This window comes from Cherax quadricarinatus, chromosome 64 (assembly GCF_038502225.1).
Source record: "Cherax quadricarinatus isolate ZL_2023a chromosome 64, ASM3850222v1, whole genome shotgun sequence".
NCBI lineage: Eukaryota > Metazoa > Arthropoda > Malacostraca > Decapoda > Parastacidae > Cherax > Cherax quadricarinatus.
In genome coordinates this window covers 6,369,955-6,442,034 of record NC_091355.1, presented here as the reverse complement: position 1 = coordinate 6,442,034, position 72,080 = coordinate 6,369,955, and the positions used below count along the sequence as shown (strand labels likewise).

Below are 72,080 nucleotides of genomic sequence, written 5' to 3'. Positions count from 1 at the left end.
GGTGTCGGGCCCCCTTATCTGCAAAGGGCACCCCCAAGAATTTATATTTTTTTAAAACTCAAACCCTTTGGGTCAGGCGCCTCAGAATAATAGGCCCGAGGGTTATAATCATGGGGGCTTTAAAAAACACAAAAGGGACTATGGGAAAGAGGGGGGTTTAAAATTTTTAAAAATGACTTTAAACCCTTTTAAAAGGGTTATACGGGGCAAATCAATTCCCCTTGAATAATTTCTTATACCCTGGGAAAGGCTTCTGCGCCCGGGAAAGGGGAAAAAGGACTGTTTTTTTCTTTTGGGGAAAAACCTTTTTATTTTTATTTAAACCCATCAGTTTTTCAGAAAAAAAAAAGACCCTTAATTCATTTTTTATTTAGTTTTTGGTTAAATGACCCTTTTGGGATAAGTTGGGTTTTGGGGAACAAAAAAAAGCTTTTAAAAAAGATGGCCCTGCTTTTGGGAAATGCACTAAATGGTTGTTTATTTTTTAAGATTTTAAACCATATTAAACAGGCTATTTGTGAACTTTTCCCAACCCAAATTTTTTTCTCAAAAGAATGAAAAAATGTATGAAAAGGGGAAAATAGTCCCCCCGCCGGAAGTGAACGACCGTGTTTTTAGACGGGTGATTTTCCACCCTAAAACTGGGACGTTTCCCCATCTTTGCATATATTTAACATTCTTTACATTATGCCCCTTGTATTGTACTGAAAAACCCCTTTTGGCTGGGAAATCTAAAAAAAAGTTCCCCGGATGTTGTCGTCTAATTCCCCAAATTTTAAAAAGGGGTTCGTTTTCCCCGGCCCCGGGATGGGGTCGCGATCTTCGGGTTTGGCCCGGGTTCCCTCAAAAAAGGTTTTCTTAAAAGACGTGTTTGGGAAACCCAAAACCCATGCCCCAAATTTTCCTTTGGCGATAACAAGTACAAACTAGGTTTGCAAAGTCCTCCCCCTTTTGCCAGGACAGGGCTGAAAGGTGAAAACCCGGCCCAACCCCGTAAAAACGGCGCGGGATTGGGGGGGAGGATGGGTTGGAACCCACCCAAACCCCCCAAACACGCCCCTAACAATTTGCGTCAACTAAATGGGACATTACCAATTGTATTTTTGGCCCGCGTCGAAAACCCTTAAAACAAAAATGGGGGGGTTGGGTTATGGAACCGGCCGAAACATTCTTTTTCGGTAATTTTTAGCCCATTTCCCATAAAAACTGATCTAGGAAATATTCTGGACGAAGTCAGTAAAATAACCCCCTTAAAAAATACATCCCAACACCAATGAAAATTCCCGGGGCGGGCCCGTCAACGGGGAAAGTCCCGCAAAAAATAAAAAACCAAGGACACGGCAATATTCTGAAAGTTCAGTAAAAATATAAAGCCCCATATATAATTATGGACAAATCCATTTTTTTAAATCTCTAAACGGGATGATGATGGTTTCACTCTTTAAAAAAGGAGCTAAAGGTTTTCCTTTTAAAAAACTAAAGGGGGGCTGGGTGTTCACTCAAAAAACCCAGAGGGCTGAGCAGTCCCTTACGGGAAAAACTCGGGGGAAAGGGGGTGTTCCTAAAAAAACTAAACAGGAAGGGTGCCTCATAAAAAACTCAACACTGTTCTGAAACCCCCAACCCGTGGACTAAAGATTTGGGTTTCGGGGCCTTTTCCGGGGTTAAATGCAACAAACGGGGCCCATGGTTCCTGTTATGTTCCTAAGACCAGTGGACTAAAATCCCCTAAAAACCCCCATTTCAGGATCCCCCCCTTTTAAAGTGGGCGGGGGTCACCCCCCCAACACCGGGGGAGGGTTCATCCTCAACCCCCGTGAACGGGGTTTCACCCTTTAACCCCGATGGACTGGAATCCCCCCCAAATCCAGGGGCTGGGTTTATCCCCCAACGTGGGCTGGGTTCCTCAAAAAAGGCTTCGGACTAGGACCCACCCCCCAAAAGGGGGGAAGGTGCCCCCCTAAAACTTTTGGGGGGCCCACCCTCGCCCCAGTGGAATGGCGCCCACACTTTAACGCCAGTCCCTAAGGTCCATCCAAAAAAAACCAGTGGGCGGGACCCACCCTTCCCAGTGGACTAGGATTCCCCCCCCAACCCCAGGGGGGCCCAACATACCCTCCCCAAGTGGAAAAAGAAAATAATCAAACACCAGTGGCCCAAAGTTTACCCTAAAACCAAATGGCACGATCCATACCACCAGTGGTTGGGGATCTGCCCCCCCTTTTTGGGGGACAAAAGCAAATCCCTCAAACCCCCGGGGCCCGGGGTCCCCCCTCCCCCCGTGGTTGGACCCACCCCCCAAACCACGGGGTTGGCCCCCCCCCAACACCGGGGGGGGTTAAACCCTTTCCCCCAGTGGACTGGGTTTACTTCCCCCCGTGGACGGGGTCACCCCCCAACACCAGTGGACTGGTCCACCCTTGCCCAGTGGATGGGTCCATCCTCCAACACTGGTACTAGCTTCCCCCCCAACCCCCGTGGGGGGAAAATCCTTCCTCCAAAACCAGTGGATGGATCCCCCAAAAAGCACCAGTGGACTAGGCCCACCCTCCCCCAGTGGACAAAGGTCCATCCCCCCAAAAAACCAAATGGAGGGGGGATCCCCCCCCAAAAAAACCCGTGGCCCGGGGTCCCCCCCAACACCGAAAAAAAGGGTTTCCTCCAAGCACCCAAGGGGAAATGGGTCCATCCTTTAATTTTGGTGGATGGGTCCATTTTCCCAAAACTGATGGACTGGATCACCCTCCAGACCTAGGATACCCCCAGCCCCAATGGAAAAGACCCACCATAAACACCATTTTGGCTGGAAAATCCTCAAACATTGGGGTTCGATTCCCCCGAAAACAAATGGATAGGGATCACCCCTCAACGCAAGGGGATTGGATCACCCTCCCCCCGGTGGATTGGAAACCCCACCCACCGTGTTAAAGGTTCCCTCCCAAAAAATGGGAATCCCCCCTGTGGGGTTTAGGATCCACACCCCCAAAACCTGTGGACTGGGGCCCATCCTCCAAGGCGGCCCTAAAACCTTTTTTCCATCGACGGACTATGGTCACCTTTCAACATCAGTGGACTGGGGGTCCCCCACCGAATCTGTGAACAAGGCCCCATCCCCCAAACACCAGTGGACTGGGACCCAATCCCCAACATCAGTGGCCCGGGCCCCCTTCCCAGAGGACTTTTCCACCCCCCAAAACCCGGTGGACTTTTCCGGTCCCCGGTGGACTGGGGTCCCCCCTAAACCCCAGTAATTTGGAAATTTTGAAACACAGGGGAATGGGTCCCCCCCTTAAACCCCGGGGGGACTAAGTTACCCTAAAAGGGTAAACGGGAAACCCCCCTCCAACATCAGTGGACTGGGGTTTTACCTTTCAACAATGGACTAAACTCCATCCCCCCAACCCCCGGGGGAAATGGCCCCCCCCAACCCCCAGTGGAATACGGTAAATAAAATAGTGGACGGGGAACCCCCAACCCCCAGTGGACTGGGTTTCCCCCCAAAACCCTGGCCCCATTTGCCTAAAACCCGGGGGACAAAGGTCCATCCCCCCAACACCCCGGGGGGCTGGGTCCCCTTTTTTTACCAGTGGACGGGGTTCCCCCCTCCCAGTGGACTGGGATCCCCCCTCCAACAACATGGACTGGACCCACCCCCCGGCAATAATCATAGGACCCACTCCCCAAACCCCCAGTGGTTTGGGGTAAATCCTCAAAAATGGACTGGCCACTCTGAGGGGTTGGGAAATTGGTCCCCCCAACCCAGGGACTGGTCCATCCTCCAATACCAGGCCCAGGATCCCTCCAGCACCACTGACTAGGACCCACTCCCCAGCACCCGTGGACAAGGTCCCCCTCAACCCCAATTGGGCTGGGTCCCCCCCCAAAACCCGAAGATTTGGGACCCACCCTCCGCACCAGTGGAATGGGGTACATCAACAAGTGGATGGATCCCCTTCATCTTTGGTAGGTTCCCCTTGGCACCACCCCGGTTCAAAATCTTCCAAAAACCATGGACTGGTTTACCCCCCACCCAAACGGACTGGGTTTCCATCCCCCCAAAACCAGTGGACAAAACCCCCACCCCCCCAAACCCGGTGGATCAGGGTCCACCCCCCCAGCACCGTGGGAAGCCCAAATCCTCAAACACTGTGGACGGGGGTCCCCTCCAGCCCCCAGGGGACTATTTTTTCCCCTAAAAACCAGTGGACTAGGGTCCTCCCCAAACCGTGGCTGGGTAAAATCCCCCAAACCCTTTGGACAGGGTTCCCCCTCCAACAAGTGGCCCTAAAATCCCCCCTAAAACCAGTGGAAAGGACCCTTTTCCCCCAAACACCAGTGGACGGTAAAATCCTCCAAAACCGGTGGACTGGATCCACCCTCCAAACCCCTTGTCCCAGGGCCCACTCCCCAACACCAGGGGAGGGGTTTCCCATGGGCCCCCAAGTAAACTGGGTCCCCCCAACACCAGTGGACAGGATAAAATTTTCCAAATGAAAAAAATTTTAAAGGGCCCAAACCCCCGGTGGACTGGTGTCCACCACCCCAACACCTTTCCCTGGATCCCCCCTGCAACGGTGGACAAAAGGGTGTCATTTTTAAAACCGGTGGAAGGAGCCTCCGGCACCAGTGGTTAAAGGGGATACCCCCCAAACACCAGTGGTTGGATCCCCCCCTTTTTGTCACTGGGTCCCCTCCCCCCCCAAAATTTTTGGACTCTTCATCAACCCGTGGCCCGGGGCCCACCACCCCAACCGGTACGGGATCCCCCTTTTTCATGTACTGGCCCCACCCCCCCAACCCCGTGGTTAAGGTAAATCCTAAAACCAGTGGACTGGGTCACCCCCCAACACCAGGGGGAAACCCCCACCCCTAAAAAACCTGGGGGGGTCCATCCCCCAAAAAAAGGGAGGGGTTAAACCCCAAAACTTTTGGTAAACTAGGGCCCACCCTTTTTTAAACGGGGGACTAGGTCCACCCTAACACCAGTGGACAAAGGACCCACCCTCCAGCACCAGGGGTTTGGATCACCCCCCCCTTTTTTGGACTGGACCCACCCTCCACCAGTGGTTGGGACCCACCCTCCAACCGTGGATTGGACCCCCTTAACAAAAGTCGCCCTGGGATCCCCCTCCAGCACAAGTGGACAAAGGCATATCTTCAACCCAGGGGGCTGGGGTCCCCCTCCCCGTGCACTGGAAAAACCCCCCAAACACGGGGACGGGGCCCCACCCCCCAAACATCAGTGAACTAGGGTCCCCTTCAGCACCAGTGGACTGGGTCCCCCCAAACACCAGTGGACTGGATCCCCCCCTTCAACCCCCGGTGGACAAAGGTCCATCCCCCAATCAATGGTTTGGGGATCCCCCCTTGAATCAATGGCCCCGGTTCCCTTCAACCCAGTGGACTGGTCCTTTCCTCCAACACCAGTGGACGGGGTTTTAACCTTTCCCAGTGGACTAAGGTCCTCCCCCAACCCCGTGGACTACGATCTTCCTCAACATCGTGGGGGTTCCCCCTTAAACCCCAAGTGGCCCCAACTAAACCCTTTAACCCAGTGGACTAACGGATCCCCCCAACCCCGGGGGAAAACAGGGTCCCGGTTTTTTTAAACCTGCCCCCTCCAACACCTGGGTTAAATCCAAAAACCAGTGGACTGGGACCCACCCCCCCAGCACCTTTTGGACTGGGTCCATCTTCCAAAAACCAGTGGACTGGCATCCCCCTCCAAAACCTGTGGCCCGGGTCACCCTCCAACACCTTGGACTGGGACCCCACTCCCCAACAATGGCCGGGGTAAACCCTAAACCCCGGGGGATTGGGGTTCCCCCAAACACCAGTGGACTGGATCCCCCCTTTTGGCACCAGGGGCCCTTTGGGGACCCAATTTTCCCCAACATCATTGGACGGGGGTCCCCCTCCCCCCAGTGGACGGGGGTAAATTTCCCCAATTTTTATTGGACCAGGGTCCACCCCCCAAATTCCCAGTGGACTGGATAACCCCCAAACCCCCGGGGTGGACAAGGGTAAATCCTGGGTTTTTGGGGCTAGTGCCCACCCTTTGGGCCTGGTTAATTCCACCCCCCAACCCAGTGGATAGGGCCCACCCTCCAACACCGGTGGACTAGGATCACCCTCCACCGGGTGGACTGGATCCACTCCCCAAACACCAGTGGAAAAAAATTTTTTCCCTCTCCAACTCCCTTCTTTCCCTCCACCCCAATGGACAAAGCCCTCCTAAAAAAGTCGAGGACTGGGGATCCCCCCTAAAACCTTACGACCAGGGCCCACCCCCCCAAGCACCAGGGATGGATCCCCCTCCCCAACGGACGGGGGTTTCCACTTTTTCCGGGTTGGCCCTTAGATTTAAACCAAATGGAAAAGGGCCCACCCACCTTTCCAGTGGACTGGGGTAAATCCTAAAAACCCCAGTGGACTGGACCCACCCTCCAAGATCAGTATACAAAGGTCCACCCTTTCACGGTGGACTAAGGTCATCCCCCAAACACCAGGGGCACTGGGATCCACCCTCCCCCTCCCAGTGGACTAGGTCAATCTTAAACATCATAAGGGGGCCCTTTTTCCCCCCAACCCGGACCAGGGTCACCCTCCAGCCCCGGGCCCCCGGGGTTTCTCCTCACCCACCAGTGGACTGGGTCCACCCCTCCCCCAACCCCAGTCTACTGGTTTCCCCCCCACCAACCCCGCGGTTGGGATCCACTCCCCAAACCTTTTTGGAAAAAATAAATCCTAAAACCCCGCGGACTGGGATCCCCCAAAGAAGGGGACTGGTAAATCCCCAAACACCAGTGGAGGGGGGCCACCCCCCAACACCAGTGGACTAAAATCCTTCCCCCCAAAAACCAATGGACTGGGATCCACCCCCCAAAAACCTTGGACCAGGGTCCCCCCCAACCCGGGGGCCCCGGGTTCATCCTGCCCATGGACTAGGTCCCTCCCAACCCCGGGACTAGGATCCCCCCCCAAACACCGGTGGACTGGATCCCTCCCCACCAGTGGACTAAGATCCCCCCTAAACCCCTTTTGGTAAAAAAATTTGGGAACCCCCACCCCCGGTGAACTGGGAAAACCCCTAAACCCCGGGACGGGTTTTCACCCCCAACCCAGTAACTAGGATCCCCCCTAATTTTGGGTTGGATCCCCCTCCAGCACCAGTGGACTGGGATCCATCCCCACCCCCAAGTGGACTGGGCAAATCACCCAAAAACACCAGTGGACTGGGGTCCACCCCCCAACACCAGTGGACTGGGATCCCCTAAAAAATATGGACTGGTGCCCCCAAACCCCAACGGACTGGCCCCGTCCCCCAACATATGGATTTGGTCCCCCCCTTGCCCCCAGGGGGAAAAAGGTCCATCCCCCAAACCCCGGTGGACTGGGATCCCCCCTTCAACACCGGTGGACTGGTTTCCCCCCTCCCATAATGGCCCCGGATCCCTTCCCCCAAAGTGGATTCGGGCCCACCCCTTTCCACACCAGTGGACGGGGACCCACCCTCCAGTATCAGTGGGGGGCCCCACCTTCAAACAGTGGTTTGGGAAATTTTAAAAAACCCCAAAGTTTTAAACCCCCCCTCCGGTGGACCGACCCCTTCCCCCCAAAAAGTGGACTGGGTCCCCCCCCAAACCCCAAAAGGGACTGGTTCATCCTCCAGCCCCAGTGGACTGGGTTCACCCCCCAGCACCAGGGACAAAGGTCCTCCCCAAACCAGTGGTTCATCCCACCCCCAAACCTTTTGTGGACCCGGGGCCCCCTCCATTTGGGGACTGGGGTTCATCCTCAATACCAGTGGACTGGGATCCCCCCCCCTTTGGGATTAGGTCCTTTTTCCAATGGGCCCTAAGGAAATTTTTAAACATCAGGGGAACTGGGGTCCCCCCCAGTGTCCCTGGTAATCCCCCAAACCCCGGTGGCCCTGGATTATTCTCCGCCCCAGTGGTTGGGGTCCTCCCCCAGCACCAGTGGACTAGGATCCCCCTTTCCCAAACACCGGGGGACGGGATCCATTCCCCAACCCCAATAAAACAAGGCCCTCCCCCCAGGGTGGACTGGTCCACCACCCCAAACACCAGTGGTAGGGTCACCCTTCCCCCAGTGGACTGGGGTCCATCCCCCAAAACCCAGTGGACAAAAGGTTTCCCCCGCACCGTGGAAAAACCCTCCCCCAAAACCCAATTGTATTGGACCCAAAAAAAACCAAAACCTGTGGACGGGGGTCCATCCCCCAACCCCCGGGGACTAGAGTTCATCCTAAACACCAGCGGCCTTTGCCCTCCGGGAGGCTTTGGACTTGCGCCCCTCGCTAGGAAAACCCGTGGTTGACCCCTCGTGGTTTGGTTTGGGGAATTTTTGGGTTTAACCCCCGGACGGCCGTGGTTGGGCCCCACGCTAGGACCCCGGACTTGGGCCCCCTGATCAGACAGCCGTGGACTTGGGCCCGGGACCGGAAAACGGACTTCGCCCCCCTTTGGGATATCTTTGGACTTGGGCCCAAAGGGAAAACGGACTTGCCCTCGCTGGGAATTGTGGACTTGGGACCCCCTCTGGGAACAGCGGATTTGGGCCCACGCTCGGACATTGGGGGTTTTTGGGCCACGCCCCGGACGGTTTGTGGTTTTTGGGTCCACGCTCGGACAGCTGGACGGGCCCCGGGCCGGACCCCTTGGACTTCCGCCCTCGGGATGGCTGTGGACGCGCCCCGCTGGGGTTTTAGTTTGGCGCCCCCCCTGGGATAGCTTTGGACTTGCCCCCTCGTTTAAAATGGCGGACTTGCGCCCCCCCGCTAGGATTTGGACTTCCGCCCCCCTTTAAATTGGCTGAGAACTTTGGTCCACGCTCGGACACCCCCGTGGTTTGGGTCCCGCCCGGCCCCTTTGGATTGGGCCCCTCTTAAAACCGTGGACTTGGGCCCCCTCTCGGAAAACCGTGGACGGGTCCCTCCCCGGAAAACCGTGGATTTGGGGGCCCCACTCGGAACCGTGGACTTGGGGTCCCTCCCCGGGAACCGTGGATTTGGGGTCCCCCCGGAACCGTGGACGGGGTTTTTTCTCGGGGGGCTGGCCCGGCCCACTCTCGGCCAATGGTTGGGTTTCCTCTCAGCCCCTTGGACTTGAACGACCGGACGATGGCCCTGCCCCCTCGCTTGATGGCTGTGGACGCCCCTCGCGGGGTTGGCTTGGCCCCGGGCCTCCTGGGGGTTTTGGACCGCCCCCTTAAACCCAAGGCCAAAACGGGGGCCCCTCGCGGTCTCTGTGTTTGGCCCACGCCCCGGACAGCTGTGGACTTGGGCCCCAGGGCCGAAAAATTTGGACTTCCCCCTTGCTGGATGGCTTGGCCCTGCCCCCCCTGGGATATTTTGGGAAACCGCCCCCCCTTTAAAATTGTTTGAGAAAACCCCCCCCTTTAGTATTTTGGGGATTTGGGAACTCTGGACAGGGGCCCGGACCTCTGGACAGGGATTTGGGCCCTCTCGGACCCTGTTGTTTGGGGTCCTTTTGGGCTAACGGGACTTGGGCACCTTTTTGGATTTGGGGTCCCTCTCAGTTTTTTAAACTTGGGCCTTAAAAGTTTTCCCGATCCCAGGGAACGGTCCTCTCAGACACCTGTGGACTTGGGTATCTGGACACCTGTGGCGGGCCACTCCCCGGACCCTCCGGTTTGGGATCCTCTCGGACCCCGGGATTTGGGCCCACTCTCGACACCGGGAACGATTCTCAAAACCCCCTGTGGATTTGGGTCCCTCTCGGCCCCGGGGGTTTGGGTCCCCAACTTGGTTTTTTTGAACCAAAGGTCCCTCCATTTTTCCTGGGGGGGGTTCCCTCTCGGACACCTGTGGATTTGGGGTTTTTCTCAGACCTTTCGGGAACTTGGTCACCCCGGGGCATGGATTTGGGGTTCCACTCTGGACATTTTTTAAATTCCCTCTCAGACCCGGGGAACGGCCCCTCTCAAAACCCTGGATTTGGGGCCCCTCTCGGACACCGGGGAACTTGACCCCTTTCTCATTTTCCAGTCCCTCTCAGTTTCCGGGGCCCAGTCCCTCGGGGGCCCCGGGAAATTTAAAATTCCCTCTCAGACCCTGTGAACTTAATTTCCCTCTCGATTTCAGGCCCAGGTCCCCTCTCGGGCCCCGGGAAATTTGGGGCCCCTTTCTGAACCCCCTGGGGAATTTGGGGTCCCTCCCCCAGCCCTTTGGGCCAGGCCCCACTCCCCGGACCCCCTGTGGACTTGCCCCACTCTCAGACCCCTTTGGATTTGGGTCCCTCTCAGACCCTGTGGACGGAGTCCCCCTCGGAGCCTTTTTTTCACTCTCAGACCCTGGACTTGGTCCTCTCGGGATTCCCTGGGACGGGGGCCCCCTCCCCGGGCACCTGTGGACTTGGGCCCACTCTCGGCCCTGTGGCCCGGGTCCTCTCAGCCCCCTGTGGATTTGGGGTCCCCCCAAAGACCTTGGATTTGGGGTCCCTCTCGGACCCCTGGGGAACGGGGCCCACCCCTCGGACCCCCTGGAATTTGGGGCCCACTCTCGGACACCGGGGACTTGGCCCCACTCTCGGACCCCCCAACTTGGGTCCTCTCGGACACCTGTGGACACCCCTCTGGACCCTGGATTTTGGGTCCCTCCCCAGACACCTGGGGAATTTTTGGCCCACTCTAAAAACCCTGGACGGGCCCCTCTCAGACCCCCTGTGGACTTGGGTCCACTCCCCGGGAATTTTTTAAATTACTCTGGCCCCTGGTTGGTTACTCAAAACCCCTGGGACTTGGGCCCCACTCTAGACCCCTGGATTTGGGGTTCCCTCCCCGGCCCTTTGGGTTTGGGGTTCCCTCTCGGACCCCTTGGACTTGGGGCCCACGCCCCGGACAACCGTGAAGGGGTTCTCGTACAGCCGTGGACTTGGGTTTCACTTTCTAAATGGATTTGGGGCCCACTCTCGGAATGGCCCCGGGTCCACGCTCGGAAAACCTGGGACGGGTCCACGGGGAAAAGTTTTATGGTTCCCCCTCCCCTTTCCCCTGGAAAGCTGCGGCCTTGCGCCCTCCCGGATGGGCTTTGGCCCACCCTCGTTTGGAATGGCGTGGACTTGCCCTCCCCTTTGGAAAAACTTTGGACTTGAAAACCCCCCTTTGGGAGGCCTGGACTTCCGTTTTGGGGAAATGGCTGTGGACTGGTCCGTTCGGACACCCGGGATTTGGATTCCTCTCAGAACCTGTGGACTTGGGTCCCGGGGCCCAAACCTGTGGACTTGGGCCCACTCTCGGACACCTGTGGAACTTTGGTCCGTCGGAAACCTTGGACTTGGTCCCTCCGGCCGTGGACTTGGCCCCCTCTCGGACCCTTGGATTTTGGGTCCACCTCAGAAAATTGCGGATTTGGGGCCCACGGGAACCTTATTCCGCCCCCCTTTAGGATAGCTTTAGATTTGCCCCCTCGCTAGGATAGCCATGGACGGGACCCCCTGGGGTGGCTGTGGAACTTTGGTCACGCTGGAAAGGAGGACTGGATCCCTCCGCCCCAGTGCACAAATCCCCCCCAGCACCAGTGGACAAAGGTCTCCCTCCAAAACCAGTGGTTGCATCCCCCCTCCCCAAAGGGAATTGGGAAAAATTCAAACCCCCAGGGGCCCCGGGGTTCCCCCTTTAAATCTTTAAACCAGATCCCTGGTTAAGTGGTTTGGATCCCCCCCTCAACACCAGTCGGCCGGGAATCCTAAACACTTTGGACGGGGTTCCCCCCCTTTAATACCGGGGTGGCCCCCTCCCCCAACCCCAAATTGCCTGGATTTCCCCCCCAACACCACTGGATAGGATCGTTAAAAATAAAGGACTAGGGTGCATTTTAACCCGGGCATGGGACTGGGTCCATCCCCCAAACCAAATGGAGGGGGTTACCCCCCTTCCAGTGGTTGCATACCCTCGCCCCAAAAGTGGAATAGTTAATCCCCAAGGGGGCGGATCCCCCCACCCCAATACCAGGGGTCCAGCCCATCCCCCAAAACCCAAAGTGGACTAGCATCCCCTCAAAAACCTTAAAAGGGGGTCCCCCCTTCCAACCAAGTGGTTGGTGAATCCCCCAAGGCACTGGGGGTTTTTTGGGGTCCCCCCTCAACCCCTTTTGGCTGGATCCACCCTCCAGCATCAGGGGAGGGGGTTCCACCCCCCAAACATCAGTGGACTAAAATTTTCCCCCTTAAACCAATGGACTGGTTACCCTAATCCCAGTACTGGGTCCCCCCCCAACCCCCGGTGTACTGGGTCCAATCCCCAACATCGTGGACCGGGGTCCACCCCCCCTTTTTGGGGCTGGGCCCCCTTAGCCCAGTGGACAAAGGTCCACCCTAACACCAGTCTACTAGGACCCACCCCCCAAACATCAGTGGCCCTGGATCCCCCCCAACACCAGTGGACTCGATCCCGCCCTTTTGTGGACGGGATCCCCTCCAAAACCAGTGGGCTGGGAAAACCCCTCAAACACCCGTGGACGGGGGTTTCCCTTTCCCCCACCGATGGAAAAGATCTCCAAAACCCTTTGGGTTTGGATCCCCCCTCCAACCCCAGGGGACTGGGTTCATCCCCCGCCCAGGTCACCCCTCCCCGGGCTTTGGAATGGACTAAGACCCACCCCCCGGCATCATTGCAAGGTAAAACCCTCGAACCCCCAGGGGAACTGGGTCCACCCCCAAACCCAGTGGACTGGGTCCCCCAACACCGGGACCTGGCCCTTTTGGCAACAGTGGCCCTGGAACAATAAAAAAAACCAGTGGACTAAGTCCACCTAAAACACCAGTGGACGGGGACCCCTTTTCCCCCAACCCCGGGTGTTTGGCCCACCTCCCCCCTTGGACTGGGTTCCTCCTCCCAACCCCAAACGGAAAAGGCCCAAATCACCCCAACTCAGGGTAGGTCCATCCCCCCAACACCAGTGGACTGGGATCCACCCTAAAACATCTTGGAAAGGCCCAGTAAAAAGGCCCATCCCCCCAAAGGTGGACGGGGGTCCCCTCCAAAAAGTGGTTTAATTCCCCCCCTTCAACCAGTGGACTGGTGGACTAGGATCCACCCTCCATTATCAGTGGACGAGGATCCACCCTCCAACACCAGGGGACTAGGGTTCATCCTCAACACCAGTGGAAAAGGATCCACCCTCCAACACCAGTGGAGTAAGATCCACCCTCCAACACCAGTGGACTAGGACCCACCCTCCAGAATAAGTGGACCAGGGTCCACCCTTCAACACCAGTGGACTAAGGTCCATCCTCCAAAACCAGTGGACTAGCATCCACCCTCCAAAACCTGTGGACCAGGGTCCACCCTCCAACACCAGGGGAGTAGGGTTCATCCTCAACACCAGTGGACTAGGGTCCACCCTTTAACACCAGCGGACTAGGATCCACTCTCCAACACCAGTTGACTAAGGTAAATCCTCAAACACCATTGGACTAAGGTCCATCCTCCAAAACCAGTGGACTAGCATCCACCCTCCAAAACCTGTGGACCAGGGTCCACCCTCCAACACCAGGGGAGTAGGGTTCATCCTCAACACCAGTGGACTAGGGTCCACCCTTTAACACCAGTGGACTAGGATCCAATTTCCAACATCAGTGGACTAGGATTCACCCTCCAAAACCTGTGGACCAGGGTCCACCCTCCAACACAAGGGGACTGGAGTTCATCCTTAACACCACTTAACTAGAGTCCACCCTTTAACACCAGTGGACTAGGATCCACCCTCCAACACCAGTGGACAAAGGTAAATCCTCAAGCACCAGTGGACTAGGGTCCACCAACCAACACCAGTGGACTACGGTAAATCCTCCAACACCAGTGGACTAGGATCCACCCTCCAACACCAGTGGACTAGGATCCAATCTCCAACATCAGTGGACTAGGGTCCACCCTTCAACACCAGTGGACTAAGGTCCATCCTCCAACAACAGTGGACTAGGGTCCACCCTCCAACACCAGTGAACTAGGATCCACCCTCCAACACCAGTGGACTAGGATCCACCCTCCAACACCAGTGGACTAGAGGGTATCCTCCAACACCAGTGGACTAAGGTCCACCCTCCAACACCAGTGAACTATGATCCACCCTCCAACACCAGTGGACTAGGATCCACCCTTAAACATCAGTGGACTAGGGTCTACCCTTCAACACCAGTGGACTAAGGTCCATCCTCCAACACCAGTGGACTAGAGGGTATCCTCCAACACCAGTGGACTAAGGTCCACCCTCCAAAACCAGTGGACTAGGATCCACCCTCCAACACCAGTGGACTAGGATCCACTCTCCAAAACCAGTGGACTAAGGTAAATCCTCAAACACAAGTGGACTAGGGTACACCCTCCATCACCAGTGGACTAGGATCCAATCTCCAACATCAGTGGATTAGGGTCCACCCTTCAACAGCAGTGGACTAAGGTCCATCCTCCAACACCAGTGGACTAGGATCCACCCTCCAACACCAGTGAACTAGGATCCAATCTCCAACATCAGTGGACTAGGGTCCACCCTTCAACACCAGTGGACTAAGGTCCATCCTCCAACACCAGAGCACTAGCTTCCACCTCCATCAGTGGACTAGGGTCCACCCTTCAACACCTGTGGACTTAGGTCCATCCTCCAAAACCAGTGGACTAGGATCCACCCTCCAAAACCTGTGGACCAGGGTCCACCCTCCAACACCAGGGGACTAGGGTTCATCCTCAACACCAGTGGACTAAGGTCCACCCTTTAACACCAGTGGACTAAGGTCCATCCTCCAACACCAGTGGACTAGGATCCACCCTCCAACACCAGTGGACTAGGATCCACCCTCCAACCCCAGTGGACTAGGATCCACCCTCCATCACCAGTGGACTAGGATCCACCCTACAACACCAGTGAACTAAGATCCACCCTCCAATACCAGTGGACTAAGATCCACCCTCCAACACCAGTGGACTAGGATCCGCCCTCCAAAACTTGTAGAGTAGGGTCCATCCTCCAACACCAGCGGACTAGGATCCATCCTCCTACATCAGTGGACTAGGATCCACCCTTCAACACCAGTGGACTAAGGTCCATCCGCCAACACCAGTGGACTAAGCTCCACCGTCCAAAACCAGTGGACTAGCGTCCGTCCTCCAACACCTGTGGACCAGGGTCTATCCTCCAACACCTGTTGACTAGGGTTCATCTTCCAAGACCAGTCGACTAAGGTGCATCCTCCAACACCAGTGGACTAGGACAGCTATAGACTTGCGCCCTTGCTAGGATAGCTGTGGACTTGCGCCCTCGCTAGGATAGCTTTGGACTTGAGCCCTCGCTAGGATAGGTTTGGACTTGCGCCCTCGCTAGGATAGCCGTGGACTTGGGACCTCGCTAGGGTAGCTGTGGAACTTTGGTCCACGCTCGGACAGCCGTGGATTTGGGTCCACGCTCGGACAACCATGGACTTGGGTCAACTCTCGGACAGCCGTGGACTTGGGTCAACTCTCGGACAGCTGTGGACTTGGGTCCACGCTCGGACAGCTGTGGACTTGGGTCCACGACCGGACAGCTATGGACTTGGGTCCACGACCGGACAGCTATGGACTTGCACCCTCGTTAGGATAGCTGTGGACTTCCACCCTTGCTAGGATATCTTTGAACTTGCGCCCTTGCTAGGATAGTTTTGGACTTGCACCCTCGCTAGGATAGCTGTGGACTTCCACCCTTGCTAGGATATCTTTGAACTTGCGCCCTCGCTAGGATAGCTGTGGACTTGGGACCTCGCTAGGATAGCTGTGGACTTGGGACCACTCTGGGACAGCCCTGGATTTGGGTCCATGCTCGGACAGTTGTGGATTTGGGTCTACGCCCAGACAGCTGTGGATTTGGGTCCATGCTCGGACAGCTGTGGACTTGGGTCCACGCTCGGACAGCTGTTGACTTGGGTCCACTCTCGGACAGCTATGGATTTGGGTCCACTCTCGGACAGCCGTGGACTTGGGTCCACGCTCGGACAGCTGCGGACTTGGGTCCACGCTCGGACAGCTGTGGACTTGGGTCCACTCTCGGACAGCTGTGGATTTGGATCCACGACCGGACAGCTATGGACTTGCACCCTCGTTAGGATAGCTGTGGACTTGCACCCTCGCTAGGATAGCTTTGGACTGGGGTCCACGCTATGACAGCCGTGGATTTAGGTCCACGCTCGGACAGCTGTGTACTTGGGTCCACGCTCCAACAACTGTGGACTTGGGTCCACGACCGGACAGCCATGGACTTCCGCCTTCGCTAGGATATTATAATAAAAAAGAAGTGCTAAACCACAAGGGCTATACAGCGCTGCAGGGCAGGAAGGAAGCGAGGGTATCAGGTGGCAAAAGGGAGATGGGTGAGTAATAGGTTACGGAGTACAGCAGGGCAGTGGATGGTGAAAGGGTAGAGGGCAGCAAGAGATTGAGGTAGAAAGGGCTGAGGGGAGTGCAAAAGGTATCATCAGAGTTTGTGGAGTAAATCAGTAGTTGTCAAGAAGTCAATGAGAGAGTCAGGATTAAAGGAAGGTCCATCAGCAAGAAGGGAAAGTAAAGAGAGAGCAGTAGAGCAGAGATGACAGAAGTAAATTCTGCATGCTCGTTGATAGAGAGGGCAGTCTAACAGAATGTGGCTAATCGATATTGGAACTTGACACTGCTCACAGAGAGGAACAGGGTGCCTTTCTATGAGATACCCATGAGTAAGACGAGTGTGGCCAATGCGAAGGCGGGAGCGAGTAGTCTCCTAACCTCGGCACTGATGACAAGAAGATGGCCAGTAACATATGCTCGGTTTAATAGAATGAAGTTTGTTACCGAGCAGAGTTGACCAACGTTGTTGCCAACGGGTGTGAAGGTGGGTAGCTATTACAGCAAAATAGTCCGGAAATGGAACACCTCTATATGAAATTGGTAGGTCATGTACTGCTGCCCGCGCAGCAGTGTCTTCCTGTTCATTGCGCTGTACGTCAACATGACCAGGGACCCAACAAAAAACAATATCTTTATGTTTGGTAGAGATACAGTGTAGCCAAAGTTGGATACGGAGAACTAGAGGGCGAGGTGTATCAAATTTCCATATAGCCTGGAGAGCATTAAGGGAGTCTGAGACAACCACAAATGATGACACAGGCATAGATGCGATATGAATAAGAGCTGCAAGAATGGCATACGATTCAGCAGTAAAAATGCTAGCCAAAGATAGATGCCCTCGCACGACGCTGTCCGGAAATACTGCTGCGAATCCGACGCCGTCAGAAGACTGAGCCATCTGTGTACACTGCGATGGCATGAGAATGAAAGTGGAAGTGGTCAAGAAAAAGAGAGCGGGAAGCCACCATAGGTAGTTGGCCTTTCAAGCAAGGGAGTGAGAAAGAACAGACCCGAACAGCTGGAACTTCCCAGGGGGGGTAGGGAAAAGTGAGATGCTACATGAACATATAAAGGTGGTAACTGAAGGGAAGACAAGAGCGAATGTAGGCGAAGAGAGAAGGGATGGAGCAAACAGGGGCGGCGAACAAATAAAGAATGTCTACTAATATCGGTGACCATTCTATAAATGGAAGGATTGCGGAGATTGTGAGAGTGAACATAGCGAAGGCAATGGGCATCATGGCGATCAGACAAGGATGGAACATTCACTTCTGCATAGAGATTCTCAACAGGGAAAGAGCAAAAAGCACCAAGGCATAAACGTAATCCTTGGTGATGGGTGGGGTTAAGGCTAGAGAGACTATCAGGAGAGGCCGCTGAATAGATCTGGTCACCATAATCGAGTTTTGATAAAATGAGAGCTGAATGTAGGCGAAGGACAGTTCGACGATCAGCTCCCCATGAAAGATGAGCAAGGGTTTTAAGAAGGTTCAGCCGGCTGTGACAAGTTGCCTTCAGAGAGGAAATGTGAGGTTTCCAGGATAACCTACGGTCAAAGAGAAGACCTAGAAACCTGACTATCACGTTCAAGGATACGGGAGCCATAGAGGTACAAAGGATGATCAGATATGACAGAGCGTCTAGTGAAAGTAATTTGGTGAGTTTTGGTACTGGAAAATTTAAACCCATGCGTGGTGGCCCAATTGGAAACACTGTCAACTAGCTGTGGACTTGCGCCCTCGCTAGGATAGCTTTGGACTTGCGCCCTCCCTAGGATAGCTTTGGACTTGCGCCCTCCCTAGGATAACTGTGGAACTTGGGTCCACACTCGGACAGCCGTGGATTTGGGACCACGCTCGGACAGCTGTGGACTTGGGTCCATCCTCCAACACCAGTGGACTAGGGTCCATCCTTCAACACCAATAGACTAGGGTCCATCCTCCAACACCAGTGGACTAGGGTCCATCCTTCAACACCAGTGGACTAGGGTCCATCCTCCAACATCAGTGGACTAGAGTCCATCCTAAAACACCAGTGGACTAGGGTCCATCAACACCAGTGGACTAGGGTCCATCCTCCAACACCAGTGGACTAGGGTCCATCCTTCAACACCAGTGGACTAGGGTCCATCCTCCAACATCAGTGGACTAGAGTCCATCCTAAAACACCAGTGGACTAGGGTCCATCCTCCAACACCAGTGGACTAGGGTCCATCCAACACCAGTGGACTAGGGTCCATCCTCCAACACCAGTGGACTAGGGGCTATCCTCCCACACCACTAGACTAGCATTCACTGTCATACACCAGTGGACTAGGGTCCATCCTCCTACTCCAGTGGACTAGGGTCCATCCTCCTACACCACTAGACTAACATTCACCCTCATACACCAGTGGACTAGGGTCCATCCTCCAACACCAGTGGACTAGGGTCCATCCTCCAACACCAGTGGACTAGGGTCCATCCTCCAACACCAGTGGACTAGGGTCCATCCTCCTACACCAGTGGACTAGGGTCCATCCTCCAACACCAGCGGACTAGGATCCATCCTAAAACACCAGTAGACTAGGGTCCACCCTTCAACACCAGTGGACTAAGGCCAATCCTCCAACACCAGTGGACTAGGATCCATCCTCCAACACCAGTGGACTAGGGTCCATCCTCCAACACCAGTGGACTAGGGTCCATCCTCCAACACCAGTGGACTAGGGTCCATCCTCCAACACCAGTGGTCTAGGGTACATCTTCCAACACCAGTAGACTAGGGCCTATCCTCCAACAAGTGGACTAGGATCCATCCTCCAACACCAGTGGACTAGGGTCCATCCTCCTACACCAGTGGACTAGGGTCCATCCTCCAACACCAGTGGACTAGGGTCCATCCTCCAACACCAGTGGACTAGGGTCCATCCTCCAACACCAGTGGACTAGGGTCCATCCTCCAACACCAGTGGACTAGGGTCCATCCTCCAACACCAGTGGACTAGGGTCCATCCTCCAACACCAGTGGACTAGGGTCCATCCTACAACACCAGTGGACTCGTGTCCATCCTCCAACACCAGTGGACAGTGGACTAGAGTCCATCCTAAAACACCAGTGGACTAGGGTCGATCCTCAAACACCAGTCGACTAGAGTCATCCTACACCAGTGGACTAGGGTCCATCCTCCCACACCAGTGGACTAGGGTCCATCCTAGGGTCCATCCTCCAACACCAGTGGACTAGGGTCTATCCTCCCACACCACTAGACTAGCATTCACTGTCATACACCAGTGGACTAGGGTCCATCCTCCAACACCAGTGGACTGATGTCCATCCTCCAACACCAGTGGACCAGGGTCCATTCTCCTCCACTAGACTAACATTTACCCTCATACACCAGTGGACTAGGGTACATCCTCCAACACCAGTGGACTAGGGTCCATCCTCCAACACCAGTGGACTAGAGTCCATCCTAAAACACCAGTGAACTAGGGTTCATCCAACACCAGTGGACTAGGGTCCATCCTCCAACACCAGTGGACTAGGGTCCATCCTCCAACATTAGACTAGCATTCCCTGTCATACACCAGTGGACTAGGGTCCATCCTCCAACACCAGTGGACTAGGGTCCATCCTCCAACACCAGTGGACTAGGGTCCATCCTCCAACACCAGTGGACTAGGGTCCATCCTCCTACACCAGTGGACTAGGGTCCATCCTCCTACACCACTAGACTAACATTCACCCTCATACACCAGTGGACTAGGGTCCATCCTCCAACACCAGTGGACTAAGGTCCATCCTCCAACACCAGTGGACCATGGTCCATTCTCCTCCACTAGACTAACATATAACCTCATACACCAGTGGACTAGGGTACATCCTCCAACACCAGTTGACTAGGGTCCATCCTCCACCACTAGACTAACAATCACTCATACACCAGCAGACTAGGGTCCATCCTCCTATGCCATTAGACTAACATTCACTCTCATACACCTGTTGACTAGGGTCCATCCTCCAACACCATTCCTAATTTCATAACATTCGTGGTACATTCCTAGTTTCCTAACATTCTAGGTATAATCCTAGTTTCATGACATACTAGGTACATTCTGTTTACAACTTACTTGGTACATGCCTAGCTTTATAATATACATACAATCCTAGTTTCATAACATTCTAGCTACATTTCTAGTTTTGTAACATACTAGGTACATTCCTATTAGCTTGGCAATTAAGACAAGGTTCACTACTAGTTTCATAATAGACTCGATTCACTTAGTTACAAAACTAGCAGACTAGGTTCACTCCTAGTTTTACTAATAGACTAGGTTCACTCCTAGTTTTACTAATAGACTAGGTTCACTCCTAGTTTTACTACTAATAGACTAGGTTCACTCCTAGTTTTACTACTAATAGACTAGGTTCACTCCTAGTTTTACAATAGACTAGGTTCACTCCTAGGTTTAAAATAGACTAGGTTCACTCCTAGGTTTAAAATAGACTAGGTTCACTCCTAGGTTTAAAATAGACTAGGTTCACTCCTAGGTTTAAAATAGACTAGGTTCACTCCTAGGTTTAAAATAGACTAGGTTCACTCCTAGGTTTAAAATAGACTAGGTTCACTCCTAGGTTTAAAATAGACTAGGTTCACTCCTAGGTTTACAATAGACTAAGTTCACTCCTAGGTTTACAATAGACTAAGTTCACTCCTAGGTTTAAAATAGACTAGGTTCACTCCTAGGTTTAAAATAGACTAGGTTCACTCCTAGGTTTACAATAGACTAGGTTCACTCCTAGGTTTAAAATAGACTAGGTTCACTCCTAGGTTTAAAATAGACTAGGTTCACTCCTAGGTTTACAATAGACTAGGTTCACTCCTAGGTTTACAATAGACTAGGTTCACTCCTAGGTTTAAAATAGACTAGGTTCACTCCTAGGTTTAAAATAGACTAGGTTCACTCCTAGGTTTAAAATAGACTAGGTTCCCAATAGACTAGGTTCACTCCTAGGTTTACAATAACTAGGTTCACTCCTAGGTTTACAATAGACTAGGTTCACTCCTAGGTTTACAATAGACTAGGTTCACTCCTAGGTTTACAATAGACTATGGTCATTCCTGGTTTGAAAACTTTAGACTAGGTTTATTACTAGTTACAAAAGAAGCAAATTAAGTTTCTTTGATCACAGATCAATCAGTATTCTTGGCAACATATTAAAAAAAATAAAATTTCTACCACGATTAAAACAAATGTTATCATTGCAAGTTAAAATAATTAACATTTTATATTATGAAAGTCAAAAAGCTCTCCTGAAAATTCCCTAAGGTCTTTTCAGGCAGCCCAGTATTTGTAACAACCATGATGTGGATTATAATTTTGGTTTCACAACTTACAAAGTGCATTCAATGATTTCACAATAATTCTTTTATAAATGACAAACTGGTGTGCCTTTGGCTTTACACATTAAACTGCATTCCTGGCTTTATATTAAACTGCATTCCTAGCTTTACATTAAACTGCATTCCTAGCTTTACATTAAACTGCATTCCTGACTTCACATTATACTGCATTCCTGACTTCACATTATACTGCATTCCTGGCTTTTCTGCAAGTAACCTTGTACAAAACACTACAAAATATTTTTGTATTCCACACAATTTTGCACTGCAGCTTAGCAATTGCAAAAGTTGAATAAGCCTGTTGAAGGTTCCAGCCCATAAAACTGAACTCCATGAAAAATATATCTGAAGAGTTTGATGTACGTCTTTATACAATTAGGTAACTCTTCCGCCTCATGATAGACAAGAGTATCGAGCCTTCACCACTTCCCACATTTAATATTGTAAACACAAACTGATACAATAATTTAGGAATTACCATTTAAGTTACAAGATGTACGAATTTCGAACAGGAAGTAGGCTAAACTTACTAAAGATAAGAGATCAGCGAGTCAACTGCTCCATCATTGTATAAAAAAAATACCTAGTTTTGGTAGCCTCATGCACCATGTACATTGAAAATACTTCTAAAATTCTGTATTTGCATTTAAAAAACTTACCTGGAGTTACCTCTGTCAAGATGTCGTTGAAATGTGTGGACACAAGTTACCTGTCAAGTTGATTACCCGAGACAAACATCTGTATAAAACAATCTTTAAGTAAAAAAAAAAAAAAAAAAGTTTAATTTACAAGTAGACACAATATATCTGTAATAAAATCCATATGAAACAGAGTATTAATTTCAATAATTTCATTCACTGAATATGTAAAAAAAAAGTGATTGTTGTATCGAAGTGTTACAGACTGTTGGTGATTGTGGTAGTGGTGATTACTGTAGTGTTGACTGGTGGTTTTTAAGTGCCAGGTTAATTACAGAGCAATGTAAATTTTTGAAAAAGAATATACAATGGCAAACATTAAACTGCATTAATACACCAATGTAAATCAATTAAAAAAATTTAAAAGCACATATAAAACATTAGGTAAACATAAGGTAATTAACATTAGATGATATAAAACATTAGGTAAGAAACATTAGAAGATATTAAACATTAGAAAATATAAAACATTAGAAAATATATAACAGGATATAAAACATGAGAAAATATATAAAACATTAGGATATAAACATAAGACATAAAACATTAGAAGCTATAAAACAAAATATAAAACAGGTATAAAACATTTTAAGATAATACAAAAAATGTTATAAATATGAAACATTAGGAAATATAAATATAAAACAAAATATAAATGTAAAACATTATAAATACATTTAAATACAAAACATTAGAAAATATATGAAACATTAGAAAATATAAACATCAGAATGCATAAAACACTGGGTATAAAACATTAGAAATGAAGCATTAAAATATAAAACAGAAGGTATAAAGGAAACATTAGAAGGTATAAAACATTAGAAGGTATAAAACATTAGATGGAATAAAACATTAGATGGAATAAAACATTAGAATATATAAAACACTAGGCAGTATAAAACAGTTTAAAACAATATGGTTGGCAGTTTAAATAAATGCAAGAGGCAGTTTCATATATTAAGCAGGACAGTACTACCTAGGGTGACAGTAGCCTCAGGCTGATAGTGCCCCAGTGCTACCCAGGTTGATAGTGCCCAAGTGCTACCCAGGCTGATAGTGCCCAAGTGCTACCAGGTTGATAGTGCCCCAGTGCTACCAGGTTGATAGTGCCCCAGTGCTACCCAGGCTGATAGCCCAAATGCTACCCAGGCTGATAACAACCCAAGCACTACCCAGACTGATAGTAGCCCCAGGTATAAACAGCCCAGGTGAGAGCAGCACCCAGGTGTGAGCAGCACCTAGGGATGAACATCACCTAGGTGTGAGCAGCACACAGGTATAAACAACCCAGGTTTAAATAACCCAGGTATAAACAACCCAGGTATGAGCAGCACCCAGGTGTAGCACCAGGTATGTGCAGCATCCATGTATAAACAGCCCATGTATGAGCAGCACCCAGGTGTAGCATCCTGGTATGAGCAGCACCCAGGTATGAGCAACACTCACACCTCTTATTAAACAAACACGTTCCCAAAATATAAATCTTATAAATACCAGTTTAATATAAAATAAATATAACAGAAGGTAAAGTACATAGCAAGGAATACATGAAGAAATATTAACTTACTTCATGTTAGTTGTCCTGGTTTAACTAACTACTTGCCCAATATAAGTGTTATGAGGTTACTGGTGAAATTATCCAAGGGTTGAGAAGTTCAAATATCTTGCTGGTGTTGAGAAGTTCAAATATCGTGCTGGGACTGAGAAGTTCAAACATCTTGCTGGGGGTTAAGTTCAAACATCTTGCTGGGGGTTGTGAAGTTCAAACATCTTGCTGGGGTTGTGAAGTTCAAACATCTTGCTGGGGTTGTGAAGTTCAAACATCTTGCTGGGGGTTGTGAAGTTCAAACATCTTGCTGGGGGTTGTGAAGTTCAAACATCTTGCTGGGGTTGTGAAGTTCAAACATCTTGCTGGGGGTTGTGAAGTTCAAACATCTTGCTGGGGGTTGTGAAGTTCAAACATCTTGCTGGGGTTGTGAAGTTCAGATTTCTGGAATGACAAAATGCCCATTTCACTTGACTGTAATATGAAGCCTACCAAAAGGTAAATATTGGAAATGCGTAAGTAGCACAGATTGTCAATGACACCAATGAGTATCACATGTAAATGCTAAACCCATGAGGCTCACACAGCACCTGGGGAATGAGAGGTAATCTGGTTTGAGCTAAGGGCAGTTAACTATAATTCTCTGGATCAAGAGCCTCACACTAGAGAATTATTATAATGGGGGAGAGCTAAACCCATAAGATTATACAGCACATGTGGGGGGGGGGGGCATGGACGGTAGTCAGTCAATTCAGGGAACTGGAGCACAGATCCAATTCCCTAGATCAAGAGCCCCATACCAGCATCAAGGGGTGACACTTGAGAAGGTGAGATGTTCCACCACAAACTAACATGGTCAATAGTCCATCAATATTCCTAACACCTTCACCATCATGACTTAATTCACCATCACTACTATGGAGTGAATGATGATTAAAGTATTTCTTCTTTTCTGGGTCACTACCTCAGTGAGAAACGGCTGATGTGTTAAAAAAAAAAAGGGGGGGAATTTTAAATATAAAATACTGTATGAATTTTGAGGAACGAGCAGCATATTTTTTAATGGATTTTTAATAGCCTAATTAAAACCAAATAAGGAAAAAAAAAGTTGCTTCAGTCAATATATTTTGGATTTTAAAATGCACTGTGGAAATACGCTAATTACTCTAGTTACTTTTTCAAATTTAAAGTCTATCTACTACATGAGGGTTTAATTAAGTTTGCATGTAACCTGTTGACTGTCAAGAATACTTGACAACCATCATGGAGATTGAAATTCAACATTTATACATCTTTCTTCTTTCTTTCAACACGCCGGCTGTATCCCACTGAGGCGGGGTGGCCCAAAAGGAAAAACGAAAGTTTCTCCTTTTACATTTAGTAATATATACAGGAGAAGGGGTTACTAGCCCCTTGCTCATGGCATTTTAGTCGCCTTTTACAACACGCATGGCTTACGGAGGAAGAATTCTGTTCCACTTCCCCATGGAGGAAAGAGGAGAAACAAGAATAAGAACTAGTAAGAAAATAGAAGAAAACCCAGAGGGGTGTGTGTGTATATATATGCTTGTACATGTATGTGTAGTGTGACCTAAGTGTAAGTAGAAGTAGCAAGATTTGAATTTAGCAAGTTTACAATTAATTTAATAAACAATGAAATACTACCTTTTTATATAACATTAGGTTCAGAATGATTTTTGCGAAATTACCTGAATATACAAATTTTTTAGCTTGCCTTATTCATTAGCAAGAAGAGCAAAGTCGCTTATTTAAGCCAAAATCACAAGTTTTACCTATTCGGCACGACATACTTATACACACACATACGTATCTCCACGGGGAAGTGTGTAAGCTGTGCGTGTCTTAAGAGGAGAGTAAAATGCCGGGAGCAAGGGGTTAGTAACCCCTTCTTTTAAATTTAGTAATGTATACAGGGAACTTTCGTTTTTCTTTTTGGGGCACCACCCCGCCTTGGTGGGATACGACTGATTTGTTGAAAGAATACACACGCACACCGGCCGTCTCCCACCGAGGCAAGATGACCCGAAAAAGAAACACTTTCACCGTCATTCACAGTATCACCGTCTTCACAGAGGTGCACAGCTAAGACAGTTCAGATGTCACTCCAAACAGCAAATATCCCAAACCTCTTAAATTGTAGGCATTGTACTTCCACCTCCAGGACTCAAGTCCAGCTAACCTTTTTCCCTGAATACCTTCACAAAATATTACCCCGCAACTCAGTGTACACACGAAATATAGCATCTGTTTCCACTACACTATAAGGCAGATGACAAATTTTGTACGACATGAATATATAACAAGGTAGTCTGAGCTGTCTGACCCTTGTAGGTTTAGCGCTTCTTTTTTATTATAACTGATTATAATAAGCAGGTATTAAACCTCAGCAAACACTTCATAAACAAGTACCATATCTGGACCACACTTTATATTTGAGATACAGTGGACCCCCGGATTACATCATCATCGGATTACGTAAAATTTGGATTAAGTAAAGTTTTTGCATCAAAATATTGGCTTGGTTAATGACAAAACTTGGTTAAAGTCATTTGTCCCGAATGCATCCACGTGGATTGAGCAGCCCTGCCACTCCATGTACAGCCAGTGTGCCAGTGTTTACAAGCCAGTGAGGACTGTTCCACGTGTACAAGCGATACATTTTGTATTATTCCATTTTTTTAGTGCTGGTAACTGCTAAATAAGCTACCAAGGGCCCAAAGAAAGCTTCTAGTGCCAGCCCTGTGGTAAAGAGGGTGAGAAATACTCTTGAATTCAAGAAAGAGATTGCAAAATGTGAAAGTGGAGTGCATGTCACTGAGCTGGCCAGGTTGTATAACAAACCCCATATAACCATCGCTACTATCTTGGCCAAGAATAAGGCAATCAAAGAAGCTGTTGTTGCGAAAGGTGCAGATATGTTTACAAAACAGAGATGGCAAATACTTGAAGTTGTGGAGAGATTGTTGTTGGTGTGGATCAATGAGAAACAATTATCAGGAGATAATGTTTCACAGTCAATTATATGTGAAAAGGCAAGGCAGTTTCATAATCTCATAAAGAAAATGCCTGAAACTAGTGCTGATATTGATGAATTTAAGGCTAGCAAAGGCTGGTTTGAGAGATTTAAGAATTGTTGTGGCACAGTGTGATGAGGCATGATAAGGCTGCCAGCTCTGACAAAAAAAGCGGCTGAAAAATATGTGCAAGAATTTAAGGGGTACATAGAGGCTAAACAATTAAAAGCCCAACAAGTGTTCAGTTGTGACAAAAGAGGCCTGTTTTTGGAAGAAAATGCCAAACAGGACCTACATTACACAGGAGGAAAAGGCACTCCCAGGACACAAGCCTTTGAAAGACGGGCTAACTCTCATGTTTTGTAGTAATGCAAGTGGGGTTTGCAAAGAGAAGCCTCTACTCGTGTATCACTCTGAAACTCTCAGTGTGTTCAAGAAAAACAGTGTCATCAAGACTAAACTGTGTGATGTGGAGAGCAAACAGTAAGGCATGGGTCACTAGGGACATATTCTATGATTGGTTCCATGACGTGTTTGGCCCCACTGTGAAAAATACCTCCTGGAAAATAAATTGGAACTCAAGTGCCTCCTGGTATTAGACAATGCTCCTGCTCATCCTCCAGACTTGGAAGAGCGAATGGTGCCAGAGTTTAGTTTCATCAAAGTCAAGTTTTTGCCTCTGAACATCACTCCTCTCCTCCAGCCCATGGACCAGCAGGTCATTTCAAATTTAAAAAAACTGTACTCCAAAGCAGTGTTTCAAAAGGGCTTTGAAGTGACCTCAGACACTGAATTTTACCTTAAGAGAGTTCTGGAAAGATCACTTCAATATCCTCAGATGCATAAACCATATAGATAAGGCTTTGGAGGGAGTGACTTGCAGGACTTCGAACTCTGCTTGGAGAAAATTGTGGCCACATTGTGTACAAGAGAGGGATTTTGAAGGGTTTGGGGCTAACCCCTGAGGAGCCTATGCCAGTTGTGGAATCTATTGTGGTATTGGGGAAGTCCATGGGGTTGGAGGTTAGTGGCAAGGATGTGGAAGAGTTGGAGGAGGACAACGACAAAGAGCTAAGCACTACAGAGCTGCAAGAGCTTGAGGTGCAACCACAACAGACCACATTTCAGAAATTTCCTTCAGAGGAGAAGGAGGAGGAGGAGGAAGAAGAGAGATGGAGGAAGTTGCCTTCTTCAAAGATTAAGGACATTTGTGCAAAGTGGATTGAAGTGCAAACCTTTATGGATGAACATCACCCTGAAACAGCTGTTGCAGGCCGTGCTGGCAACATCTACAATGAGTGTGTTGTGTCCCATTTTAGGGAAATCTTAGAGATGCCAGAAACATAGCTCTCAGGACAGGTTTTTGGTGCGACAGTGACTCTCAAGTTGGTCCTAGTGCCATTAAAAAACAAAGAAGGGAATTAACCCCTGAAAAGGACTTTCTACCTGAAGTTTTTATGGAAGAGGATTCCCCTTCCAAACAATGATACACCTCCATCCTCTCCCCTCCTCCCGGCTTATCACTCGTCAATAAGTCTTCAATAAAGGTAAGTGTCATTTTAGTATTGTTTATTCTGCATGTCTCATTGCTTCCTATGTAGGAAAATGTATATTTCATGTGAAAAAATTTTGTTTAATACTTTTGGGTGTCTGGACCTGATTAATTGGATTTCCATTATTTCTTATGGGGAAAATTAATTCGGATTATGACAGATTCGGTTAAAGACACGCTCTCTGGAACAAATTAATGTCATAATCCAGGGGTCCACTGTAAATTTAAATTTAGTAACAAAAAAAATTTGTAAATCAAATCTGATTTACTCCTTTTAAAGGGAGAGTTCCTTAATGCTAGTGAAGGGCTCTTGATTCAAGGAACTGAATCAAGAGCCTATTGCAATAGATCTCATTACTTCCCATTGTATGCCACCTACTGGTTTACTATGAAAAACAAAAATAGTAACCCCATGGCCTGGCTGGCAAAGCTCTTGCTTCACACACGGAGGGCCCAGGTTCGATTCCCGGCAGGGCAGAAATATTTTGACGCATTTCCTTACACCTGTTGCCCTGTTCACATAGCAGCAAGTAGGTACCTGGGTGTTAGTAAACTGGTGTGGGTCACATCCTGGGGGGGGGGGGGACAAGATTGAGGACCACAATGGAAATAAGACAGTCCTCAGTGACACACTGCCTTTCTTGGGTTATCCTGGGTGGATAACCATCTAGGGTTAAAAATCGGAACGAAATCTTATCTTAACAATAGTAAATGTCCTCATGAGGCAGTAACTGGTAGGCTTAATAGTGGACCCTCGATAATCGTAAGGATCGAAAGTCGCAATTTTCGGAAATCGTAACGTTTTTTCATCAAAACTGACTCGCAAATCGTCGTTTGACTCGCAAATAGTCGTTTGTCCCGGACGCGTACTCATGGCCCCAAGCCGCCTCGCATTCGGAGGTAATCGTTATGCGGGGGTCCACTGTAGTCGTTTGTCTCCCTTCCCAGCCAGTGTGGCATTGTTTACCAGTGAGTGACGGTCCCCTCACTTGTTCATACGAAATATTTCATAATATTCCATTCATTTTAGTGCTTGCAACTGCTAAATAAGCTACCATGGCTCCAAAGAAAGCTCCTAGTGCCAGGCCTTTGGTAAAGAAGGTGAGAAATACGACTGAATTCAAGAAAAACATCACTGAACAATATGAAAGTGGCGTACGTGTAGCCAAACTGGCCAGGATGTATAACAAACCCCATACAACCATAGCTTCCATCGTGGCCAAGAAAATGGAAATCAAGGAAGCTGTTGTTGCAAAGGGGGTAAATATGCTGACAAAAATGAGATCACCAGTACTCGAAGATGTTGAGAAGTTATTATTGGTGTGGATCAACGAGAAGCAATTATCAGGAGATAGTCTTATGCAGTCGCTTATTTGTGAAAAGGCCAGGCAGTTGCATGATGATCTTGTAAAGAAATTGCTTGCAACGAGTACTGATATTTGTGAATTTTAGGCTAGCAAAGGCTGGTTTGAGAGATTTAAGAACTATAGTGGCATACACAGTGTGATAAGGCATGGCGAGGCTGCCAGTTCGGGCAAAATTGTAGCTACAAAATTTATAAATGAATTCAAGGAGTACATACAGACTGAACAATTAAAACCCCAACAAGTGTTCAATTGTGATGAAACAGGCCTCTTTTGAAAGAAAATGCCAAAGAGGACCTACATTACTCAGGAGGAAAAGGCACTGCCAGGACACAAGCCTATGAAAGACAAGCTGATGCTCATGTTTTGTAGTAATGCTAGTGGGGATTTCAAAGTGAAGCTGTTACTAGTGTACCATTCTGAAAATCCTACAGTGTTCAAGAAAAACAATGTTATGAAGCATAAATTGTGTGTATTTTGGAAAGCTAATAATAAGGCATGGGTCATGAGGAAAATTTTCCTTGAGTGGTTCAGTGAAGTGTTTGTCCCAAATGTGAAGAATTACCTCCTGGAAAAGAAATTGAATCTCAAGTGTCTCCTGCTAATGGACAATGCACCTGCTCAACCTCCAAACTTGGATGACCTGATTCTGGAGGAGTATGGGTTCATCACAGTAAAGTTATTGCCCCCTAATAACACTCCTCTCCTCCAGCCCATGGACCAGCAGATCATTTCAAACTTTAAAAAACTACACCAAAGCAGTGTTTCAGTGGTGCTTTAGTGTGACCTCAGACTCACTTGACCCTAAGAGAGTTTTGGAAAGATCACTTCAATATCCTCCATTGCATAAGCCTTATAGGTAAGGCTTGGGAGGGAGTGACTACCATGACTTTGAACTCTGCTTGGAGAAATTTGTGGCCAGATTATGTCCAGAAGAGGGATTTTGAAGGGTTTGGGGCTGACCATGAAGGCCCTTTGCCAGTTGTGGAATCTATTGTGGCATTGGGGAGTTCCATGGGGTTGGATGTGAGTTTGGAGGATGTGGAAGAGTTGGTGGAGGACCACAATGAAGAGCTAACCACTGAGGAGCTGCAAGATTTTCAGCTGGAACAGCAACAGACTGCAGCTCAGAATATTGCTGCAGAGGAGGAGGAAGAGAGATGGAAGAAGTTGCCTTCTTCAGAAATTAAGGAGATTTTTGAAATGTGGGGTAGGATGGAAAGATTTATGGAGAAACATCACCTTGACAAGGCTGTTGCAAGCCATATCGGCAACTTGTACAGCGACAAAATCTTGTCCCATTTTAGGGAAGTTTTAAAGAGACACCAGAAACTGCTCTCTGGACACTTTTTGCAAGACAGGACTCCAGTGACTCAAGCTGGTCCTAGTGGCATTAAGAAACAGAAGTAACCCCAGAAAAGCACTTAGTACCCGAGGTGTTGATGGAAGGGGATTCCCCTTCCAAACAGTAACTAATCTAATCTCTCCTCCTCCAGTCTTCCATACACTAAGAAGAATCGCCAATAAAGGTAAGTGTTATGCTGTTAATTTAAGACCAATAAAGGTAACTGTCATGTCCCTTTGTATTGTTTATGTACTACATCTATATTTCATGTAAAAAAAAATTTGTTTTAATTCTTCTGGGCATCTGGAACGTATTAATTGTATTTAAATTATTTAACATGGGGAAAATGGATTCGAAAATCGTCAATTTCGAAAAGAGTCACACTTCCAGGAACGGATTAATTATGAAAAACAAGGCCCTACTGTACTAATAAAAAGACTAGTACAGTGGACCCCCACCTTTCGGCAGCCACGACTTTCGTGAAATCCGACTTTCAGCAACATTTATCGGCAAAATATAGCCTCACGGTTCATGACTGACCTCGTGATTCGGCAACCATCTGGTATGCGTCCGAACGGCATCCCAGCATCAGCGCACCCACAAAGCCAGACTTCCGCACCATTCACACTGGGTGTGGCAGTGTTTATCAGAGTGACCATCACTCCACGGGTTCATATGATACATTTCATAATAATCTATTGTTTTTTGTGCTTGCAACTGCTAAAGAAGTCACCATTGGCCCAAATAAAGCTAATACCAGCCCTTTGGTAAAGAAATTGAGGAACAAGATTGAATTAAAGAAAGAAATCATTGAAAAATACGAAAGTGGAGTGCATGTTTCAGAGCTTGTCAGGACATATGGCAAACACCATTCAACCATCACTTCGATTGTGGTGAAGGGAAAGGAAATCGAGGAAGCTGTTGTTGCAAAAGGGGTAGATATGCTGACAAAAAAGAGATTGCAAATCCTAGAAGTGGAGAGGTTATTGTTGGTGTATATTACCCAAAAACAGTTAGCAGGAGATAGTGTTACGCAGTCGATAATTTGTGAAATGGTAAGGCAGTTGCATGACGATCTTGTAAAGAGAATGCCTGCAACAAGTGCTGCTTGTGATTTTAAGGCCAGCAAAGGCTGGTTTGAGAGATTTAAGAAGCGTAGTGGCATACACAGTGGTAAGGCAGGGCGAGGCTGCCAGTTCAGACAAAAAAGCAGCTGAAAAATATGTTCAGGAATTCAAGGGGTACAGAGACTGAACAATTCAAACCCCAACAGGTGTTCAATTGTGACGAAACAGGCCAAAGAGGACCTACATCACGAAGGAGGAAACGGCAATGCCAGGACAAGCCTATGAGACAGGCTAGCTCTCACGTTTTGTAGTAATTCTAGTGGGGATTGCAAAGTAAAGCCTTTACTGGTGTATCACACTGAAAATCCCAGTGTGTTCAAGAAAAACAGTGTCACCAAGGCTAATTGAGTGGTGTGGAAGGCTAACAGTAAGGCATGGGTCACGAGGGACATTTTCCTTGATTTGTTCAATGAAGTGTTTGACCCCAGTGTGAAGAAATACCTCCTAGAAAATAAATTGGAACTCGTGTGCCTCCTGGTAATGGACAATGCTCCTGCTCATCCTCCAGACTTTGAAGAGCAAATGGTGTAGGAGTTGTTTCATTACAGTGAAGTTCTTGCCCCCTAATACCACTCTCCTCCAGCCCATGGACCAGGAGGTCATTTCAAACTTAAAAAAAAAAAAAAAATGTGCACCAAAGCATTGTTTGAAAAATGTTTTGAAATGACCTCAGACACTGAATTGACCCTAAGTGTGTTTTGGAAAGATCACTTCAATATCCTCCATTGCATATTATCAAAAAAAAAAAAAAAGCCCTAAACCACAAGGGCTATACAGCCTCCATTGCATAAACCTTATAGGTAAGGCTTGGGAGGGAGTGACTTGCAGGGCTTTGAACTCTGCTTGGAAAAAATTGTGGCCAGAATGTGTACAAGAAGGATTTTGAAGGGCTTGGGGGCTAACCCTGAGGAGCCTAAGCCAGTTGCAGAAAGTATTGTGGCATTGGGGAATTCCACGGGGTTGGATATGAGTTTCAAGTATGTGGAAGAGTTGATGGAGGACCACAGTTAAGAGCTAACCACTACAGAGCTGCAAGAGCTTCATCTGCAACAGCAACAGACCACAGTTCAGGAAATTGGGACTTGGCACCTGAAGTCTTTATGGAAGGGGATTCCCCTTCCAAACAATAGTGTACCTTCTTCATTTCCCCTCCTCCCATCTTCCATCCACCCAGAAGTGGTGTAATATTTTATATATGTACTTGATTTCTCATTGTTTTCTGTATGTAAATTATTTAATTTGAAAAAAAAAAAAAAAAAAAAAAAAAAAAAAAAAAAAAAAAATTATAATAAATAAATAAATTAATAAATAAATAAATAAATAAATAAATATATAAATAAATATATAAATAAATATATAAATATATAAATATATAAATAAATATATAAATATATAAATAAATATATAAATAAATATATATATATAAATATATATAAATATATATAAATATATATAAATATATATAATATATAAATATATATATATATATAAATATATATATATATATATAAATATATATATATATATATATATATATATATATATATATATATATATATATAAATATATATATATATATATATATATATATATATATATATATATATATATATTTGAATTTTTTGTGTATCTGGAACAGATTAATTGGATTTCCATTCTTTCTTATGTGGAAAATGGTTTTGCCATTCATGAATTTCCACTTTCAGCAGACTCTCTGGAACAGATTAATCATGAAATTCGAGAGTCCACTGTTCTAATTACAATATTACTGTTCACAAAAGTAATATTATTACTATTATTACACATACCTATTTTATAAATTAGTGTCAAACCTAAGAGAAATATATATAGAAATTTTAAAGACTAGCAATGAGATTTTTTCATACCTGGAGTTTACCTGGAGAGAGTTCCGGGGGTCAACGCCCCCGCGGCCCGGTCTGTGACCAGGCCTCCTGGTGGATCAGAGCCTGATCAACCAGGCTGTTACTGCTGGCTGCACGCAAACCAACGTACGAGCCACAGCCCGGCTGGTCAGGTACCGACTTTAGGTGCTTGTCCAGTGACAGCTTGAAGACTGCCAGGGGTCTATTGGTAATCCCCCTATTATGCTGGGAGGCAATTGAACAGTCTCGGGCCCCTGACACTTATTGTATTGTCTCTTAACGTGCTAGTGACACCCCCTGCTTTTCACTTGGGGGATGTTGCATCGTCTGCCAAGTCTTTTGCTCTCGTTGTGAGTGATTTTTGTGTGCAAGTTCGGTACTAGTCACTCTAGGATTTTCCTGGTGTATATAATCATGTATCTCTCCCGCCTGCGTTCCAGGGAGTACAGGTTCAGGAACTTCAAGCTCTCCCAGTAATTGAGGTGTTTTATCTCCGTTATGCACACCGTGAAAGTTCTCTATATATTTTCTAGGTCAGCAATTTCACCTGCCTTGAAAGGTGCTGTTAGTGTGCAGCAATATTCCAGCCTAGATAGAACAAGTGACCTGAAGAGTGTCATCATGGGCTTGGCATCCCTAGTTTTGAAGGTTCTCATTATCCATCCTGTCATTTTTCTAGCAGCTGCGATTGATACAATGTTATGGTCCTTGAAGGTGAGATCCTCCGACATGATCACTCCCAGGTCTTTGACGTTGGTGTTTCGCTCTATTTTGTGGCCAGAATTTGTTTTGTACTCTGATGAAGATTTAATTTCCTCGGGTTTACCATATCTAAGTAATTGAAATTTCTCATCGTTGAACTTCATATTGTTTTCTGCAGCCCACTGAAAGATTTGGTTGATGTCTGCCTGGAGCCTTGCAGTGTCTGCAATGGAAGACACTGTCATGCAGATTTGGGTGTCATCTGCAAAGGAAGACACGGTGCTGTGGCTGACATCCTTGTCTATGTCAGATATGAGGATGAGGAACAAGATGGGAGCGAGTACTGTGCCTTGTGGAGCAAAGCTTTTCACAGTAGCTGCCTCGGACTTTACTCTGTTGACTACTACTCTGTCTTCTTTTTGTTAGGAAATTATAGATCCATCTACCAACTTTTCCTGTTATTCCTTTATCACGCATTTTGTGTGCTATTACACCATGGTCACACTTGTCAAAGGCTTTTGCAAAGTCTGTATATATTACATCTGCATTCTTTTTGTCTTCTAGTGCATCTAGGACCTTGTCGTAGTGATCCAATAGTTGAGACAGACAGGAGCGACCTGTTCTAAACCCATGTTGCCCTGGGTTGTGTAACTGATGGGTTTCTAGATGGGTGGCGATCTTGCTTCTTAGGACCCTTTCAAAGATTTTTATGATATGGGATGTTAGTGCTATCGGTCTGTAGTTCTTTGCTATTGCTTTACTGCCCCCTTTGTGGAGTGGGGCTATGTCTGTTGTTTTTAGTAACTGTGGGACGACCCCCGTGTCCATGCTCCCTCTCCATAGGATGGTAAAAGCTCGTGATAGGGGCTTCTTGCAGTTCTTGATGAACACTGAGTTCCATGAGTCTGGCCCTGGGGCAGAGTGCATGGGCATGTCATTTATCGCCTGTTCGAAGTCATTTGGCGTCAGGATAACATCAGATAGGCTTGTGTTAACCAAATTCTGTGGCTCTCTCATAAAAAATTCATTTTGATCTTCGACTCTCAGTCTGGTTAGCGGCTTGCTAAAAACTGAGTCATATTGGGACTTGAGTAGCTCACTCATTTCCTTGCTGTCATCTGTGTAGGACCCATCTTGTTTAAGTAGGGGCCCAATACTGGACGTTGTTCTCGACTTTGATTTGGCATAGGAAAAGAAATACTTTGGGTTTCTTTCGATTTCATTTATGGCTTTTAGTTCTTCCCGCGATTCCTGACTCCTATAAGATTCCTTTAGCTTAAGTTCGATGTTTGCTATTTCTCTGACCAGTGACTCCCTATGCATTTCAGATATATTGGCCTCTTTTAGCCGCTGTTATTCTTTTCCGTCGCCTGTAAAGGGAGCGCCTGTCTCTTTCTATTTTACATCTACTCCTCCTTTTTCTTAGAGGAATAAGCCTTGTGCATACATCGAGTGCCACCAAGTTAATCTGTTCTAGGCATAAGTTGGGGTCTGTGTTGCTTAGTCTATCTTCCCAGCTTATATCGGTTAGGACTTGGTTTACTTGGTCCCACTTTATGTTTTTGTTATTGAAGTTGAATTTGGTGAATGCTCCCTCGTGACTAATCTCATTATGTCGGTCTGGGGCTCCGTGCATACATGTCTGAACCTCGATTATGTTGTGATCTGAGTATATTGTATTTGTTTTTGATATGGTGACATTTCGTATCAGATCATCATTGTTAGTGAAGATGAGGTCTAGTGTATTCTCCAGTCTAGTAGGCTCTATTTTTGCTGGTTTAAATTGAATTTTGTGCAGAGATTTAAAAGCTAGTGTGTGTGTGAGAGTTTCATCAGAGCTGCTTCCTGGTGTTATCACTGCAACAACATTTGCTATATTCCTCCATTTTAGGTGCCTTAAGTTGAAATCCCCCAGGAGCAAGATGTTGGGGGCAGGAGCTGGTAGATTTTCCAGACAGTGGTCAATTTTTAACAGCTGTTCCTGGAATTGCTGGGACGTTGCATCCGGAGGCTTGTAGACTACCACAATGACTAGGTTTTGGTTCTCAATCTTTACTGTTAAAACTTCCACTACATTTGAGGCATTAAGCAGTTCTGTGCAAACAAGTGACTCTGCGATGTACAGGCCAACCCCCCCCCTTTTTGCCTGTTCACAATGTCGCATCTGTATAGGTTGTAACCTGGGATCCATATTTCGTTGTCCAAGTGATCCTTTATGTGGGTCTCTGTGAAAGCCGCGAACATTCCATTTGCCTCGGCAAGCAGTCCACGGATGAAAGGTATTTTGTTCGTTGGTGGCTTTAGACCCTGTATATTTGCAAAGAAGAATGTCATCGGACTGGTGGTAGTTTTGGTACTTTGGGGGGGGGGGGGACTTTTTCCGGCATTAGTACCTGTATCTGTTGGTTTGGAGTGGAGGCCATCGACTGTGGTTCCACTCCAGGAATGACTGGATTTGGTGTACGATTTCTGCCATTTCCTGCCAGTTTTTTTTCTTCCTGGCACTAAAAAACCTCTCCCTCTTCAGTGGCTGTGGCTACCCAGGTTTTCCCATGGCCTGGATGTTTTGTATCTTTTTGTCCCCTTTAGATGGTGTGCCTGGCAATTTAAGTTACAGCACAGTCTTTCCTGTACTGAAGAGGGACACATTTCAGGGTGAAAAAGCTTACAGGAAGGGAGTTTGCATTTTCCTGTTGCCATATGGGCACGGCATTTTCTAGGGTGGTCATAGTTGCACGTCCCATCTGTTTTTCCAGATTTCCCATGCCTGCAGATACCAAGTGCATAGTATGTGTACAGGCTTGGTTTCCGTTTGCCTTGGGTTTCTGTGACTATTCCCTGTTGGTGCATGTTTACCTGTCTTATTCCTATCCTCACTAGCACCAACAATGGAGCTCTCACCAGTTGTTTTTGGTAATATATCCTCTCTATTGCTAGTGGAGTCCTCTTGTTTGCTATTTCCTGTGGTATTACTAGTTTGTAATATTGGTTTTATCTTGTCCTTGACTACACTTGTTTCCCTACTACAGCTCCTGTCTCCCATGGGGTCATTTATATGCATTCCCTCCTGCGTATATTTCCTGACTACCTGGACAAAATCTCCAGCTTCACCATTACTGTCTCCCAGGACAGCACCTCCAGCTTCACCATTACTGTCTACCAGGACAGCACTATCAGCCCCACATTTACTGACCACCAGGACATCACCTCCAGCCTTACAGTTTCTGACTACATGGCCAGTATCAAGGGCGATACCATCCACCCCAGACTTCTTATTTTCCCAATGTTATAGAATGCTTCCAGGTTTTCTATGAAAGCTGCTTTGATGTTATCCTCTTTTAATACCAATGTGATTTTGGTCCACAGATTTATCTCATTTGGGCATACCCAAAAACACTTCCCTGATTTAATACTGCTTGTAGCTAGTTCTTGGATATCTGCAGAGGCATGACACCAATTTTCACAAAAATGACAATTTATCCATGCGGAAGCCCGTTTGTTTGACTGCAGACTACACAGAGCTTCACAATAATTTGAGTGGTTGATTTACTGTAATTCTACTAGCAACCTCTTGAATACTTTATTAATAACCTCCTTAAAGTGAAGCTCTAGCTATTTTATATTTCTAACTGTACTTGTATATTTGGACAGCTTACCGGTGTACGTTCCTGTTTCATATTTATTGTTTGTGTTTGATAAGGGCGCCTAAAACCCCGTCTGTTTACAGTTTTATTGTCCAACGAATCCGTTTGAAACCGGTCAAGGGTTCGGACCGGCCAAGGGTTTGGAACCAGTCGGATCTCATCAGTGTCACTTATTTAAAACATACTGGTCGGTGATTTGGGCTAACACATGAAGGATCTACTGGAAATTATTTAACCGAGTAATATGTGATTTGATTGATACAAAAGTATAACTTGCGTGTTGAAGAACCGGTGACTGCTGGCAGCTCCTACACTGACGAACGGTCGAGCCTCAACCCTTGTTTATAGATCACTGTACTTGACTCAAGAAATCGTAATGACACGATTGCAAATAAACCATACCCCCGGCCGGGATTGAACCCGCGGTCATAGAGTCTCAAAACTCCAGCCCGTCGCGTTAGCCACTAGACCAGCTAGCCACAATAAGATTCATCCAACTAGGTATATTTCTACACCATAGGAAAGTTAGCACAGGCACCTCTGTGACCACAAATGCAAGTTTTTACAGACGAATCTCCAGCTAGCGTGGCCGTGACGAACTCTAGCTCAAGTCCCTTCACGACGGGCTGGAGTTTTGAGACTATGACCGCGGGTTCAATCCCGGCCGGGGGTATGGTTTATTTGCAATCGTGTCATTACGATTTCTTGAGTCATGTTGACGGCAGTGAAGGGACTTGAGCTAGAGTTCGTCACGGCCACGCTAGCTGGAGATTCGTCTGTAAAAACTTGCATTTGTGGTCACAGAGGAGCCTGTGCTAACTTTCCTATGGTGTAGAAATATACCTAGTTGGATGAATCTTATTGTGGCTAGCTGGTCTAGTGGCTAACGCGACGGGCTGGAGTTTTGAGACTATGACCGCGGGTTCAATCCCGACCGGGGGTATGGTTTAGATCACTGTATCTAGCTTTTCTAGATTTATTTCCGTCTCCACCACAACAAATGCTATATTATCACTATAGTTGACTGGTGGAATTTTTGGAGGAAAGACGCTTTTCCTGTAGTAATATTTGCTTCTCGTTGTGTATATTGCGACCGCTGGTAACTACAGGTTATATGAATTTCACTGTATACGTCTGGTATTTCAAGAAAAGAGAAAGAAACTAATGAAAGTCACTCCACTAAGTATCATTATATTACTGGTTAGTTGCTACTACAACACTGAATTCTCCTATTCACTAGTATCACTAGATTATATGCGAGGTACACTAGCAGGCCAGGAAGATTATTAAAACAGCAGACCTGTGTTTTTACCTGGAGTTTACCTGGAGAGAGTTCCGGGGGTCAACGCCCCCGCGGCCCGGTCTGTGACCAGGCCTCCTGGTTGGTAAGTTTCTGGCACCTGCCTCTTTAGGCTTATCACTTCAGTTACAAATTCACCTGTTTTAAATGACACTTTAGCATTTATTATCTATATACGAGGGTGCCACTGTAGTATACACTATAACACTATGTATACACAATATTATCAGGGAGACTTTCTTTCCTCTGACAAAGAAAAGTTCTATTATTATTTTGCACACTAACGATTTTATATTTTAATGGAATGTACTGCAAACACCATTGATTTATTAGGTTTAAAGCCTATCTACTAGTCATGATTTATTGGGTTTAAAGCCTATCTACTACACAAAGATCATGATTTATTTATTGGGTTTAAAGCCTACTACTTCACGAAGGTCATGATTTACTGGGTTTAAAGCCTACTATACAAAGGTCATTAATGATTTATTGAGTTTAAAGCCTATATACTACACAAAGGTCAAGATTTATTGGGCTTAAAGCCTATCTACTTCACGAACGTCATGATTTGCTGGGTTTGATAATCAAAAAAGCCCTAAACCCACTAGGGTTTAAAGCCTATTTACACGGTCATTAAGGCTGCATGTAACCTATGCACCACCTGTCAAGAATATTTTTAATACCTAAAATATTAACCAAAGTCCAGTAATATTGAACAGGTGTTTAGCTTTAACTCATCGCAAAATTACTAAAAAGTTCCAAAGTCAATTTTTAAAAATTATAATCTTAACACTACACAAATAACCCGCACATGGACAAGAGGCGCTTACGACGACGTTTCGGTCCGACTTGGTCCATTTACAAAGTCACACTAACAAGGCGAGCAGAAAGGGTATATATAGGCAGGAAGTGGTAGTAGTGGTGGTAGTGGTGGTGGTGGTGGTAGTAGTGGTAGTAGTAGTGGTAGTAGTAGTAGTAGTGGTGGTAGTAGTAGTAGTGGTGGTAGTAGTAGTAGTGGTGGTAGTAGTAGTAGTGGTGGTAGTAGTAGTGGTGGTAGTAGTAGTGGTGGTAGTAGTAGTAGTGGTGGTAGTAGTAGTGGTGGTAGTAGTAGTAGTAGTGGTGGTAGTAGTAGTAGTAGTAGTAGTGGTGGTGGTAGTAGTAGTAGTGGTGGTAGTAGTAGTGGTGGTAGTAGTAGTAGTAGTGGTAGTAGTAGTAGTAGTAGTAGTAGTGGTGGTGGTAGTAGTAGCAGTGGTGGTAGTAGTAGTAGTAGTGGTGGTAGTAGTAGCAGTGGTGGTAGTAGTAGTAGCAGTGGTGGTAGTAGTAGTAGTAGTAGTGGTGGTAGTAGTAGTGGTGGTAGTAGTAGTAGTAGTGGTGGTAGTAGTAGTAGTAGTAGTAGTGGTGGTAGTAGTAGTAGTGGTGGTGGTAGTAGTAGTAGTGGTGGTAGTAGTAGTAGTGGTGGTGGTGGTAGTGGTGGTAGTGGTAGTAGTGGTGGTGGTGGTGGTGGTAGTAGTAGTAGTGGTGGTGGTAGTAGTGATGGTGGTAGTAGTAGTAGTGGTGGTGGTTGTAGTAGTAGTGGTGGTGGTAATAGTAGTAGTAGTAGTAGTAGTGGTGGTGGTGGTGGTAATAGTAGTAGTAGTGGTAGTGGCGATGGTGGTGGTGGTAATAGTAGTAGTAGTGGTGGTGGTAATAGTAGTAGTAGTGGTGGTGGTAATAGTAGTAGTGGTGGTGGTGGCAATAGTAGTAGTAGTAGTGGTAGTAATAGTAGTAGTAGTGGTGGTAGTAATAGTAGTAGTAGTAGTAGTAGTGGTGGTAGTAATAGTAGTAGTAGTAGTGGTAGTAGTAGTAGTAGTAGTGGAAGGAAGTAGTAGGGAAGGAGGAGCCAGTCAAATACTAAGAGGAGCACTGCAAGAGAGCTGGTGCCCACAGAGGGCAAGAGCAAGAACGCTAAACCCAACGGCTCGTACATTATGACCATAAAGAAGCGCTAAACCTACAAGGGTCATACAATATAATAAAGAAGCGCTAAACCCAACGGCTCATACATTATAACCATAAAGAAGCGCTAAACTTACAAGGGTCATATAACCATAAAGAAGCGCTAAACCTATAAGGGTCATACATTATAACCATAAAGCGCTAAACCTACAAGGGTCATACATTATAACCATAAAGAAGCGCTAAACCTACAAGGGTCATACATTATAACCATAAAGAAGCGCTAAACCTTCAAGGGTCATATAACCATAAAGAAGCGCTAGACCTACAAGGGTCATACATTATAACCATAAAGCGCTAAACCTACAAGGGTCATACATAATCATAAGCACTAAACCTACAATGGTCATACATTATAACTATAAAGAAGCGCTAAACCTACAAGGGTCATACAATCATAAGCGCTAAACCTACAAGGGTCATACAATCATAAGCGCTAAACCTACAAGGGTCATACAATCATAAGCGCTAAACCTACAAGGGTCATACAATCATAAGCGCTAAACCTACAAGGGTCATACAATCATAAGCGCTAAACCTACAAGGGTCATACAATCATAAGCGCTAAACCTACAAGGGCAATACATTATAATCATAAAAAGCACTAAACCTACAAAGGTCATACATTATAACCATAAAGAAGCGCTAAACCTACAAGGGTTATACATTATAACCATAAAGAAGCGCTAAACCTACAAGGGTCATACATTATAAGCATAAAGAAGCGCTAAACCTACAAGGGTCATACATTATAACCATAAAGAAGCGCTAAACCTACAAGGGTCATACATTATAAGCATAAAGAAGCACTAAACCTACAAGGGTCATACATTATAACCATAAAGAAGCGCTAAACCTACATGGGTCATACACTCAGTAGGATCTCAAAGGGTCATTACCCCCCCCCCCCTCCAAAAAGAAAACAAAAAATTACGTAAATTAGGCTTTTGGAAAATAGGAATAAATTTAACTTATATCAACTTATTAAAAAATGGCAACTGCAAAAAATTGTACTATCAACTTTAAATCATAGTTTACTAAACATTAAAACCAGAAATTACAAAAAACTTACATACAGTATGACATTTAAATCTTAGTTTATTATAATAATTCTATAAGGCATCCACCATATTAGTATACATGGCAACAAAGTCCATATATAAAACGCTGGTGTGGAAAATACTGCATATATTTTCCAGAAATTCAGTATTTATATGTAAATAGATGGCCATACTGTATTTAATAATATTTATGTCAGAAAATGGAAAGCCTGCGTCTGCGCAGATGAGACTCGCCATCTTGGTTTTTGAATTTCTATTAGAACGTTGGTGTAACGGGTAGAAATTTTCGTGCTCTAGAGGTTAAAATTGTGTTGACACCTCTCAAATAGGAGGCGAAATTGTTGGATGTGCACTCCTGCATAACTCGAGATATCAGACGACTGGACAAGACAGCTCCAGGAACCTCAGATAAGCTCTCTAGATTTGTGTAATTCTGGCCAGCATTATTTTCATAGATTTAGTTAGAGGTTTTCTGAGTATGATACACATTAATCTCCAGTCAAATTGGTGAGTGATATTAAGATATATTTTCCTTCTGTTATGTAATTGTGTGGTTTAGAAAGACACGTAAGCAAACACTAACATATTTATTAGAAAACGTTTCGGTCCTGGGACCTTGATCACTTTTAACATGTTAGAAGTGATCAAGGTCCCAGGACCGAAACGTTTTCTAATAAATATGTTATAGTGTTTGCTTACGTGTCTTTCTAAACCAACTTGTCGGTATTTATTACCAAGGTTTATACCATGTAATTGTGTATATATATAACCATTTATTATTTTTAATATACAGTCCACAAATTTATATATTTACCAGTATTCCTGGTGTATGTATATTTCATTTAATTAATACCGGCGAATAAAAAAAAAATAGGTCCAGAGCAACTTGTGGTTATGACAGTGGTAGGTATCGAAGGGGGACATTTTTTGCGACCTAGGTGTCCCAAATTCCTACTTGTCTATGTAACATTGATAAATAATAATTATCTTTGTTATCATTTACTGTTATGTACATAATTAGTTACATTCAGATAAATGCAATTTTCCACAACTGGAATAAAAATTTCTAGATTATTTTACAGAATTATTTTCAGATATATATATATATACATTGTTTATACTATCATGTAAATCCATTAGTTATTATAAATAACCAGTAATTTAGGAGAAATAAAGGAAAATATTTCTTACCACAAGAGCGCGCGCCCTCACTCCATCTTCTCCGGCGCATGACTCGAGGCGCCAGTTTACGCGGGCTCCCGCGTAGGAGTTTGAGCGTTCTCATTGGCTGATCAACAGTGACGTCACAACTGCTAGATCTTGGCGCGCGAACCCGTGACGTCAGGCTAAATCTAGGTTGTAATTGGCTGCTACTTCCCGCCAACTTAGCAACTTGCGTTTTGATTGCTGGTGCTAAGAAATAAGATGGACTCTTGATTCAAGGATTTGGAGCAACCTTACCCTAATAAAAACCAAATTACATTTATAATGTAGAAATACGTATCTCTCAATGCATGCCCGAAATGGCTAGCCATGCTAGGTGTTCTAGTGGTACACTGTAATTATTATTTTACTACATGTAAACCACACAATAACCAAATTCTGTAAACTCAGCATTGTAATCCTTATAGAGAATAAACTTTGAGAACAAGTACATATATACACACTGATAACTATATACATAGACATTTCAAGTTTACATCAATCCCCATAGCCCCTGGGGAATGGAATATATCCCCATGGCATGTTGGGAATGGAATACCCCCATAGCCCCTGGGGAGTGGAATTATCCCCCATAACCCCTGGGGAGTGGAATTATCCCCCATAGCCCCTGGGGAGTGGAATTATCCCCCATAGCCCCTGGGGAGTGGAATTATCCCCTTACAGCCCCTGGGGAGTGGAATTATCCCCCATAGCCCCTGGGGAGTGGAATTATCCCCCTACAGCCCCTGGGGAGTGGAATTATCCCCCATAGCCCCTGGGGAGTGGAATTATCAGTGGAATTATCCCCCATAGCCCCTGGGGAGTGGAATTATTCCCCTACAGCCCCTAGAGAGTAGAATTATCCCCCTACAACACCTGGGGAGTGGAATTATCCCCCTACAGCCCCTGGAGAGTGGAATTATCCCCCTACAACACCTGGGGAGTGGAATTATCCCCCTACAGCCCCTAGAGAGTGGAATTATCCCCCTACAACACATTGGGAGTGGAATTATCCCCCTACAGCCCCTAGAGTGGAATTATCACAACACCTTGGGAGTGGAATTATCCCCCTACAGCCCCTGGAGAGTGGAATTATCCCCCTACAACACCTGGGGAGTGGAATTATCCCCCTACAGTCCCTGGGGAGTTGAATTATCCCCCACAGCCCCTGGGGAGTGGAATATATTCATGGCTACTGGGAATGGTGGCTCAGATTCCTTGGATCAAGATCCTTCCACCGTGGCTATGGTCCAGAAAATTTAAAATTGACCACTTAAATGGTAGTGAATGGTAAAGTGACAAGTTACAACCGACCATAAACGATCACATGTAAGGGGTAAAATGACATTACAACCTAACACTTACCACTTAAGTGGTGGTGACAAAGTTACAACCAATTACTGTAATTGGTAGTGACACAACTTACCAATTATTAGTGGTAAAGTGGCAAGTTACAACCACTTATGTAAGTGGTACGTGACGATTGACAACCACTTACGTAGACAAATTACCACTTACCATGTTTTACAAAATTATTACTTCAGATATATTTATATAACCATGTAAAAGCATTAGTGTAAATGACCAGTAATTTTGAATTATTATAATCAAGGGGGAATAATAATAGATTATACAGCGCCTGGGGGGGATGTGGAAGGCATTCAGGCTTAATTCGGAGAACTGGAGCACAGATTCAATTCCCTAAATCAAGAGCCCCTCACCAACATAAAGGAACCTTCCTTGAGGGGAGTAATTTTGAAGAAATGATAAAATTCTTACCAGAGTGCGCACCTCCCGCCACTTTCTCCCGCGCATGACTGAGGCGCCAGTTTTCGCGGGCTCCCGCACCACCACCAACCTGTCATGTAGGAGCCGCTGAACAGTGATTGGCTGATCGACAGTGACGTATGTATGGGCAAGTGACGTCACGAATACTGATTGGCTGCTGGGTCTTTGCGCTCGAGCCCGTGACGTCATCGGTTAACTCTAGACTAGTTGGCTGCTGCTTCCCGCCAACTTAGAATTTGGCTGTGGCCAGGAAAGGTTGATGAGCTCTTCATCCAAGCATTTGGAGCACCATCTTAATAAAGCTCTCTCTTCACACGTGGAGTGTTCAGGTTCGATTCCTGGCGAGGTGGAAACATTTCGACGCATTTCCTTACACCTGATGTCCCGTTCGCATAGCAGTAAATAGGTACCTGGGTGTTAGTGGACTGGTGTGGGTGGCATCCTGGGGGGACAAGACTGAGAACCACAGTGGAAATAACACAGACAGTCCCTCGATGACTCTGACTTTCTTTATCCTGGGTGGTTAACCCCCGGGATTAAAAATCCGAAAGAAATCTTATAGTGTAAATTACCTAGGATAAACCCCCCCCCCCCAAAAAAAAAAAGATCAGTCAAAGTGACTTATTTCGACTGGGGTCCTTTTAATACCTTATTATTTTACTTTAAAGGAGATAATATCTTATTATTATACTATAAAAAAGATATATTAGGAATAAGGTAAAATAAGTTATTTATATTTACATGTGTGTTAGCTAAAAAAATTAATAATCATTCTCCCTTTCTGTCGCTACATTCATTAGGTACCTTTTGGCTCTCTTCTTGAACTGCTTTATTTTATGACTGGCTTTGACATGTGCAGTCTGTATAATATAAGTTGTTGGAAGCAGTGTTAGTGTATTATAGGATATTAACTTATGGGAGATAACTACAACATGTCTTTTCCGCTTGACTTTAAATTTTAAAGTTGGCCTTTATTTGGGTGACAAAAAAAACGAAATAAATGGCTCTTGGTCCAAGGAATTGGAGCTACTATTCCCTTCCTTGAATAAAACCTAATTTTATCTGTCCCAGAGAATCTATGACCCTTGTGTGTTTAGTGCTTTCCAATAATAATAATAATAATAATAATAATATTATTATTATTATTATTATTATTATTATTTTTTTTTTTATATTTTATTTAAAACCAATACAGTTTAACATAAAAATAAAGAAACAGTATGGAACCTAATCAAATTAACTGACAAACGGATTGTACTTACATGCTCGCAAGATATTACAACAAAAACTTACATCAAGAACATAACTAAAAACAAAATTACATGTCACAGGGTCATGAATTGACATATATACAAAACCTTGCATATATATAAATTGTACATATAAATGACATCTGACAAAGGTTCAATACACTTGAACATAAAATATACAAAGAAGTTATATCAGTTAAATCCCATCCTTCACATTAATCAAAAAACCAAAACCTAACATCATAATCTGACTAGATAATCTACATACTTATCCCTAACAATACAGCTGAACATATCCCAACATACAAATAAACAGAAAAGAATACAGCTTAGAACACAATAACAAGCTCTATACTGTTACAATACACCCATATAAAACTTTCAGACAAATGGACTACGTCACTAAACTGTCTAGATATGTCTGTATACCATACAGACTAAAACTTAACATCAAGAACTTGCATGAACACCAAACCGGTATCAGGGTACAGACCTTAATTATAAACTTTAAAAAGAATCAATCATGCGTATATAAAGTATTACATAACGTCTGACCCATGACAAAGGCTCAATACAATAGAAAGAGATATATATTTATATATATACACATACACACCCACACACACACACACCCACACCCACATCCACACACACACCCACACGTACACAAAAATTTTCACAAAATCACATTAATCATATGCACTGTATGCACAATGCAAAACAGGATATAAGTATCTCTCATCGTGCAAAAACCCAGCACGTAACATAAATACAAACTAAAACACACTGCATGTCGCAAATAACTTATTTCTCAAGAATCATGTTATACAAGACTGATACACATCATAATTATACATAAATCTACTATATTATACCTACATTCTGAAAAGTGTTATATCTTATTATTATTATTATTATTATTATTATTATTATTATTATTATTCAAGGGATCGTCTTTAAAACAGTATGGTCAGATCGTTTCAGTTTTCTCTGAATAAAAATTCACAGAAAACGAGAAAAAATGTGACGAAATGCTAGGAATACGATAACTAAAAAAAAGAATTGTAATTTTTTTTAGTCGTACAGATTCACATACTTGTCTAATTTCGCTGCTGATTTGCTTGATTTATGATAATCCAAATTTATATATATTTCAGCTGGAATTTTGACCAGGGATTTCGTCTGGGGATTGCATCATCTGGATGCGGATTTTAAACCCGAAGGGTTAGTAATCCCGTAACTGTAAATTGTGAGTTCATTACCTTTGTAAATTGTGAGTTCACTGTAAATTGTGAGTTCATTACCTTTGTAAATTGTGAGTTCATTACCTCTGTAACTTGCTCAGCTATCAAAACTTTGGAGTCCAGTCCCTGGACCCATTATGTACCTCTGTAATCTTTTGACTACCGCCCACAGGATGGGTATGGGGTGCATAATAAACATATTAAACTAACTAGTAATCCTGTTGGGTTATCCTAGGTAATCTACACATGTACTTTTATGTATGATAAGTTATGTAATTGTATTTATGTGTACCTGTAGCTGAATAAACTTATTTATTCAATAAAACTATATCGTCAAACTGCTTGGCTTATTTTCACTTATTTTCTCTCCCAGGATGCGACCCACACCAGTGGGTACCTACTTACAGAGGCAGCAGGTGGCAATAATGGACATAAGTCACTTAATATACCTTTTTATGGGGTTATCCTAAGTGATTTACACATATGTTACTGTGTATGATAATTATACTTATGTGTATTTGTACCTAAATAAACTCACTTATTTAAGAAAACGTTCCCGTGATTTCTGTTCGCCCGGGGATCGAACCCGGGACCTTTAGTTTGTAAGTTTATTTAGGTACAATTACACAATTTTTGGATGCTTACAACTGCGTTACGCAATAAATGTGCAAATTACCAAGGATAAACCACCAAAATAAGTCAAACAAACTGTGTGTCTGCCAGAAATGCACGTATATGCTAGAAGCTTTCTTTGTACGTACTTAAAAACGTTTTATTGTTTGCAAACTACACTTTGTACACTACACAAAGAAATAAAATTTGATTTGGGTTGAATTGAGGCCGCTACCAACTGAGCCACGAGCACCCGATCAACTTTACTTGTAACTAACAATACAGGTAGGCCTATGGGACGGGTCCATATGGTCGACTCTTCCCCATCAGCGCCGTCATGAGGAAACTTTTACATAGGTCATCCCCATCAACTTCACATGTGTACGTGGATGGTGTCCTCGTAATCCCAAACATTTCGACTTCAGAGCCTGCAGAACATCCTCCTCGCTGAACCGGCAGATTCATTTTCACTCTTGAAGGGGAGATTAACGACAGGTTGCTGGTGTTCGACGTCCGCAGCCACGAAGTTGATACCATCTCAACATTCAAAGTTTGAACACAGGAAATCTTCAAACAAAAATAACCTTATATATATATATATATATATATATATATATATATATATATATATATATATATATATATATATATATATATATATATATATATATATATATATATATATATATCAATGCTCTTCTTGCCGAATGAGGCATGAGAAAATCTGTTTATTATTAAATTATTGTAAACTTAAGTAAAATATTTAGTTGGATTAGGCTTAATTAAATTGTGCTTGTTATAATAAGATTAGGTAAGTTTTCTAAGGTTATTTTAATACAAAATTATTAATTTTGACATTAACATAAATGAAAAAAACTACATCTTTAAACGTATAAGAGAAAATTTTAGAAATGTCTTAACTTTAAATGAGTTCTGATATAAGGGTGACTCAGTAGCGTTATTCCATGTCTTCCCACGTTTCTTAGATTATCAGCTACCGAGAGTATTTTCAGTAGTTCTAGTCTTCTTAAGTTTTATTTTTTAAGGTGGGACCCTAATGGAAATAAATCACTTTGACTTTCTTTTAGGTTATTCTAGGTAATTTACGTTATGTATGATAATTGCACTTATGTACTCCTGCACCTAAATAAACTTAATTCTCAACATCCTGTCCCTCTTTCCTTCCCTTCTTATCCCTTGTCCCTCCAGGGTTAAAAATCCGAACAAAATCTCATCTCTAATCTTAACACTTTCCCCTTATCACCTCTCTTCCTCATTCCCCTTTTCCCTCCTTCCTTCGTTTTTGCTCTCCCATTCCCTATTCCCCATCACTCCCCTCCCATCCCCCTGTGTGGACATTAGTGTCAGCTGGTGTCCCTCGCTTGTTTCAACACTGTTTGGAACAAGCTGAGCGTGGAGATGTATTGTTTAGCTGTATTTAAGTGTGGATGATTATGAGTGGGCGTATTGAGCTCGTTCATCTTGTCAACAATGTTCGAATATGTGTATGTGTGTATGTGTGTGTGTGTGTGTGTGTGTGTGTGTGTGTGTGTGTGTGTGTGTGTGTGTGTGTGTGTGTGTACTCTCCTATTTGTGGTTGCAGGGGTCGAGTCCTAGCTCCTGGCCCTGCCTCTTCACCGGTTGCTACTGGGCCCTCTCTCTCCCCGCTCCATGAACTTTATCAAACCTCGTCTTAAAACTGTGTATGGTTCCTGCCTCCACTACGTCATTTTCTAGGCTATTCCACTGCCTTACAACTCTATGACTGAAGAAATACTTCCTACTATCTCTCTGACTCATTTGTGTCTTCAACTTCCAATTGTGGCCTCTTGTTTCTGTGTCCCCTCCCTGGAACATCCTGTCTTTGTCCACCTTGTCTATTCCACGCAGTATTTTATATGTCGTTATCATGTCTCCCCTGACCCTCCTGTCCTCCAGTGTCGTCAGGCCGATTTCCCTTAATCTTTCTTCATAGGACATTCCCCTTAGCTCTGGAACTAACCTTGTCGCAAACCTTTGTACTTTCTCTAGTTTCTTGACGTGCTTTATCAAGTGCGGGTTCCAAACAGGTGCTGCATACTCCAGTATGGGCCTGACATACACGGTGTACAGTGTCTTGAATGATTCCTTACTAAGGTATCGGAATGCTGTTCTCAGGTTTGCCAGGCGCCCATATGCTGCAGCAGTTATCTGATTGATGTGTGCTTCCGGAGACATGCTCGGTGTTATACTCACCCCAAGATCTTTCTCCTTGAGTGAGGTTTGCAGTCTTTGGCCACCTAGCCTATACTCTGTCTGTGGTCTTCTGTGCCCTTCCCCTATCTTCATGACTTTGCATTTGGCAGGATTAAATTCGAGAAGCCATTTGCTGGACCAGGTGTCCAGTCTGTCCAGGTCTCTTTGAAGTCCTGCCTGGTCTTCATCAGATTTAATTCTCCTCATTAACTTCACATCATCTGCAAACAGGGACACTTCTGAATCCAACCCTTCCGTCATGTCGTTCACATATACCAAAAATAGCACTGGTCCTAGGACCGACCCCTGTGGGACCCCGCTCGTCACAGGTGCCCACTGTGATACATCATTACGTACCATGACTCGTTGTTGCCTCCCTGTCAGGTATTCTCTGATCCATTGCAGTGCCCTTCCTGTTATATGCGCCTGATGCTCTAGCTTCTGCACTAATCTCTTGTGAGGAACTGTGTCAAAGGCCTTCTTGCAGTCCAAGAAGATGTGTGTGTGTGTGTGTGTGTGTGTGTGTGTGTGTGTATGTGTGTGTGTGTACACATTTATATGGTTGCAGGAGTCGATTCACAGTTCCTGGACCCGCCTCTTCGCTGGTCGCTACTAGGTCCACTCTCTCCCTGCTCCATGAGTTTTATCATACCTCTTCTTAAAGCTATGTATGGATCCTGCCTCCACTACATCACTCTCCAGATTGTTTCAATTCCTGATAACTCTATGACTGAAGATATACTTCCTAACATCCTTGTGACTCATCTGAGTCTTCAACTTCCACTTGTGAGCCCTTATTGCTGTGTCCCATCTCTGAAACATCATGTGTGTGTGTGTGTGTGTGTATGTGCGTGTAATCACCTATATGTGGTTGCAGGGTTCGAGTCACAGTGTGCAAACAATGACAACCTTTTGTTCTATTCAGCGTCTCAGTAATTATATTCACAATTGATCTGTTATGGTAGTGTTTACTGGCGCAGAGTTTGTAACACTCAGTGTGCGACAACGTTGCACAACATGGTGTGTCGGCTCCTTCATAACTAATTGTCTTCGTTATTGACTTTATTACTGAATGTTGCACAAATAACCCGCACATAAGAGAAAGAAGATTATAACGACGTGTCAGCCGACCTTGGCCATTAACAAGTCACATTGTGCCTCTTTGTTCTTTAATGATTGTTTTTATTGTTAATTGTCTTCGTCATTGACTCTAATAGAGTCTTCATCAATAACTACCTCTCACAGTTGTGTCTCTATGTATAACCACATTCTAACCTCAAAAGCTCTCAGGTACATCGATCGTAGCTTTGTGACTGCGTTTATACAAGCTGCTGGCTTTTCCCAGTTGAGGAAGTACAGTTGTTGATATGAAGAGTGTGTCATCACTGCTGGGGCTGGCATGAGAACGTACAGAGAAGACACAGTGATCACGATAGCGTAGTATCACTGCCACAACTGGTATGAGGATGCTCACAGAGGAAGTGGATATCGTGAGAAGGAAACTGAACTACAATGACCTGAAGATCGATTTTACATTACTGATGAATGATCACTTTATGAATCGCACAAGCACAAGCATGCCAACTGATACAATGACAACATGAGGGTTTATCTCGTAAAGTTTCTGTACTAGTGGATGAAAAACGCTGTATGAGGCCAAACTTTGCTCTCAAATGGAGTGTGTACCATTTTCTTGGATATTCTGCCTCCCCTACCTCCTCACATCTCTGATTTTTAAACAGCGTGATCTTACCAAAGGCCACTCACGTTAAATCTCGAACTGGCTTGGATAGAAGTGACTTTTAAGCAGGGCTTTAAACAGCTAATAGCCAGCGACAGCTACTATACTATAAGACGGGCAGCCATAAGCAGTATGCTCTGAATTTTTCCGTTCCAAAGCATATCGCACTCTTACCTGGAGTATACCTGTTGGGTGTTATGGGGGTCAACGCCCCCGCGGCCCGGTCCATGACCAGGCCTCTCAGCAATCATTCACTCCTCAGCGGAGTCACTTTCTGTACAAATATTAAAAAAAGTGATAGTTCAATAATTCTTGTTTAAACATGACTCCACCTTTGTTGACTCCAGGGATGATCGCCTCAGCAGCTCGGTCCCAGACCAAGCCTCATAGTTGATAATCTAGCGTGGGACTGTGTGCATGCCCCACACAGTTCCCAATAAACACTACAGCCAGGCCAATCAGGAACTGACTTAAGTAACTTATTAAGTTTTATCTTTAAAGACAACTAATGGGTCTGTTAGTAATTGCCACCACACTTTAAGGAAGAATTTTCAAGAGTCTTGGTCCTTATACACTTATTGCGTCTTCTCCTGACGGGACAAGACCGGGGAGGCGATAACGTTCACAGTCATCTACAGGTAGACTACGGGTAAATTACAGAAATATTACAGGTTAGAATACATATGAACTAAAAGCAGATAATTGTTATATTCCTGTTCTTCATGGTGTTACAATATTACATTTGAAATATCAAATAAACACTTATAAACATAATGATAATTATTGTTTTAACCATTTTTCAGCAAAATTAAAATAATACGTCTCTAAAAAGCATATAATGCTAATTGAAATAAAACTACTTAAACCTTTGACTTTTTACTAAATTTTACATATTTCAAACAATTAAATAATTATGAACTAGCGTACGCTAACAACCCTTGACTTGTTAATGAACTGAATCACCATAGTAATAACCTATGATGTATATATATATATATATATATATATATATATATATATATATATATATATATATATATATATATATATATATATATAATAGGGAGGTACCACCTCTAGAACTGTTATAGGGACCCTCATCCTCAGAGAAAAGAATAAACTTGCTTCAGGGAAAGCTCAATATTCTCCCTGAAGCTGTTTGAGAATTTTCTCCTACCACCCCCTATATTATATATATATATTTTATTTAAAGACAAAATACATTGACAGAACATTCACAAAACTACGATACCAAGTAAAACAACATAGGTAACTCAGAGCTACATCTCGAATACTTCGTCCAGCTCCCCGGCGGTGGGCCGCGTGCCCAGAATGCTGCAGGCATTTCCTCTCTGGATCGCAACACTGAGTCTCTGGAAGAGGAAGCTGGTCGCCCTGTGGTCCTTTGTTTCTATGATGAGCTTTTCACCCAGCTCTATTAGGAACTTTAGAGCACACTTGCCCCATGCTCCAAGGGTCTCTGACCCTATTGGGATGAAGTTATAGCAAGGGGGAAGATCTTCATATTTGGGGATCTTCTGAGTCTATATATATATATATATATATATATATATATATATATATATATATATATATATATATATATATATATATATATATTTGTAGATGAATGGTTCAGAGAACCGACATGTTGATAAATTAGACACATGTGCAACTCTTGGGTATCTTTATTGAGGAAACGTTTCGCCACACAGTGGCTTCATCAGTCCATACAAAGGAGAATCTTGAAGAACAGGAGGAGAATGAGGTAATCAGTCCCTCAACCTTGAGTCGATGTGGTCAGTCCATCAATCTTGAATAGAATACGGCATACGTGCTGAGAAGGAGCTTATAAACCGTTGGCAGGAGAGGTGCAGCAGTCATAGGTCGTGTAACATTTGTTCAATGTTGAAGTAGGTCGTGCCCAATTGAAGTAGGTCGTGCCTAATTCTTGGGCACGACCTACTTCAACATTGAACAAATGTTACACGACCTATGACTGCTGCACCTCTCCTGCCAACGGTTTATAAGCTCCTTCTCAGCACGTATGCCGTATTCTATTCAAGATTGATGGACTGACCACATCGACTCAAGGTTGAGGGACTGATTACCTCATTCTCCTCCTGTTCTTCAAGATTCTCCTTTGTATGGACTGATGAAGCCACTGTGTGGCGAAACGTTTCCTCAATAAAGATACACAAGAGTTGCACATGTGTCTAATTTATCAACATGTCGGTTCTCTGAACCATTCATCTACAAACCTGTCAGACACTGCAACTTCTTGGGATCTTAATACTTGGGAATTCTTCGCTTGCCTAATTCTTGGGCACGACCTACTTCAACATTGAACAAATGTTACACGACCTATGACTGCTGCACCTCTCCTGCCAACGGTTTATAAGCTCCTTCTCAGCACGTATGCCGTATTCTATTCAAGATTGATGGACTGACCACATCGACTCAAGGTTGAGGGACTGATTACCTCATTCTCCTCCTGTTCTTCAAGATTCTCCTTTGTATGGACTGATGAAGCCACTGTGTGGCGAAACGTTTCCTCAATAAAGATACCCAAGAGTTGCACATGTGTCTAATTTATCATATATATATATATATATGTGTGTGTGTGTGTGTGTGTGTGTGTGTGTGTGTGTGTGTGTGAGAGAGAGAGAGAGAGAGAGAGAGAGAAATTTAAATCAAAGATTGGGAAAGGGTGAGAAGAAAGCGAGAGAAGAGAGGACAGAAAGAAAGCGAACTAGAACTAAGATAAAACGATAAAGGAGGAAAGAAAGGGGGAAGAGAGGGGCTAAATTTAGGAAGGGGAGAGAAAAGAGGGGGAAGGGAGGAGGGGATAGGAGGGGAAGAGGAAGGAGAAGGGGAAGGGTTAAGGGGGAAGGGGGAGGTAGAATCCACGTAATTTCTTTCCACAGGTCATTGACCTCCTCCCCCCTATTCCTCTCCCTCATCCCTCTCCCCTCCCTTTTCTTTCCCCCCGCCCCTACTCCTCCCCCTTCCCCAATCACTCATACAGGAAAGTCTCCCCATAAACTGACGAGGCCACATGGTAACAGCGGATATTCTGGCTGGCACCCATTCCCCATTCCTCTCCCCAAATTCCATTTTTTTCAGCTTGTGATCTGTTCTCTCTCTCTCTCTCTCTCTCTCTCTCTCTCTCTTGTTTTTAATAAAATATTTTCTTTAACTGTTTTATGTTATTCTTTTATTAAACGCTGTTATCTGATTTATTTTTTTGTTTCTTTTGTTTTGAAACGTTATTGAGTTTTGTTGATTTTTAACAACAGTTTATGTTGTAACAACAGTATATGTTGTAACAACAGTTTATGTTGTAACAACAGTTTATGTTGTAACAACAGTATATGTTGTAACAACAGTATATGTTGTAACAACAGTATATGTTGTAACAACAGTATATGTTGTAACAACAGTATATGTTGTAACAACAGTATATGTTGTAACAACAGTATATGTTGTAACAACAGTATATAGAGGAGTTACGGAGAAAACTGAACAATGGTGATCTATCACAGACACGTAAATAGACATATATTGAGGGTTTTGAGCCTGATAAGTAGATGTCTCACTCACCTGGGGCTTCATCAATACACTCAAATCTCCCTAGTGGGCGAAACGTGTCAATTTACAGACAAGATTGAGGTTTCATGGTAGTACGTGGGCTCACCAGAATAAATTCTCAAAGGCCACACTACATATATCTCCCACATACTTCACATTCTCTCTAACATATGCAGTGGAATTATTAGTATTTTTTGCCAGCCATATATTTGAAGGCTATTTTTAAGTTCACCATTGTAAAATAGGAATTTCTGGCTGCTTCATTTAAAAAATTTTGTACTCACCTAGTATACTAAGCGAGTACTGGTCGCTAGTATACTAGGTTCACTCTCTTCTGGCATAGAAACCCTTATCGTACCTTTTCTTAAAGCTATGTATGTATCCTGCCTCTACCACATCACTCTCTTAGTTGTTCCCACTTCCTGACTACTAGGAGGCTGAAGAAATACTTCCTAATATACCTTGACTTATCTGGTGACTGTGTGTGTGTGTAACGTCACCATAAGAAGCCAGGGCTATATACACCGAAAGGTATATATACCTCTGGTTTATATAACTACACCAGGGTTATATACTACAAGTACTACTACTAATAATAATAATAATCGTAGACTAGTTTTCATTTAAGCACCAGGGAGGGATCGTTGACCGGACCCGCCTTGGGTAGTTGACACGTAGAAACTCTTCCTCTCTACTACTTTCCTTCATTCCCATCCACTCTCTTCCCCATCCCCATCCACTCTATTCTCCATCCCCATCCACTCTTCCCCATCTCCATCCACTCTCTTCCCCATCCCCATCCACTCTCTTCCCCATCCCCATCCACTCTCTTCCCCACCCCCCATCCCCTCTCTTCCCCATCCCCCCTCCACTCTCTTCCCCATCCCTCATCCCCATTATATCGTTCAATAGGCTTAAGAACGACCATTCATGGGCCACAGCATATACACGGAGCAGAGCTGGATTTAACTGTGGGCAGAGCTTCCATCTTTCAACATTTCTTAACAATTCTAAAATTTGCGTTTAGTGTGGCCAAAATGTCCTTGCTGGTCCAGTTAAAAATGTCCACAATAATATTATTAGTGTTCCCCCAACCTGTTTACAACTGTGTTGTGAAAACTCTCACAAACATCACCGTAAATACTGCAAACAGATCTTAATTGCTTAAAAAAATAACAAGGCAATAATGACCTGTTTACAGCCCTTTACTACACATTTATTTTGTGTTGACATTACAAACACATATATAGTAAGAGTTGAAATACAACAAACAAGTATATTATCATTTAATTAAATGATTATCTTACTTCTTACACTAATAATAATAATAATAATAATAATAATAATAATAATACATGTAATATTATTATTATATTATCACCATCATCGTCATCATCATCATCATAATAATAATAATAATAATAATAATAATAATAATAATAATAATAATAATACCATCGTCATCACTATCGTCACGGCGGCTCGTTCAGTTAATGGTGATTAAGTACAATTAATTACGTTATAAGATTTTAAAAATATATTGAAAAATGCTATCTCCACTGCATATTATTTTTAATAATTAATGAGAGGGTAAAGCGTGACGTTGCAGTTTACGTTTGTGAGCTGTGGAAAGCTGAAGAATGCTTGATTCTCCATATTTTACGTAATCACCTAATTATAAATTACTTTTTTATAGCTACGAAAGCACAGTTGCACATTTCTTTTTCGGCGTCGCTGAGCAGGTGGGGTAGTAATTAAGTTTTAAGAGTTTAAACGCTAGAAATGTTTGAGGAGGGTTTATTTGGCATGAGCCGTTGTAGCCCTTAATTAAATGTATCAACAATGGCGAGGTTGTTCCTCTTCGTCACTGAATTACTTATCACAGGTAATAGTTAAAGATTTTTTACTTATCGCCTGCCTTACATCACTTGTGATTCGTTCAGTCTCACCTTCCCTTTAGTTAGGTTGATAAATTAGACACATATGCAACGCTTGAGTATCTTTAATGAGCAAACGTTTCGCCACACAGTGACTTCATCATTCCATATAAAGAAGAATGGTGAAGAACAGGAGGAGTTTGAGGTAATCAGTCCATCAATCTTGATGGACTGATTATATCGACTCAAGGCTGAGGGACTGATTTCCTCGAACTCCTCCTGTTATTCACTATTCTCCTTTGTATGGATTGATGAAGCCACTGTATGGCGAAACGTTTCCTCATTAAAGATACCCAAGTGTTGCACATGTGTCTTAATTTATCAACCCGTCGGTTCCCTCAACCATTCATCAACTTTAGTTAGATAAAAACTCATAGAAGTTGAATTAAACATAATGGGTAATGCTTCAAGGATTTTTACTCGTTGAATTTAATATCATGGCTAATATTTCAGGGATTGTATATGTGATTTGTGATAAATTTAGATGCCTGGCAGGCTGACATTGTATATATTTTGTTTAATTAATATATAACTGCTACTTTGCATCTATTTAACATTCCCTTCATGATAATGAATAAACCGATCGTAAAAAAAAGGAAATAAGAAAGCTCTAAATACCTGTGGAGTTCACTTAAGTTATTGACAAACTTGGACTGTTTAAATATATATTTGGTACTGAAATCATAAATCTATTTTTTATTTGTTCGTATAATGGAAACAATTGTATACAAACATGTTTTATCATCTAAAATTGACGATTATTTTGATTTTCATTTTTCAGAACGTTTATGGTACGCCAAGATATGCCTTTTTGTCAATATAAAGTATGGAAGATATTTTGAATATTGAGGCTGTGAAAATAGGCTTGTAACATGTATTCTGTTTGGGATGTATTTTTGCTGCTGTTCTCATGTATACTGTAATTAGTTATAATTTTTAAAAGCTGAACTTCATTATGATATGGATGTCCACCGCTGGTGGGTCCACAGACATTATATTTAGCAAAGTAATTAATTCTTCCTGTGCTAGGATTCTCTCTCTCTCTCTCTCTCTCTCTCTCTCTCTCTCTCTCTCTCTCTCTCTCTCTCTCTCTCTCTCTCTTTCATCACCGAGGTAGCTGCTGCATCATTTATAACCTAAAAGATAATCATATAAAAATAATTAGACAGTTCGTGAAAATGCTGTTTAATTTGTGATTTTTTTACGTGAAGATTAATCTTATTAATTAAAAAATTAATGTTTTGTTTATTAATTGTGTTGCATATTTAGAGCCTTTTTTTTATTTCACACACATACACATTATTGACACATTGTGTCTTTTTCAACAGTTCAGGAGGTTATTTCCAATGGGGGCCTTTGATCCTCTTCCCCAGGATGCGACCCACTATAGTCGTCTAATTGTCACCTTGTATTTGCTCTTACTCTTGAGAGACAGTTTAAGCTATTTACAAAAAGACGACTGGGAGACACTGCATATGACAAAATTTGAGACGACTTTAGAGACAATATGTGCATGTAACATACAAAACACAAAACGACTAGGAGACTTTTTTTTATGAAATACTTAGAAATATTTCATGCAAGTTATTTACAAACGATAATGGGTGGCACTTGATTTTGCTCATTACTTACAAAATAAGAGAGGACGTAGATACAGTTTATGCATGGTTCTTAAAAAAACATTACACAGGTTACAGAACACAAGACGAGGCCAAGTAACTGCAGGAGAGACGAGACTCGTGTTTATTTTAGCAATGCGAGACATATTAATCCTTCTGAACACGTACTGAAGGGTAGCTTTCCTGCGCCTCATCAAATAATCTTAGGCAGAGGTTACTAACACCATTTCTTGTCTTCACTATCGGAAGCTCCCCAAATGGGATCAGACCAGTCCTCATATGGGATAAGATGACTCGAAATGAGCCTCGCTCTCCTCGTCTATTTTATCTCGAGGAGGATGTACCCAAAGAAAAGAGAATCTTGTTTCTCTAATAAAGGGAATTCGGAGCGTCTCGAAGGATGATTCAAGCTTCATAATGAACTCTTTATCCGATTCGTACTCAAATTTTAAGAGTTTATTCTTCCTAGCTGTCATAAGAGGTGTCTGGTACATTTACAAGGGTGAAAATCTTATCTTGTTGTGGGGATGTTTCGCCTTGGTGAATCCTACCAAAACACGGAACGTGGCAGGCGGTCCCAGGGTGTACCGCTACCTCCCTCCAGGCTGACCTGACCATGACACATACCTGGTGTCATTACGTACCCCTGGTGTTGTCAGTAGGAACCCCTTGTAGTGTCAGTACAAGTAGGGTCACCAGGGGCCGTCTATAGAAGTCCCTGATGTCGGCAGCAGGTCCTTCTAGCCATTATTACCTTTCCTAGTTGTATCAGCCGGCGAGGACACCTAGGGTGGCAGCGGGGTTCTTGTGTCATCATAGTGTTTCTAGTACCGTCTTGAATCTTGATGAACCATTTTGCTGTCAGTAAGGCCCTTTTGTTGTTAGAACGATCCTTCGGTTGAGGGCAGCTCTTAGTACTCCAGGGCCCTTTCACAAACTATTCAGAGCTTCGAATAGAGTAGTAGCAAACTCATTGTGCGCATGTTTAGTCATGATACCTGTTTGACACAGCAACGCAACAGTATCTCGGTACAGTAGACATCTTCCACAACTTAATTGCCCAACCACTAGTTATGAGTGAGAAGAAATGGATTGAAAACCTGCCTAGCATGAACTAATAGGCTTGCTACAGTGTCCCGTTCTTACTTCTACTAGTGAGTCCTGCCTTCTAAGACGCTATCTCTATATTCATCACTTCACTTATGACCCCTAGTTCAGAAGGCCCCATTCTCATGCTTCAGCTTCAGTTTGATCCAGACTATGGAGCTGAACACTTCTCGAAACTGAGGTAACTGAACACCTCAAAATTACTTCTTCAAGGCTGAGGGACTAATTATGTTATCCTTACCTCTTCACTGCTTCTACTGTCAACAGTATTTGTCACCTCTGTATTTGACTGAAGAAGCCTGCAAAGCAGGCGAATCGTTTCGACAGTAAAGACGCATGGATAGGCTTAAATCATCATAGATAGGCTTTGATCATCATAGATAGGCTTACATCATGGATAGGCTTAGACTATCATAGATAGGCTTAGATCATCATGGATAGGTTCAGATCATCATAGATAGGCTTAGATCATCATGGATAGGCTTAAATCATCATAGATAGGCTTAGATCATGGATAGGCTTAGATCATCATGGATAGGCTTAGATCATCATGGATAGACTCAGATCAAGTTGGATAGACTTTGCTCAACATGGATAGGGGTGGATCAAAGTGGGTAAGCATAATTCAATATAGGCTTAGACCAACATATTGTGTAAAAATCAAGTTTCAAGTTTATTCTTTTAACTTTTATATTCCTTAGTTCCAATTTCTGCTTTACACAGTTGAACTGACAATCTAAGAGCTGCTAGCCTTCCTCAACTCATTTACAGGCCACGAGCTACTATCCTACCGCAGCTTATATACAGGCTAAAAGCTGTTATCCTGCCTCAGCTTGTTTACGGGCTAAGAATTACTATCCAGTTTCAGCTCGTACACAGGCTAAGAGCTATTATTATACTTCAGTTCACGTGAAACCCCAGTCCTATACAAAATATTCTCCCACCCCTCGGAATGCCACACATAAAAGTCAGTTATTTTTTTTTCACTGCTAGCTGAATAAGGGCAACAATATAATACCATAATATGCACAACTATAAGGACATATACCCACCGTCTCGCTTCGCCTAGGATGTCACCCACAACAGTCGTCTGACATCCAGGTACCTATTTACTGTTAGGGGAAACAAACAGAATATGTATATGCATCATTGCGCAACTCATTCTCGATTTCTTACATAAGCTTCCTCTCCTAAATGCGAGTTATTTGTACATTGTCCCAGCCACGGTATTGTGACTTTTCATACTGATTTTAACAACTTTCTCCCATATAGGTTACGTAGGCTTAAGTTAGGTGGCGTTTGGTTAGGTTAGGTTGTCGCCTATTAACAATAAAACAATACCATAAATTCCATAAAAATAATAACACATTAATGCCATTAAATTTTTGAACCGCAAACATTATTATTATTATAGTCAAGGGGAAGCGCTAAACCCGTAGGATTATACAGCACCTGGGGGGGATGTGGAAGGCATTCAGGCTTAATTCGGGGAACTGGAGCACAGATCCAATTCCCTAAATCAAGAGCCCCTGAAGCGCAAACAGAATAACAGAACCTCAGAGCGGACTGGACAATATTCAAATAATTGTTTTCATTATAATGTGAATGCCACATATCTGGCGGTCTTCGGCCAAAGTGAAATACTGACGTCAGTTACTTACGAGGATGAGCTGTAATGCGCTGTTACGTCATCGTCCACACAATGCATTGTGAGCACAAAATATTAGGCGATGTGACGACAGATTCAATTCACTCCGTTTTCCGATCAGTTTTTTTTTTTATTAAGCAAAAATTGGATAAAACAACAAACAGTGTGCTGCTACATAAGTCAGAAAGAAGGTGGGAGGAGGGAGAGAAGGAACACTAGGAGAAACTTAACCCCAGGCCCTCCCTCCTCTTCACGACTTCACCCCTTTAACCCCCCTTCCCTGTTTGTTGTAGATTTGGGGCAGTAAGTACATTGACCTCCCTCATACCTCCAGGCAATGAGGCTAGCTACAACAATTAAGACGGAGATGAATGGATAGACTGCAACTTCCTGAACTGCAAAAATGCATTCAACACTTCACTATAAAATTATCCACAAATTCAATAGTAACAGGCAAAATGCTCCAGTGGATCAGGTAGTACCTGAAATATATAAGGTATAAAGTAGACTGGGGGATGAGAGGTCAGGATGGGAGAGGATAATGAGTGGGATCCCACAAGGATTAGTAGGTAGGCTCAGTGAGACCTTACCAGGCTACATATGACAGATGTAGGCTCAGTGAGACCTGACCAGGCTACAGATGAATGAGGTAGACTTCAATGAGACCTGACCAGGCGACATGAGATGATAAAGGTAGGCTTTAGTGAGACTTGACCAGGCTATAGGAGATGATGGAAGTAGGCTCCAATGAGACCTGACCAGGCTACATGAGATGATAAAGGTAGGCTCTAGTGAGACCTGACTAGGCTACAGGAGATGATGGAAGTAGGCTTCAATAAGACCTGACCAGGCTCGAAGAGTTCACCAGCAAATGGCTATTAGTCCATTCCAGACATGTGAAACATTATGTGGATTGAAGAAAAGGGAAGACCGGAGACAGAGCACAACCTAGAATGTGAAAAACTACAAATATCATTGAAAGAAAATGGCATGGGGGTTAACATCACACCAGACATATCACCCAAGTTGAACACCAACCAGATAACTTCAGCAGAATACACAAGGCTAGAAAACTTCAGAATAACCTTCTAAGACTGATTTAGAAGGGTCATGATCGTTATAAAAGCCTGCGGACCGAGAGCACCAACAGCCTAATTGACCAGGAAATCATCAGGCACATATTGCAAAACGTGTATCAGGATCATTGTTGAGTGCACAGATCCAGCCTGCAATTCATTTTGCAAACATTTATTATCGCTGCGTTTACACTTCAATTTGCATTGACATGAGTGTTTCTAATCCTTTATGACCCACATGGATTTAGTACTTCCCTTTTAATAATAAAGTAAATGCTTGACCATCCGGGCTGTGGTTCGTACGTTGGACTACGTGCGGCCAGCAGTAACAGCCTGGTTGATCAGTCCCTGGGCCACAGCGAGGCCTGGTCATGGACCAGGCCGTGGGGGCGTTGACCCCCGGAACACCCTCCAGGTATTGTGTATGATGAAACTACTATCTGGGTGTGTTGGCTTCTTGTAGGGGATGTAGTCATCAGCACTCCTTCCCTACGTACCTCTTTCTCTCCTTCCCTCTTGTCATCCATCCTTCCCTACCTCCCTCGTTTTCCAGAAATTTGAAAAACTGGAATATTTGCCACCAGACTAGTCCCAGAGCTGAGATGTATAGGCGGGCAAGATGGTATGGGGGGGGTAGAATGGGTGTAGATATGAGTGAGGTGGTGTGGGTGGAGTGATGTGGGTGTGGAGGTGGGTGGGATGGGGGTCGTCTTGGTACCAGTCTGTACCAGGGTCACATTTTGTGGGTCGTGAGGGGGTGATGAGGGGTTAGGGAGTTGGGGGAATCAGTTGGGTATTGGGGTTGGATGCTGGAGCACTGGAAGGAGATGAGGGGTGTTGGGATGAGGGATTTTGATGGGTGGTGGTAACAATGACAACAACAACAACATTAGCAGCAGTAATAATAATAATAATAATAATAATAATAATAATAATAATAAAAATAATAATAATTATTGTCAGGCTAACACTAAGACAAAACACCCCAATTAAATAATACTGAACTGACTGTGTTAGGTCATCCTAGGTTAGGTTATCTTAAGTTGATGTATCCTAGTTTCTGCTAGATTTAGGTATTCTTAGATTATGAAAGGAAACCTTAGTCAAGGCTAACTTAATTTACATGCTACACGTCTCAATAGTTACGCTCTGGAATTGTCTTTTTCACCACTATTCGGTTTTCCGACATTTGTCTCTATAAATGATAAAAATAATCAAGAAAACAAAGATGACCTCTTGGATAGTCTACCAAAAATATGTAAAACATGGGAGCAAGAGATAGTGTATCAAAAAATGCAGAATGCCCATACCACAACAGATGACTCGAAACTATCTAGTCACCCACATGGTGCTAAACCAGACCCATCCCCCAGTCATAGCACTAATACCCACAGTGCTGGTGCTGGCCCAGGCTCCCCCAGTCATAGCACTAATACCCACAGTGCTGGTGCTGGCCCAGGCTCAGCCGCTGGCCCAGGCTCAGCCCTCAGCCTCAGTGCTGACTCAGACCCAGCTCCCAGCCTTACTGCCAGCCCAGACTCTACTAGGGACCCTACCACAACCACCACTAAAACCGTAAATATACAACCATCATTGCACAAGACCGTGGCCCACAGTACAGATGTTGGAGAGGAGTCTCCTCCTTCTTCCTCTACTGAGGAAAGTAGATGGAATCCAGGATGGGGTGGCCCTGGCTTGGATACTGAGGATTATAGTGCAGTCCCAGAACCTGCAGAAATTGACAACACACCTCTCAACAGTTCTCAACCAAAGGTGAATTTGTGCAAATATTATGCTTGGGGCATCTGTAAGCATGGAATATCAGGAAAAAAATGAGACATGCAACTTTGAGCATCCCAAAAAATGTAGCGACCTCCTGTCTAAAGGAGTGTGTCATTCTTCTTCCTGTACTTTCTTTCACCCAAAAATGTGTCCCTCCTCGGTCCTCCAGAAGCAGTGTTACAACATCGACTGCCCTGCATACCATCTAAAAGGTACCCAGAGGCACAGACCCCACAAGACAAACAATAGTAGCTACGACAACCCAACTCCAGGTGATTTTTTAGTGGCAGGAAACGGAAAAAGAAAATGGAAGGAAATAACAAAAATAGTCCACCACCTTGAAGCCTTGTTGGACTGGAGGTGCAGCCAGTGGCCACCCATGGCCCTCCAGAATTACAACTACTGATGCCAATAACAAAATCCCCCCAACAAACACAGAATACAACCTCGTTCATATTTGCTAATATACAGCGCCTTAAGCCATCCACCAACAACAAAATACCTTTTATCAGTGGACTTCTAGAGGAGTCTAATGCAATGTTTGCAGCCTTCACAGAGACTCACACAAAAGATCACTTTGACAGTGAAATATGGATAAGTGGTTACAACCTTTTTAGATGCGACAGAATGAACAGGCAACAAGGGGGGGTTGGCCTGTATGTCAAAGAGTCCCTCATCTGCATGGAGTTGCTGAACACCACAAATGAGGTAGTTGAAGTTCTATCAATAAAGATCAAGAACCAAAACCTAGTCACTGTGGTTGTATATAAGCCACCAGATGCAACCTCACAACAGTTCAAGGAACATCTACTGAAAATTGATTACTGTCTGGAAAACCTTCCAGCTCCATCCCCAAACATCTTACTGCTTGGTGATTTCAACCTAAGGCATACAAAATGGAAGAATGTAGCAAATAATGTTATAGCTGAAACAATCTCCGGAGGTAGCGCAGATGAAAGGTCACACACACATGAGCTACTAAGTCTCTGCGAAAAACACACCTTAAGCCAGCAGATAGTGGAGCCAACAAGACTAGAAAACACACTTGACCTTATCTTCACAAATAAACAGGACCTGATAAGAGACATAAGAATATCAAAAACAACTAATTCCGATCACAACCTAATCGAAGTCCAGACGTACATGCATAGGGGTCCTGATCAGCAGAATGCATGTACCTGTGAAGGTGTCTTCACAAAATACAACTTCAACAACAAGAACATCAACTGGGACCAGGTAAACCATGTCCTAAACGAAATATGTTGGGAAGATATCTTAAATAACATGGATCCAAACCAGTGCCTTGAAAGGATCAACTTCCTGGCAGCTGAAGCATGTTCTAGGCATATTCCCCTAAGAAAGAAGAAGAGCAGGAGTAAACTGGAGAGAGAGACGCTCCCTCTACAGAAGACGACGAAGAGTCACTGAGCTCCTCAGGAGTGCTAGAATATCTGATACACAAAAGGAGGCGCTGACCAGGGAAGTGGAAACTATCGAACTTAAGTTAAATGACTCTTACAGAAACCAGGAGAGACAGGAGGAGCTTAAAGCTATTAGTGAAATTGAAAGAAATTCAAAATATTTCTTTTCACATGCCAAAAACAAGGCAAATACCACATCTAGTATCGGGCCCTTATTCAGACAGGATGGGACTTACACAGATGACAACACGGGAATGAGTGAAATATTGAAATCCCAGTACGACTCTGTGTTTAGTGAACCACTAATCGGTCTGAGGATCGACGACCCAAATGATTTCTTCATGAATGAGCCCAGGGCCCAGACTCGTGGAACTCTGTTTTCATTAAGAACTGCAAGAAATCCCTCTCGCGTGCCCTAAGTACACTATGGAGGAGGAGCTTGGACATGGGTGAAATTCCACAGTCACTTAAAACAACGGATATAGCCCCACTCCATAAAGGTGGCAGCAAAGCATTAGCTAAGAACTATAGACCAATAGCTCTGACGTCCCACATCATAAAAAATCTTTGAAAAAGTGCTAAGAAGCAGGATTGCAAATCACCTGGATTGCCAAAATCTGCACAATCCAGGGCAACATGGGTTCAGGGCAGGTCGTTCCTGCCTCTCACAACTATTGGATCACTATGATATGGCCTTGGATGTACTGGAAGAAAATCAGAATGCAGATGTAATATACACAGACTTTGCAAAAGCATTTGACAAATGCGATCATGGCGTAATAGCCCATAAAATACGTGCTAAAGGAATAACTGGGAAAGTGGGGAGATGGATCTTCAACTTCCTAACAAATCGAACACAAAGAGTAGTGGTCAACAGAGTTAAATCGGAGGCTGCCATAGTGAAGAGCTCTGTTCCACAAGGCACAGTACTCGCCCCCCATCTTATTCCTTATCCTCATATCAGACATAGACAGAGATATACATCACAGCACCGTATCATCCTTTGCGGATGATACTAGGATCTGCATGAGGCTGTCATCTGCTGAGGACGCGGTTAACCTCCAAGAAGATATAAACAAAGTTTTCCAGTGGGCAACGGTAAACTATATGATGTTCAATGAGGACAAATTCCAACTACTCCGTTATGAAAAACTGGAGGAGATAATAACTAGAACAGAGTATACTACAGACTCTGGCCATACAATAGAGCGGAAAAATAATGTAAGGGACCTGGGAGTAGTAATGTATGAGGTTCTCACTTTCAAGGGTCACAACAGCGCCACGATCGCACGTGCAAAGAAAATGATAGGATGGATAATGAGAACGTTCAAAACGAGAGATGCCAAGCCAATGATGATCCTTTTCAAATCACTTATTTTCTTTAGGCTGGAATACTGCTGTACATTAACATCTCCATTCAAAGCAGGTGAAATCGCAGATCTAGAGAGTGTACAGAGATCCTTTACTGCACGTATAACTTCTGTCAAGCACCTTAACTACTGGGAACGCTTGGAAGCACTTGACTTGTACTCACTGGAACGCAGGAGGGAGAGATATATCATAATCTACACTTGGAAAATCTTGGAAGGAATGGTCCCAAATCTGCGCACACAAATCACTCCCTACGAAAGTAAAAGACTGGGCAGGCGATGCAAAATGCCGCCAATAAAAAGTAGGGGCGTCATTGGTACACTAAGGGAAAACACCATAAGTGTCCGGGGCCCAAGACTGTTCAACAGCCTCCCATCAAACATTAGGGGAACTGCCAATAAGCCCCTGGCTGCCTTCAAGAGAGAGCTGGACAGATACCTAAAGTCAGTGCCGGATCAGCCGGGCTGTGGCTCGTACGTTGGACTGAGTGCGGCCAGCAGTAACAGCCTAGTTGATCAGGCCCTGATCCATCGGGAGGCCTGTTCATGGACCGGGCCGCGGGGGCGTTGATCCCCGGAATAACCTCCAGGTAACCTCCAGGTATAGCAACATTCTGCTCACAGTAATGAAAAAAATAAGAGATTCAGAGCAACTTTTTATTGCAATGTTTCGCGCGATGTAGAACTCGACATAGAGCGAAACATTGTCACAATAAAAGCTCCCTCTGATATTTTAATCGCCAGAATACTTTAATTTCTATAATGGTGATTAAAATATACTCTCAGTGTATGTAGTGTACATCAAGTAATATACATGAGAGGTATAATTCTCTCGGTATATGTACCTGTTGAAAAATATATTCTGAGGAATGTTTAGGTTGGTTAACCCTAAAAAAAAAATTGTACACCTGCTTCCCAGCTGCTGAGCTGTGGTGGACCTCTAAACACCTCCCAGGTAGCGTTATTGAGGCGAAAACTTTGGGTAATTTTAAACATAGGTTAGACGAGAATAATGAGTATGTGTGAATTGGTCCAGCTTAGCATAAGCCACTGGGCCTACAATGTTGTCCATTCTCACGTTCTTAAACCATCACCAACTTCAAATATTTCACAGTATTTAGTGCCACAGGGACTGAATTATCCTTGATGTTAGTGCCTAGGTGGATTGCTGCCTTAATAACCTTCCTGCAGTTGATGAACATTGAAACAGACTGATTACTCTCTCTTAAAATATAATTATAGACCTATGAGTCGGAAAATTATTCAAAGTATTATTGTATTCATTGTGCTAATTGGCTACATAAAGGCAGAAGATTCGATGACAACAGCTAACAGATTTTGGTCTCGTGAGTATTTGGTTCTATGAATACATAATAGTTCCAATTCAGTTTGGATTTTGGGACGCACACTAATTGGTCGTCATTCCATATACTCTTTCCATTGTTTTTTCATTGAATTACAGCCATAATGCAAGATACTTCCGTTAATGTTAAGAACCTTGTTAATCCGGTTGGCAGACAGACGGTCGAAAGTTTAGAGGCGAGACCAAGAGTTGAAGCTAACCTCCCTTTCCCCTCTAACTCACATAGGTAATTATCGTTCAGATGGATAAAATTAGGATAGGTTATCTTTTAGGTGTAAAAATATGACATGAAATAAGTAATTACTGTAGAAAAGAGGGATAAAAATAGGATAGGTTGTCAATATACATGAAAATACGAGATTATTCTGTTCCGAAGTCTTTCCTTTTTCCCGACAAAGACGTTTTTATTTTTGTGTGTTACAATAGCAGAGTACCACATCTCTCAGTGTACAAACACTGAGAGATGTGGTACTCTGGTTTTGAATAGTCCCGCACTAGCCTATTACATTGTCACGGGATTAACGAACGAAGTATCGAATTGTCACCTCGCCTTGCGCTGACCCTGCATACAGGTTTAGTGCTTCATGCGATTTGGGGGGGGGGGAATCTTCTTGATACGTGGTTGCTGTACATGTGTTACTCTGTTTTTTCTTCACAGATAACAAAGAGGGACAACAATTCATCCTCCGTAAGACGGTTTTCAGTCTCGCTGTTACTGTGGATAAGGAAAAACTGCTCTTAGGAAAATGAAAGGAGAGTCATCTAAAAAAATTAAGAAAAAAGTTGCAAGCAAGAAAACAAGCGTTTATTTGGGCAGCGTTTCGCTCTGTGTAGACCTTGATAAAGCTTTACACAGAGCGAAACGCTGTCATAATACAATACTGGTCTTCAACGCCAGAAATGAAAGAAAAATCACGAGACTCAATAGGTTTGTAGAGTTAACTTCATAACTCGTACGAGATATGCAAGCGCACCGAATGATGAGAATTAACAGTTAAAACATATTAGGGGAAACTGAAAACAGTTTTCTTGAAGTAAATCGTAGATGGCGCGTCGTCAGTTGTTAATGGTGGTGGGTTTTATCAGCTGATGACCCGTTAACAGAAAGTCGTCTTTATATATATATATATATATATATATATATATATATATATATATATATATATATATATATATATATATATATATATATATATATATATATATATATATATATATATATATTCCTGAAGCCGTTTGAATATTCTACTTCCCCTACCACCCCATCTTTTCATTCTTTTTTACCAATAGGTATATTTTATTACATAATATAGTACTAAAGGTTTAAGAGATACATTGTTGATATAAAGATGGCATATACAGTACATGAGATGTGAGAGATACATGCCTAGTATATATATATATATATATATATATATATATATATATATATATATATATATATATATATATATATATATATATATATATATATATATATATATATATATATATAGGGAGGTACCACCTCTGGAACTGTTATAGGGACCCTCATCCTTAGAGAAAAGAATAAACTTGCTTCAGGGAAAACTCAAGGTTCTCCCTGAAGCTGTTTGAGAATTTTCTCCTACTACCCCTATATTTTATATATATTTTATTTAAAGACAAAATACATTGACAAAACATTCACAAAAATACGATAGAAAGTAAAACAACATAGGTAACTCAGAGCTACATATCGAATACTTCGTCCAGCTCCCCGGCAGTGGGCCACGTGCCCAGAATGCTGCAGGCATTTCCTCTCTGGATCGCAACACTGAGTCTCTGAAAGAGGAAGCTGGTCGCCCTGTGGTCCTTTGTTTCTATGATGAGCTTTTCACCCAGCTCTATTAGGAACTTTAGAGCACACTTGCCCCATGCTCCAAGGGTCTCCGACCCTATTGGGATGAACTTATAGCAAGGGGGAAGGTCTTCATATTAGCGGATCTTCTGGGTCTCCCTGTGGCTGGCAGCTCCACCCCCTTCCATTACGGAGTATGGCAAGTAGGTGTCTGCCAATGTGGCGGCACATGTGTAGTCCC

General features: G+C 44.2%; 1 long non-coding RNA gene across 2 annotated transcripts; it reads right to left on the bottom strand.

Annotated features, from left to right (window-relative positions):
- Positions 1-23,225: 23,225 nt before the first annotated feature.
- On the bottom strand, positions 23,226-46,047 carry LOC128700076 (uncharacterized). 2 transcript variants are annotated; one of them, XR_011393770.1, is made up of 3 exons: positions 46,016-46,047; positions 44,225-44,495; positions 23,226-24,469 (listed from the first exon to the last, which is right to left on the bottom strand). It is a non-coding gene; the product is annotated as an uncharacterized lncRNA (long non-coding RNA). The 2 variants fall into 2 exon arrangements; XR_011393771.1 differs by having other exon boundaries at positions 44,225-44,446; positions 46,016-46,046.
- Between the last annotated feature and the right edge of the window lie 26,033 nt (positions 46,048-72,080).